At 35.8% G+C, this 60,948-nt stretch overlaps 3 protein-coding genes and 1 long non-coding RNA gene across 6 annotated transcripts; all 4 read right to left on the bottom strand.

Moving 5' to 3' along the window:
- Positions 1-16,425: 16,425 nt before the first annotated feature.
- LOC143356251 (ras-related protein Rab-8A-like) lies at positions 16,426-25,399 on the bottom strand. Of its 3 annotated transcripts, XR_013082642.1 has the most exons (6): positions 25,216-25,399; positions 23,814-23,874; positions 23,302-23,440; positions 22,004-22,207; positions 17,806-18,012; positions 16,426-17,027 (listed from the first exon to the last, which is right to left on the bottom strand). XR_013082642.1 is itself a non-coding variant. In XM_076791775.1 (5 exons), exons 1-5 carry the CDS (start codon positions 25,334-25,336, stop codon positions 17,905-17,907), a joined length of 633 nt encoding a protein of 210 aa, XP_076647890.1. In that variant the 5' UTR covers positions 25,337-25,399; the 3' UTR covers positions 17,739-17,904. The 3 variants fall into 3 exon arrangements, 2 of the variants coding, with proteins under 2 accessions (XP_076647890.1, XP_076647888.1); XM_076791775.1 differs by lacking the exon at positions 16,426-17,027 and having other exon boundaries at positions 17,739-18,012; XM_076791773.1 differs by lacking the exons at positions 16,426-17,027; positions 17,806-18,012 and having other exon boundaries at positions 21,178-22,207.
- A 3,410-nt stretch (positions 25,400-28,809) lies between these two features.
- Positions 28,810-34,345, bottom strand: LOC143356187 (uncharacterized). Its single transcript, XM_076791668.1, has 3 exons — positions 33,045-34,345; positions 32,532-32,977; positions 28,810-31,968 (listed from the first exon to the last, which is right to left on the bottom strand). Exons 1-3 carry the CDS (start codon positions 33,238-33,240, stop codon positions 31,783-31,785), a joined length of 828 nt encoding a protein of 275 aa, XP_076647783.1. The 5' UTR covers positions 33,241-34,345; the 3' UTR covers positions 28,810-31,782.
- A 4,445-nt stretch (positions 34,346-38,790) lies between these two features.
- Positions 38,791-40,399, bottom strand: LOC143356198 (uncharacterized). Its single transcript, XR_013082627.1, has 4 exons — positions 40,268-40,399; positions 40,082-40,147; positions 39,507-39,959; positions 38,791-38,888 (listed from the first exon to the last, which is right to left on the bottom strand). It is a non-coding gene; the product is annotated as an uncharacterized LOC143356198 (long non-coding RNA).
- Positions 40,400-40,676: 277 nt separating this feature from the next.
- LOC143356191 (uncharacterized) lies at positions 40,677-42,817 on the bottom strand. The gene has a single exon (XM_076791675.1). It carries the CDS (start codon positions 42,809-42,811, stop codon positions 40,697-40,699), a length of 2,115 nt encoding a protein of 704 aa, XP_076647790.1. The 5' UTR covers positions 42,812-42,817; the 3' UTR covers positions 40,677-40,696.
- Between the last annotated feature and the right edge of the window lie 18,131 nt (positions 42,818-60,948).

The following is a 60,948-nucleotide window of genomic DNA, read 5'->3' as shown; positions in this document are numbered from 1 at the left end:
CATTTACAACTATTAGGAAGTACATAAAAATATAATTGACTATATGAATATGTAGAGGAGAGTCCCCTCTATCTCTTGACTCAAATTTGAACTTTCTCGCGTGTTTAGTTTTTGCGTAACACGTCGTTTCGTATCAAAATCAGGCATTTTTACAAAAACCATAATTTTTCGAAAACGTTGCGTGATGGAGCAATTCTACTTTCAGATTCGGTTTTAGGATGACAAAGTGTATAAGAATCACCCAACAGGTATTGCAAAATTTTTTTGGTGTTGGACAGTGTAATTAACGGCTGTTTAGTTTTCCATGCATTCTCCTTTATACACGTTGCTATGCACGGATTTCTGGAGCGGTGCTCGAAGTGGCAAAAAGTTTGTGTGAGTACGAGTCCTTCTGCAAGTGTACCCACACTCTGTACAAGTGTGCAGGTGAAATCCGCCATTGGCATCTCAGATAAGTTTCTATTTCATATCAATTTCGATCGAGTGAAACATGATCGGCAAGGGGAAAATGCAGAAATATTACATGCGTTCTAAAAGATCGCGTCTTTCGTACAAAGCTTCTCATCAAGAAGCTTTTGCTTCTCCGAGCATAAGTATGAATGTAAAAACGAAGAAACTGCAGAAACTCCGAATTTCACCGAATCAATGCGCGGTTTATCAGCAGACAGTAGTGATACAAATGTTCATGTTCTTCTAGCAGAATGGGCTATAAAACATAATATTTCACACGTCGCGATTAATGATTTACTAGGAATACTGAAGAAGCCCATTCCAAATAACTTGCCAACAGATGGGAGAACTCTTTTTAAAACATGCAATATTCAAACTAATATTCAAACTAAACGAATTGTGCCAGGGCATTACTGCCATTTTGGTACAAAGAATGCTATTTTAAATCTTTGTAAATATAAAGACATTTCCTCTTTTGATAATAATAAAATCCCTATTACTGTTAGTGTTGACGGTCTTCCTTTGTCAAAAAGTTCAAGTAGTCAAGTGTATCCTATCCTTTGTTGGCTCGCAGGATATAAAAATATAGAAATGATTGGTATTTATCATGGCTATCAGAATTCAGCAGAGGTCAATAGTTTTTTAGCCGACTTCGTTGAAGAGGCAGTAGTACTTGTGAATAGTGGATTTAGAATTAATGAACATTTGTATCATTTGCATGTAAAATCTTTTGTTTGTGATGTTCCCGCAAAATCTTTTATTAAATGCATAAAAGGTCATGCGGGATATCATTCTTGTACGAAGTGCTACATCGAAGGAGATTTTATTGATGGCAGGGTATGTTTCACAGCTTTGATCAAAAGTTGACGATGCAACATCACATCGGAACAAGTATTTTGTAAAGAATTCCAAATACTAATATGATCGATTCTTTTCCGGTAGACTATATGCACCTAATTTGTTTAGGTGTAATGAAAAAATTACTTTTAAAATGGTGCTGTGGGAAACCATCCACGAAAATTTCAAAGGGCTTAGCCGATTAAGATGGTCGAAACTGCCCTTAGAGGTTTTTCAATGATTAATGAACCATTCGAAAGCTGACCAAGAAAAACCCCTCTGAGTAAAATTTCAAGCCCCTATCTTGCCCGTGAGGGTAGTAAACTTCTGAAAAAATGTGGCATATTTTGGATCCTAAGGCGGATTTTTGAGAATGTTTTCAGATTTTTTTTGCAAAGTGTGGTCGTAAAAAATGAACTCTCCCCCCCCCCCAAATATGAAAACATGCTATTCTACTGTTTAGTTCCCTGATAAAGTACTATAACAGGTAGTGTCGTCAATTTTTTGGGGATTTTTTGTTTTGGAAATTTTTTCGACGTTTCTGCTATTAGGAGGAAACTTACATTTGTTGGTTTTATCGCAGGTATATATTAAGTAATTTTTAACATTAGTACATTTAAACAAGTAATTGTTTAACCTAAGAAATGTGATTTAAGAGAAAGAATAAGTAGTATTTCGTGTGATATATACCAGAATGTTCATAACGTTTACAATATCGCCGGTTGTGCCAGCGGTTGGCACAGGCGTCGGACTAAGGAGCGGATACGCTGGGGTTTGAATCCCGTCGGTGGGAAAGTTTTTTTTCCATACATCATATTTATTTTTTAAATTTCTGATATGGTTTATTCGTGTGATTTTAACAATATTTTTTTAATGTTTTAAAAATATTTAAGTAACATTTTTGAACAAAATACATGCAAACATAGTTTTGGAGTATTTATTACATCCTCGATTCTCTAATGGTATATGTTCATCATTACGGTCCAGTTTAACATTCTTAACATTAAAATTCCTTAATCTAGTTTCTAAGCCTTACGTCTTCAGAAATTCTGGAGGAAATGGGAAGGACTCTGAATAAATAATACGCAGCAAAGTAATTATTGGTTTTTGTCAGATACAATTAATCTAAGCCATTCTTTTTTTTTTTTGAAAGGTACATGAGGAGGAAATTTCCGTTTACAGCTATTTGAATGAAATACTTGTACTGTGGACATTTATGATACGGATCAAGAAGGTCATTATTTTAAATATATAATACTACCTTATAAGTGGACTGCTGCTATCCTTCATTTAGTTCAGTTTTTATAGCCAGTGTAGGACTAAGTAAAAGTCCTTGATGGTGACGTCTTCAAGATGTGTGTTTTGGGGGAAGAAACTTTCTTCGTACCCTTGAGGGATGGGGAATTTTTCCCCCATTAACACGTTCACGGAAAGTAAAAATTTCAGTGAGCTGCAAAAATAGACGGGCAATTTTTCTTGAAACTAGTTGTACTATCCGAAATCTGATTAGACATAAACAATAATAATAAGTTAACTGTCATTAGTAATGTGTCATTACTAATGACAGTTGGTTATTACTTTGAAATGTATATTAATTACAAAAACTTAAGGTTGTATAAAATTAAATGAATAAAAATTGGCTTTAAAATTTGAATGCTATAGCATTCATGTCATTTTGCATCTCTATGAAAATGAATGCTATACCATTCACGTCCGCGAACGTGTTAATGGTCATTCGGACTCCACCAACTCGCCCACCAATAGATGCCTTAATCAAGAGGCAGAAAGCTTGGAACTGTCTTACCGGGCAGTTCGTTCTGAACTTGGCATTACCGAGTGATACGCTGCGTACGGATCGTAAATCGCGGTCGTCATTTAAAATGTCGGAAATCATTTCGCAAACAGTGGATTACAATCAAAGGTGCATAAAGTGCAAACGATTCATTCGTAAACTTTGTGGCCAAAAAAAAATAATCAAGACAGAAGTTCAGGCTGTAGAGTACACAAGTATTTTGAAAAAAGTGGTGCAAGTGGGTGATGTCTTGTGCAAAAGTTGCCGTCTTTTGGTATTTTTCTCTAACGAAAGTGTGCATCAGAGCTTTGCGGTCTCGACCGATAATAACAGAAACCCATTTAGCTTCCACGTCCATGGATCAATCAGATTCGTTTCAACCACCTCCGGTTCAGGCATCTCCATCTTCTATATTCATGGATCAGTCAGATTCGTTTCACCCCCCCCCCCGGTTCAGGCACCTTCAGCCTCCACATCCAGAAACATGTCAGATTCATTTCAAGCCCCTCCGGTTCAGGCACCTTTAGCCTCCACATCCATAGACATGTCAGATTCGTTTCAACCCCCTTCAGTTCAGGCATTTTCAACTTCCTTATCTATCAACGAGTCACATTCGTCATTAATCGAAAATACCTCTAGGACGTCTTCAACGACAGATGACCCATCATTCACAACTTTTAACCGTTTCATTAAACCAGATCCTTAATATGTCGAAATGCCGTTTTCCAGAGTGGTTTCTACGCACGCGTATTATTTTGTGTGTGGCTCCAAAACGAATATTTCTACAGTCCCACCTGAAGCTAGAAAGCAGGTGTTTATTTTTAGAAGATTATATGTTCCTAAAGAAAATCGACGCTGTCCAGAATATTTAATAAAAAAACGTTTCATTCAAGATGTAATTCCGACTTTAAGAATTTATTCAAACAGTAGTTTAGTTGACGCGAACGAACTTCGAGATTATTTTGAATATCATTCAGTTACTAACGACTCCACTATCCATGATAAAGTTGGCGATTTTACATTATCTGAGGAGACACTCAAAGTATTCAAGGGGTTTACATGGGAGAATCTCATCGAACTCCGAGAAATGATAACATCAATGAGAAGCTCTCAACAGCGTGATGTAACGCAAGCGATAGTTGTATTTTTATTTAAATTGCGAACGGGAAATTCTAACAATCTTATAGCGGCAACGCTTGGGTTGGATCAAGAACAAGAAATATCTCAGTATTGTAGTTCTGTAATGCATAGTTTCGAAAAAGACATTTTTCCTCTTCATTTTGGAGTCGCAGCCTCTAATATTGCAAAACGATTATACAAAATCGGCAACCACCTAACGTTGATTTTCGATGGGACGTATATTCGTCACCAGAAAAGTACAAACAACGAGTACCAACGAAAATCATATTCAGGCCAAAAAAAGGTACCGTTGTGTAAACCTTTCACAATCTGCACAACGAATGTCTATATTGTATGTAGACATGGTCGGTCCATTCTACGCGAATCAAAATGATGCCGAGATAATGAGAATTATTCTTCATTATCCAAATGGATTGAAAACCCTCATGAAGCGGGGAGACTTTTGTATTGTCGACAGAGGTTTTCGAGATGTTAAATCTCATTTAAAAGATCTTGGTTTCAGAGTTCTCATGCCTGCTTTAAAAGGTAATCGTTCTCAACTTTCGACGGAAGAATCGAATTATTCCCGAAGAGTCACGAAAATTCGTTGGGTTGTAGAGGCAATGCATAGCATACTAGGTCAAAATTACCAGCTTCTACACAAAGCTCCGTAGTCCGACACCTTAACCGCTTTTTTTTTTAAACAAAGCGTTATTTATAAGGCGGTACAATAAACTTAAACGCTAAAAAAAAGTATAACAATAAGCATAACTTTATGGACTAAACTAAAGGACCGGCAGTCCGGTCACGCACTGTTTTTCGGGGTAACATTTTTAGATTGCATTTATTGCACGTATGTTTCATAGCACTAAGGTCTGATCTGCTTATAGACTATCGGAATTAATTATGTACAGAGGGGCACGGTTATGAGGAACACTGTACATATGTTTTTGGTTTGTGGGTTTACATTATTTTTGGGAATGATTAACACTTTTCCATGTAATTGCTATTTGACTTTTTATCTAAGGGTTAAACCTGAGCCAAGTATGTTCTTAAACTTAGCTTATGATTACGGTTAATACTACGGTTACGCGGTTGCTTAATCAACGGGTCTTTGGCAGAGCTATTGCACGTCTTAAGGTGGTTCGTCAAGCCGCTAGTATTTTTCTGTGTTTTTTCTGTGTTCGTCTTCTGTATCATATTTTGTGAGTTTGTAGCGGAATCGCATGTCTGGGTCATCTATTCTGCAGTTATTGTTATAGGTTATTGATTTACTGTAGTTTTTTCTGTTATAGTGGTATATTATTGGGTGTCCGAGTGTGTTTTGTATGAGTCCTGCGTTGTCTAGGTGTATGAACGCTTCTGGTGGTATGTAGCCTGTAGGTCTCGTTTTTTCGTAGTATTGGGTGTTGGGATAGGTTGATCTGAATATCAGGCTATTGTTGTGTATTTTTCGTGTATTCGCCCAGTGGTTTCTTACTAATTTTAGCATGTGTATATCTACTCTGGTGATTTTTGCTCTGTTCATAAGGTTGTGGTTGCTAATGTATTTGGTGTAATTTGATTCTGGTGTTCTGTAGGCGTTTAACACGTTAAACGCCACGCCGCACAGTGGTGCCAAATGACCAAAAAGCGGTAAAAAATCTGTAAAAACGAAACTATTCAACGAATTTGTTTGAAAATTTGTGAAGAGATTGCCACAGGTACAACGCTTATTTGGTAAAAAAATTTTTGCAAAAAGTTGTTAACATTAAGTAATATGGGCTAATCGAAAATCTCTGTTTTCTGCCCATTTTTCATTTATGGAAGCATACAACAAATCCTTTAATAGATTTTGGTCTGGAACTAATCGTTTTGGCAAGGTGTAATATTGATTTAACTTTGTGCAAAAAATCATGAGACCCTTCGAGACCCTTTCGTCACAATTTAAGTTTACATATCAACTTTCGGAATGTCCAAGAATGAATCGCGCGGATGTCACGATTATTTGATGTTTCAGGTGAAATTTTTTAAGGATATATCATTTACAATGAAGGAAAAAGTGAAATAGTTAGTTAGAATTAATTGTTTAAACAAAAAATTTTTTTAAATAATTTCTTTATGTGGACTAACCTGAAGCCCATTTGCGTTACGCTCATTTTTTATTTATGAAGGAATACAAAAAATCCTTTGAATACCTTCGATCTGGAACTAATCGTTTTAGCAAGTTATAATATTGATCTAGCTTTGTGCAAAATTTCAAGAGATACTTCGAGATGCTTTCGCCGCAATTTAAGTTTAAATATCAACTTTCGGAATTTCCGAGAATGAATCTCGCGGATGTCACGATTATTCTCATAGTTCTCGTAGTTTGGTTATTAATGTATATATAGAGGAAATTTTTTACAGACAATTATATTTATAATAATAAATAAAAAAAAATTTATTATTAAAAATTAACAAATTTATTTTTAAAAACTAACAAGTTTAGAACGAAATTAATAATAAATGAACCATATGTACAATTAACAATAATAAACTTAAACAAATTATAATACTAGTGAATAAAATGAATAAACTTAACAAAACGCTATTCGCTATCCGAGTCATTCTCACTACTTTGATTGCGACCCAAAATCATTGACTCTCGTGATCTTGCACATCTCGATCTATCCTTACATTCTTATTACTTTCTCAATAGTTATAATACATATATTAAAAACAAATTAAAAAGACATAAAAATGATTGATATATAATTATTGCAAAATTGTATTATGAATGAATGAATAGTTTATTTGATCCCCTCAGGGTTACAAATTTATCCCATTCCAATCACTTAAAACCTAAAACGCTCTTAACCTACTTACACCTAATTTAACCTATATTTACACATGTATCGCCGCACCCTACTCGTCAGAGAGAGAGAGAGATATTTTTGTTATACTAATCTTATCTTAAAACTACGCACAAACAGTCAAATACATAAATCAAATAAAAATAAAATAGAATCATAAAATACAAAATAATAACAAACAAAATAAAACTATATTTGAAAAATCAATAACATAAAAACATAAAAGACCCGATGAAACTTAAACTATCTGCCCTCCCCCTCCTTTCACACATACATTCACACCTATGACCCCCTTCCGTAACCGATGGACCCCCTCTTCCGGTCGGTCCCCATTCATGGGGAAATAGTTTAAACATAGTTAAAAAATGTTTTTACAACAGCATAACAACAATCATACGGTTAGAAATCGAGGAAACATCTGATTAAAGAAAAAAAAACAATTGGACCGGGGCGGGATTCGAACCTCGTCCAAAAAGTCTTCAGCGGTTCCGCAGTCGGAGACCATAGCTACTGCACCAACCGGCGCCGTTGAAAATACCTTCGAAATATTGGGATATATCCTGCGTAGTATAATTGTCGTTTCTTGTATTACGCAATTTTTAAAGTCTGGACGATGTTTCTCTGAACTTAGGGATGTTTAATATTACATAATATATTTTTATGATAATTATAACTTAGTTTTTCACGGAAAAAACGCCGAAAAAAGTGGTTTTTATTTTTTCCTACTATGACGCACCAATCGCAGGAATTTGAAAAAAAATTGAGCATAATACTTAGGACAATATCTCATTGCTAAATTAATTCTGTTCTAGTGTCTCTTCGATTTCCATATGAAATCTGCATTTTTTCGATTTTTTCGTGTTTTTCGATTTTTACAGCCAAAGTTTGCAACGGAAAAATCTGAAAACGATTCAAAGTATGCGGTTTGATGTCAGAAATGTGTCAGATTTTTTTCAGAATTTTAAATTGTCATTAAATGGGGAAAATGGGCCAAAAAGTGGATTTTCGTTTTTTCTCTATAACTACCCTTACAGATGAGCTATAGGGCTAAAACTTGGTTGAAAGGTATCTTTTTTGGTAGGCTATCGAATGGCGCAAATTGTAATAAAATCCCTTCCGGGGCCGATTTAGCCCCCAAAACCGGTTATAGTCTTTGCATTTTTCCGATTTCTTGGGGGTTTTTCATTTTTTACGACCACAGTTTGCAAAAAAAATCTGAAAAATTCTCAAAAATCCTCCTTAGGATCCAAAATATGTCACATATTTTTCAGAAGTTTAGGAAGCATCAGAGTGCGGAAAATGCGTGGAAAAGCGCGAAATCCAATTTACCCTGAAACTACCCTCACGGGCAAGATAGGGGGTTGAAATTTTGCTTAGAGGGGTTTTTCTTGGTCAGCTTTTGAATGGTTCATTAATCATTGAAAAACCTGTAAGGGCAGTTTTAACCGTCTTAATCGGCTAGGCCCTTTTCAATATTACGGATGTTTTCCAAAAATATGTCAAATTAGATTTTCAAAGCAAGATTATCTTCTTCCCATTGCTACATTGTTCCTCATAAGTACATATATTCGGATATTTTTGTCTTATATATTGTAGTATTGAGTCCAATTTCATAATTCAGCACTTTTAGCACGTATGCATATATGTAATAATTGTGGCAATTTTTGAATGAGAGGATGCACCTCATCGATTTTGAAAAAAATTTATATAAATATGTTGTAAAACTCAATATTTTTAACAATTTTTGTGTGCCTATACACACATGCATGTTACCGCCTTTTTTTCGCATATGTTACCGCATTTTTCCAATGACGACGTCGCTGGCCAGGATTTCTTGCAGCACTAGCAATACAGTTTTTCGCAAATATCTCTAAAACTGACCTTATATATAACATTAAACAATCATCGAAATCGGTGAAGTGTAACTTTCTGTACATACACTTACTATAATTAAATCTGTCCTAGCCAATTGTAACATTATTGCAGTTGTGCTATATGTAAAGCCAGTCAAATTGTGGGACTATAGGGCTTCCGGTGAACTACCCACATTAAAAAAAAAAAATACAGCAACGCGCCAGCAGGTAACACCTCAATGGATGGTATGAAAGATTACCCATTTTATTTGAATCAGGGAGCGAAAAGGTTCTGAAAATAACAGTTTCAAACTGTTATTTATCGGTTCTGTTTAAAACAGTTATGAAGAACCGAAATATTTAGTCTCGAAAAAGACATCGATATCTTAAAGATCTTTAATAAGACCTCTGAAATGAAACGTCTCGAAAAAGACGTCTTAAAGACGTTTTATTTCAGACGTAAAATGGACGTAAGAAAGACGTATTTAAGACGTCGCGTGCTATCTCACACTTGATGCAGGCAATTTTTATTTTGTATAAAGATCCGCACTATTATCCAGACATCTTATCCGCAGAGCTATTTTACCTGGAATTAATATACATACAGAGTTTAAAGTCAGGGATGTGTGCGCATTTTTATGATCGATTGTAGATAAAAAGTGTGCATCTTTATTATAATATCGAATCTATACATCAAATTATACAATTATTTTTACAAACTGAAAAAGTTATAAAGGTATACATGTATACATATACGTTGAGAGTAATATCATCAGTCAAACAGTTCAAACGAAACACGTGAGGTACTTTTATCATTAAGGATATAAAAATGGGTGATAAAAGCATCGTGCTGACTGCACATGTTTCTCCGTTGTTGTCGAACACCTTCAGTCAACGTACAGATAAGTATCCTTTCTAAATTAGAACTGACCTGTCCGTCCACTAAAAATTGATTTCTCATTGAAAAGTAACAATGATGGAAATATCGAAGATTTTCACGGGACAAGCTTCGAACGCAAGATATCGAAAATACTTGTCACTAAATAGAAATCCTCGTTCGAGAACGAAACCTTTTTTTCCTCCAAAGACCAGCTTCAGGGTAGAAACGAAATCAGGTAAACGAGCCAGCATCCCTTCCAAGCAAGTACAAAACTTTTGAAACTCATTCTCATTTATATACAATTAATATAGAACATCCGTTATCCGACTTTTTTTTTGTCGAGTGTCTATCAGGCTTTTCAATTTAATGTATGGTATACTTTAATCAATTTGTAAAACTTTTCAGCGACGACGAGACCTCAAGGTCTTTTATACAAATTCGCGACGATTTGTATAAATATTATAAAAAGCAACGAAGACATATTGTGTATCCGTTTTACATGTATATACAAATAATATATCTATATATGTGAATCACATTGCAAATAGTACAAAGCATTGGGAACACGCTGTTCCGGTGTTTCTTGCCGGTTGCAGTCGAACCAACCGACAAGAACCATCGAAGTACATCATTATGTACAGTCTGTAACACAGAGATCTGTTGCTTCATTTTCTTTTCCCGTTTTCAAATTGTTTTACAATCGCTTACAAAATTAAATATACCTCCTGCTACCAATATTGTAATAATATAATTCAAATTTCATAAATTTAACTATACAGGGTGATCGGCGACTATTCGGTGGTTCAAACCGAAAAATGGCTGATTCCACGACACAAAAATAAGTCGAAAATGTCAAACAATATTTTTTCATATGAGACTTTGTTTTCGAGAACGTAATTTGAATTTATTTTCACCTTGCAATTAGAATTTGACTTCACTAATCTGTCTAGTTCTATTTGACAAAAACAACATTTTTGTCATCATTTTAACCCATTTACGTAGAATCGGTCGGTCGTGAACAGACGCGGCAGACGACTCGTATTGTATAGCACGCGCGTTCGCCGTATTTTCAAACTCGATTTTCTCGAAATCAAAGCCCTGTACAAAAACATTTTATTCTACATTTTCGACTTATTTTCTTTCATGTTGAATCCCTCCCGTTTCGATTACATTAAATAACCGAATACATTATATTATAGAATACATTAAATAACCGAATAAGAACCACAAGTGCATTTTTATGACTACTATTAGTAGACTGCGGATGTTCATGCAAAATAAAAGTTCTTTGTATCAATTCCAAGAAGAAAGATTAAAATTTCTTATTACCATCGGTGACCTTAATAAAAAAAAATTTTAAATTGCACCAACTCGTTTTTGCCATAAACGCATAAAATCCGCAGTTTAATTATTAGTAATCACGAAATACGATCGTGTCTCAGCGATTAAATGATCTTTTACCAGAAATTATAAATCATTCTTACAAGAGTATGCGACAGAAAAACCAATCCTTTCGTTTTTTTCGCACTTCTGTTGTTTTCTAATTGTCAGTAGGCACAATGAAGGCGGTATTTTTTCTGCCAGCTTAAAAGAGGAATACGAACGGTGATAGTATCAGTGTGGGAGAACTTCCAGTCGAAGGTTATTATCATAATTAAACAATGTTCATTGTAATAATACGATTGCTGTAAGAAACTAATAGGTTAATTGATTTTGAATCGCTTCAATGGTCATAGATTAAAATGATGAACTTCCAGCGATTTATAATATAAATATTTGAAATCATGGGAACACAATAATGATCTTAATTATGAATTATATCGAATTATCAATATCATCGATTGATCATTATCAATGATTATTGTTTTTCTAATGTTTAATGATATCGTTTCGTTAATGAATTAATTTTGAATTGTCCGGCCCACACTAACAAACTGTCTTATATCGAGACAGGAAGTACATACATACTACGCAATGCTTGTAAATACTAGCTATCATCGTGCTTCTATACGATATACGGTTATTATAATTAAATTGACGAGAAATTTACAAATAACTATATTAGTACTATTATTATTAATATTATTAAACAATGATCAAGTAAAGAATGCATAAGCGGTGGTCCTCTGTCAGTATTTGAAAATTATCGTTATCTCGTGTTTATACTCTTTCTTGGCGGTAATTACAATATGATTTATGCTTTTTTTTAAGTACGTGAGTAAACGGTAGTCTCCATATATTTATGGCACATAATGAATCTAACAAAATAGAAACTGTTATAAAGTACTTACTAAAAACATACCGATTCGAATGCATTTTAAACTGTATTAATTATCGTAGAAATGTGCAATTAAGTAGTATAAAAATAGGAATATACAGGCGCAATTCATTAATGAGATTTATGTCTCAAGCAAGGAAAAATGCCATGTTACTAGTACCATATGCATACTGTTCGTTTAGGCCTTTCATAGTACAATAGCGGTTTGTAGTATCTAATCGATGATGATGGAAACGATAACCATAATTGCACATAAAAGAGGATTGTTATATTACATATCAGTTTTTATGCATTGAGACCTAGACAAATTGTTTGTGCAACAAAGATATACTATTGAATAAAACGGAACTGTTTGGAAGAATAATTATGCTTATTTGTTTAATCCTTGGTCGATATATTGAAAAATTGCGGTGTTTGAAAAGTTAGCAGTTACAATATATTCTTCACAACAGTAGCAATAGTTATCCATACTTGCAATTTAACTCACTAAAGTGCGTAATCACATTTATTAGTTGTTTATTCAAAATGCCGACTTTTGTCCTGTTTGTTTACTTTGGTAGTCATTCTTTGTTTAGCAGTTATATTTGAAAATGTGTAAATGATACTTCAAACTTTGTATTATTTCCTTATCTTTCATCTTAAAATATGAAGATGAGACAGTCGACAACAAAATGGTTGTATGTAGTTCAAAGTGAGAACTGACCTTAATTTAATAACGTAAAATTAAAAAATAGTTTTTATACCTGGTAGAATAGTAACAACTATTTAATACGATTGTAAAAGTAACCTATTCTTTCATTATAATAAAAAATAACAACCCTTAGGTTAAATTTTCTATTTGGTAAGAAAAATGTCCGTTGCGCCGTACGAATTAGATTTCTTAAATTCCATCATAAATGTCCTATGAAATAACGTTTAAGTATTGCTGTAAATGTTAAAATCGTGTGGTACCATTGTATTTCTAAAAGATACAATTAATATTGCAATGCTTATTTAATTATCTTTTGTTTTGTAATTCTCCTAAATAAGAAATATTAAAAATATGAATAGTTCGTAATTCGCATAAGACTGACCGATAAAATAAAATATGGTATTCATTTACGTTACGGAACTCCTACTATATTTCGATGACCATGAAACATGTTGTCAAGGTCAACATTCTCAACAACCTTTCCCTATACTTGCACCCGCTGTTCGGCTATAGTTTCCAAGATTCATCGACATTGAAAACTGATATTTCAAGTTTATCGAAGTCGGTGAGGCGTCCCCTAATGTAAATAATTACCTGAAATACTTTTCAGATCATTGTTCTTGTCCAAATTGTCATTTAGACGATTACGAGAAAGAAGAAGTAGAATTGGGCAGACTCTAACATGTGCAAGGAAATAAATAAATAGGTAGAAAACAGGTTAAACAAAAGAAATTAGGAAGGGGCAGGTGGCAACGAATACGTAGTGAAAACACGTTCGTATGAAAAAATAAAGAAATTTAAAAACAAAAAGAAAAGAAATAGCAAAACGGAATAATTAGATTCCGGATCTTTATGCAAAACAAAAAGATTGTGCATCAATTGTAGGACACAGGAGCTACTTTTAATCTTTTCACCGTTTTAAATTGCACCTACTAATTTTTGTCACAAATGCATAAAATCTGGAGTCTAGTAATAATATTACACTATCCATGTATCCATACATTATACAGTGGCGGGCAAAAGAAAGTTTAAAATTCGAATTTCGATATATCAGCATGGAATAACTTTAACACTAGATGGTTTTCCAAATATTGATAACGTTCATCTAATCTGGGCCATCCTCGCCACATTATAGACATCAAACTTCTTTTGTTTATTCGTCTATTTTCACGTAATGCGTTAAATTTATCAATATTTCTCTTCATTTCTGCGAATATATTGGCCTTAACTAACATTTGCACGCTGGAAGGACGTGCCATGCACGTCGAAAAGTTTTTGGCCCAGAGTTGGTTTGTACGTCACGCTAACAATTGATTCATTATGCCAATGCAGAATTTGATCTTGCGAATAATATACAAAAAGTTTAAATGAATATTATACATAGAAGATAGTAAAAGTTTCATTGACATAACAACATAATATCAAAAACATACACACCCTCATCCAGAAGTATTAGGACACCCCTTAAAAACGAATAACTTTTTTAATATTGGTCCAAACGATTTGTGTACTTTGTACATGTATTTATACATGTAACTAGTATAGGTACAGATGAAAAAGTTAAACATCACGATTTTCACTTTTTTCTTCACAATTTCGACCAATAGCAATTTTTAAAACAGTTTTTTTACACATTATATAGCAAACTACTCCTTATAACGTCTCAGAAAAACTCACATCGTTTGGAACAATTTTTAAAAAGTTATTCCTTTTGTGTAATTGCATTAAATGTTTAGGCAAAATTATCAATGTAACTAAACAAACAAACCGACGCCGTAAATAAAACTGTTAATCCATTATATATTTAAAAGTAACAAATTGATTATTATAAATAACAAATTGGACCATTATTTATATAAAAGAATGTTCACAATTGAATATTTTCTCTTTGGGGTGAACTTTCAAATGAATAGGCTATGAATGAATGAATGAATAAATGAATGAATAGTCGACTATCTCTACATAAAGCAACTCGTTACTACTCCAGTTCGTTCAATAGTAATTTTGATAAACAAAGACATTATTTCTCGAATGTATTGTGTCATAACTTATCGTTAGTGTTATTTTATATAATTATAAAGGTTGTTATTTCCAACATTTACTTTAATATTATTACTTCAAAGTATGCTTCGCACAGGTCTGCAACGATAAATAAATAAATTGTTAAAAATTCAAGAAGTTGTAATTCAGAAAGGTAATAAAAAATTTGATGAATCGGTAGCATCATGCTAATAGAATTAAAACGCGTGCAAAATTATTATTAGCAAGCAAAATGTAACATGGTATATTTCGTAATACAATTGAGTTTAAAATTTTATAAAATGTTATACAGTTGCACCATACGTCTGGTGTGTTAATATTATAAATATATATACTAATTTGTAAATAATTATTTCAAAATTGTGTTTATTAAATTCAGGCTCCTGAACTTAATATAATGTGTTATCGATTACACTGTCCAACAAAATAAAATTTTTTTCGAGTTTTGCAATATCTGTTGGGGGATTCTTATACACTTTGTCATTCTAAAACCAAATCCGAAAGATGAAAAAAAAAAGATGAAAAATCCTTTATCTAGCAGAAATTTACTCGACAGGAATGCATTCTACAGACATTTCTGGTAAAGAAACCATTCACGAAAAGTATTTGGTTCCCTTAGTCTATATCCCTTAGGATTTTTCACATAAATACAAAAATAGAGCGTACAAAGTACCCGCGTCGGCACATTTTCAAACTTTAACAACCATTTACAACTATTAGGAAGTACATAAAAATATAATTAGCTATATGGATATGTAGAGGAGAGTCCCCTCTATCTCTTGACTCAAACTTGAACTTTCTCGCGTGTGTAGTTTTTGCGTAACACGTCATTGTTTATCAAAATCATGCATTTTTACAAAAATCAATATTTTTCAAAAACGTTGCGTGATAGAGCAATTCTGCGTTCGGATTTGGTTTTAGGATGACAAAGTGTATAAAAATCACCCAACAGGTATTGCAAAACAATTTTGGTGTTGGACAGTGTTATTATCAAGCTCGGTGGGACATTTTTTATTGAAATAGTCGCACATAACAAATTTTTCGTTACCTACCACTTTCAATGTTATCTCGACGATAATTGTAAATCGTCGAGCATTGATGTAAATATTTATACTTTAAATGTACATAAACATTTGTTGTCAACGACGTATCTCTAAATTAGAAGTATAAAGGGCAACGGTTATTAAAACAGACAGAAAAGAATTAGTTATTGGTGTTTCGTAAGAAATCGTTTTTGAAATATACAATACTAAAATAAGCCAATTATCAATAAAATCATCCATTATTCAATTAGGTAAATGTATTTAATAGCAATTGTGACATATTCTATGACAAAATAAACTCTGAAAAATGGTAGAATGTTTACGTAGAATACTTTGCAAAGATCGGCTGCATTATTGAATATAATGAAAAAAGATTTTATAGATACACAAAATTTAATTTTTTAATTATAATCTTGCTATTATTCTGCAGCTTCTGCCTTTTATGTAAATATTTTGTGTGGAAATTTATTTAGGTACGTTTATGTATAAACAAAGAAATAATGATCCTCGGACGGTAGAAATAAATAGAAACTAAGTTTTTAAAATTTTACTATTAAGGAACAATGTTATATTTTTAAAAAATTGAGATGGCCCACCATAAGTATACTGTCCTGTTTATGTGCATCGTATCGTGCACATTATATATCCTGTCTGTGTTACAGATTTCATATTGTATTATCATTACTGACAATTAGACTGCGTGTTTTATGCATTTATGACAACAATGAACAGGAAGAATGTAAAACTGTGAAAACATTTCATGAATTTAAGAATGTTCTTGAATTATTTTCGACGCGTTAAAATTATTAAGAGGAGGATACATTTGCGTTTATTCTCTGGTTCTTAAAATTAACCTAGAAAAGTTTTATTCTGCATAAAGATATGCAGTCTACTGATAATACTATAATACGGCAATATTTAAAATTTGGAGAACAAAACTAAGTTGGAAATTTTTCAAAATAATCTTTCTAAAGTAACACAAATCAGGCGAATATTCGTATCTCAAGATTGTTCCCGAAAATCTGTGTTTGAGAATATTTCTGTTTCTTCTTGAATTTTTATTCGCAAATTAAATGTCCAATCACATATTTGATACAAGTCGTGTATTAGAGTTAATTAGACTTAGTAATTCAGCTTATTAATTTCACATTTCATCCATTTTGGTGTAGTAGCCCTACGATAATCTTTTTACATTCATAGTTGATCTCTCCTGCGGTAGAATAGTTGCGAATCAATACTGTTTGTGGTATAAATTTTCGCGGAAAAATTTAGTATTTAATTATTTAACGAATGAGGCGAATTCGATAATTAGATAATAACAACGAATGTCACCTGAAAGCGCCATTTTAGTATGTATAAAAATTCGAACGTATGTTACTCCAGGTTTTCCTTGAAATTTGTATCTTTTACTATCTTTACTTCGTTTGATTACTTCTTTCTACAATTTTGTCATACCAATATCATTTTAACCCAACAAAAAGAGATCAAATATAGCGTACGGAAGAAATGTTAGAGCTCCTATACTTTTTCTACCAAGTCTTTTCAGCAATGGTTGCTTAATGATAGAGCATATTTGTGCCTTTCTTATACAATTAACTTTACTCTACGTGTGTAATCTTGTAGTTCAATGAATCACCACTGTTCCGCCGCTCAAAAGTTATAACGAAGGTGCAAAAGTTTTACAATAATGGTTGTAATATATCACGATAACAATTTTTGGCTAATATTGCGAATCGCGCGAAATTACGAGTTTACCATCCGAGCAAAAGATTTAGAACATCAAAAATTCCGCTACGTTATTCGTTCAGTCAACTGAATGATTCCAGTACCTATTGTCGAATAGAGTTACAATGAAATCACGGAGAATTCTGTAAACAAATTCTGCTCTTCTATGGTAAACACATTCACATTCTACTTTCGAACTCCTCTTTCGGAGCGAAGAAACGTGTTAGTTCGAAGTTATTCGCATCATGCGTATGTACACTTACATATAGAGACGCGGCTTCCGTTTTATTTTCATTTTGCACAGACGAAATCTTTTCTGGAGCGAGTGTATCTTGTTCTTCCGATTTCGGAGCACGCCTTGATTAAAGGGATTGACAAGAGCAACTCCCAGCGTCGCCTTGCTGAGTCGGCGATTGAGCTCTGATCACGCTGTCGGGTCCATCCCCCTCTGGAGCTTCGAACAAACTCGCCTGAAAACAGCATATCTAGCAGAAGAGTAAAGGAATACAGTAGAACTCCATTTATATCAACGAAATTTTACTGAATGCCTATACCAGTGCTGGGCACATATGCCTCAATTGAGGCAAAACCGTCCTCACCGTAGCACTCACTGTTTCCTTCCAGTAAACGCCATTACCATGGAGAAAGGACGCGCTTCGTATGTCGCGAGTAGCTATGAAGGTACGTACGGTGAGGCAACGAAGACACGACACCAGCGAACGCGACCAAGGTGCGCGCTGCACGGAAGAAAGGTTGATGGGGGAAGCGAGCGTGTGAGGGGCCCCAACCGTGCCCAGCAATGGCCTATACACTACGGCGCACAGTGGTGAATTCAGCCGAATTCGTGGACAAAAATAGAAAAAACTTTCTCTAAATTTGAAAAATTTATCTAGCACTTTATCCATAAGCACTGTACTTTGTCCATAAACTAACAGGGCATGTTTTCCTCTTAATTATAATACTTGAAGTTTAATGCTGTCAGAGACATGTGAGTCTAATTCTATAATATCGGGTTTTCCAACCATACTTAAAAATAACTGTACGATTTGTTATCAACTATATGGGTTTATCTGCCATTGCTGATGTTCATTAATTATGTTCTAAATTAATATTTATTAAAGTTGTATTAAGTATCTGAATTTTATGTTTCTCTAATGAAATAGTTGTCTATCAATTGGGGTCAATCGGTCGTTTTTTTCAAAAAGAAACTGAGAGTTACTGAACGATATTCTGTTTCATTTACCTGCAACTATTTGCGACCTTGTGAATTATTTGCACTTTCTTACCGTCCGCTAGTGACGGGGCGGTGATGTATTGGATTGAAATCGTGGCCACAAGTAAATGATTTTTTCCCCTAGTTTAAAAATCTGTGTAGTAGTACTTTATTTATAAAGCTCCAAAGCATGTTTTTTTTTGTTACAACTAATAAATCTTTTTTGTTAAAACTAATTGAAATCGTTTTGTTTTTTTTTTTAATTTTAAGTTCAGATTCGGAATCAGAGTTACCGAACATTCTATTACCAAATATTTGTTGAAATCAAATCATTTTTTCACATACCCGTCCGCCATATTGGAACCGTCATTTTGGTTTTTGTAATTTTGACATCAGATTCATAATCAGTATCCCGAAAAACCCTTGAGTATCAATTCTGAACTAAATTGGAGTACTACCTATTTTGGCCACGTTTTGGCGATTTCCGACCACTGTGAGGCGCATAGCTATAACGCCATCGATATTTTGAAGATTTTTGAATTTTCGAAGAATAATCCCGAAAAACCAAGTACATGATATGAGAAAGCATGGTAAATAACGAACCTCAATTATAAAAAATATTGAAGTTGTCTGTGTAAGTATATATCGAGAAACAGTTTCGAATCGGTGCAAAACTATAGTGTCGTGTTTTTGCTGAACAAGACTCTTTGTTAGTTGATTTAAACAGGGTGCCCCAAAAATATTCGAGTTCCTTAAAAGGGATGATTTCTTGGGTCCTAATTTGATGTTGAGTCGTTGTTCCATCTGTTTATCCTTTTGTTTGCTCTTGTCGACGATGGAGATCGACGAACAGATGGAACAACGACTCAACATTAAATTTTTGTGGTAAAACTTGGGAAAAACTCTTAGAAAATTCATGAAATGTTGGGGGATAGCACCCTGCGACTTCTTTTTGCGGGGCGGTATTAAGACGATGTGGGGAGAATAAAACATGAAACGACAAGGCATCTGAAGAGCCGGACTTCTGAAGAGTTCCAGGGATGGTTTGAACAATGGAAACGGAGATCGGACAAGTGTATTGCTACAAATGGGGAGTATCTTGAAGAGGATAAGATTGAATACCTTGAATTACCCTGAATTTTGCAAAATGAAGTTTTTACGATCTTCCAAATCAGCCAAACCAGGCAATGGCAGAAAATCAGCAGAGTCTGCTACGAGACGCAGACAATAGATTTGCAGCGGACGGTTGGTACAGCGCTCCCTACATCATACAAATGTATAATTGTGTATGCGCGGCCTCTATCGTTGTAACTAAAATTGCAGGAGTTGCAGTTTTTTAAATCGTCGCTAGATAGTGTAACAGATATTTTATGGTGTATGCGCGCTGTACCAACCGCCTGACTTGATCGGTAACCTCAAATTTGCTGCCTACGTCTCCTAACAGATTCTGCTGTTTTTCTGCCATTTTCTGGTTTGGCTGACTGAGACACGACTGCAGTGTTTAGTGACAATTTGAAATATTGAGACTATGTTAATTAGTCAGTTTGGTTAAGGGTATGTAATTTACCTGAGTTAACCAACAACTATTTAAAATTATAAACATTTTAAGGAAATTCATTGTGTCCTCGGAAAAGATTCAATAATAATGACTATTATTATTTTATAAGCAGAGTCACGACACAAGTACTACGAAATGGTAACTGTACTAATTCTGAAACGGTATTATTTCTAATTGATCAAGTTAAATTATAAAGAAATAAACTTAAAAATCAAGATTTCAGGGGGGTCAACAAATAATCATCGCAAACTGTTTGCAAAAATTTTTTGTTGAACGTGCAATGTGTAAAAATGAGTAAGCTATAACTCCGATATTTAAAAACTAGTTTAATTGTTCTCGGTTTCGTGGAACTTGACGTCAACTATAGAGGGTGTTCCAGAAATATTGCAATTTTCCTGAAACGAGTTATTCCCGAGGTCATTTGAAGCAACTTTTTCTTTCGCGAAATTGTTCTGCGCGGCTTTATTAAGCAGTTATTAACGAAAAATACAGACCAAATAGAGCGCGGCTGCAGCGGCTCGCGCTGAGCTTGGCGTTGGGATTGGCCGGGCCGGAATCCGTCAGCTGTAGCCCCACTCTGATTGGTCCGTGTTTTTCGTTGATAACTCCTTAACAAAGCCGCAGAGAACATTGTCGTAATGGAAAAGGTTACTTCAAATAACGTCTGGAATCTCCCCTTTCAAAGGTTTATTCCAGCATTAGAACCCTCTTAACGGCATCTTTAAAAGTATAAACTTCATTTTTCAAGGACATCTTATCTGAGATTTTAACGATTTATAAATAACACCACTGAATTCGACATACTAATATTTTATTGTGATTTATGAAATCATTGCACGCTCTCAGATCCAGTTATACGACCCAGTCATAAAACGTTCCCAAAATGTTTTAACGCTAAAAGTACGAGCCACCAAAAGTAATTGACTTGAAATGTCGTACAGAAACAATAAAATTACGTTTTTTATGATTTTGCACGACTTTTACTGCAATATATCCATACACAAACAAATCTACTTAACAATTTTTTTTCGAAAGTACCCTTATAATTTTAGTAATCGTGAATCGGTTATTTTGATTTGTTTGTAAGTTTAGTATAAACTTGGTCCTTCAAGATTGTCTGTTCGTATGTGACACAATTGTTACTATTAGACTGCGGATGTTTATGCAAAACAAAAATTGTTTTTATTAATTAAAAAATGTAAGGGCTACATTGACATTTGTTTCTTTCCTTAATAATTTTAATGAGTTGATGGCAATGCAACAATATCTTTACATTTTTTAAATGTAGCTGTTCTGTATTTGGTCTACCCATTTTTTTTATAAATATCTACAAAGTCCGCAGTCTAATTAGTATACTTGAACTGAGGTGTACCTCCTAGATTTAATGTTTGAATCTTATTCAATCGATGGAAATGGAATTTGAATGAGAACTGTTACCATTTTCATATGCGCATTATTAGTGCATTGTTAAATTTCAATGTAGCTGTATTTGCTATTACTTTACCATGTCTAACGTTTTGCATTTAATCGTAGCTACCAAAAGTTGCGAATTTTTTTAAAAATGACGTTCCTTTTGAAATGGAAAAATAAATTTTATTGAAAAATATAATACCATAAATATATATCGTATTTCGTAGTTTGGAGAGTACTTATAATTATAGTTACTGTTGAATAATATAAATGACAATACCCGACTTCCTCGTTGCTCTCGTATTCTTCTAGCTAAGGTAAGAAACACTTCTTCGATGTTAATATTTTCTTTGCAAGATACTTCGAAGAAAGGCATGTCAAAATTATCTGCTATAATTTGCCCTCTTTCGGCATCGACAGTTCTGTGTGCAGTGACATCGCATTTATTCGCTGCCAATACCTTTACCACATCCGGCGAAGCATTCTGTAAAGAAAAAGATAAACGATATTCTTATTATTTTTATGAAGACATCAGTTGTGTATGCAAAGGTCTGTCTCCAACGAAATCTACTTGGAATATTATCTGAAACATGACACCATGAATTGATGAATCATGTAATAATAGAATGCCAAAAATCCATTTATTTATTTTATCTAAAGGAGATATAACATTTATATTAACTTCACTAACATACCTATATCCATATTATGCATGCTAGATCTCCAAAAGTATTAAAATTCTGCGCTACATTTAAAAATCGTATAATCTAAATCTAGAGTAACAATATGCAGAAAAAATTATTCTTAAACATTAAATAATAAAAAAGTTTTTGAATACAACTTCATTTGCTTAGTATATCATACTATCGTGTAGACTGCTTTTTTTAATTGTTCAAAATATTATACATTTCTTGTGTTTATTCGATTTTAAGTTTTGAATAATGTAGTTACTGAGCAGATGAATAAGTACTGCAAGATGCCGACCTCAAGCACACTTCAAAGGTGGCATCTAATTTTTTTAGGAAAAAAGAATTTTAAAACTCGAGTGCTCACCACGATCTCCAATTCACAATCCCGTTGAAAATCTCTGAACAATTTTAAATGAGTATATTCCCTCAAGTGCTCGTACTAACAAATATTATTTTCGAAACACTTCAGAACAGTTCAAACGACATCTACTAAATATGAATGTTGTGCCTTTCTTTTAGAATTGTATAGAATTCTAAATTCAATAAAATGTTTGAATATCAAAATTCTAATCATAAATATGTAGAATTAAACTTACTTTTGTCCATACAGTTTCTTCAGTTGTTTTATTGTTCGAAAAAAACTATTAATTTTCTATGCCCTTTTGTAGTTTTCTCGCTTCCTTTATTTTATAAGATGTTTATAAAAAAATGCATTGCTACTTTAAAATGAAATATCACTTTGTAAAAATTGTGGTAGTTATCGTGTACATTGCTATTTAAACTTTCTTTTGTCCGCCGCTGTATTTCTTATTATAAAATATGCAGTACGATTTCGTTTCTCATTTTACAGAAAATCGAATTTACTATAGCGTAAAATTACTGTCTTTACCTCTTGAATATTTCGTAGCCAGTATGCCAGATGATTGAAACTTTCTAAGCTGGTAACATCGTACATAAGAAGAATTCCCATAGCACCGCGATAATACGCAGTGGTTAACGTGCGAAATCGTTCTTGGCCAGCAGTGTCCCTTTAACAAGATAATTATGAATAAAAATAATTACTACTTGATGCATAAAATAGATTGTTTTAAGAACATGATTAAACATGAGGTTCTATTTGCCGTTAAATCATAAATTATTTATTTAGCTCTTTGCATTTCAAATGTCGATTATATTTTTCAACTGAAATAAAGATTCTTTTAATTGTTAGATAATTTGATTTATCCTTTGAAATAGTTAGATTACTTTTATGACACTGTAGGTGCAGTGTATGATCGATATGCGAGGACTTAAATGAAACTAAAAATTATATGTACATATCGAAATTGTTGTTTTGTACATATTAAGATATTAAATGTACACTAAATCATAAACATGTATACGTTTACTAGGTTTACTCACCAAATTTGAAGCTTAATTGGCGTTCCATCCAGATTAATTATTTTTTGCTTGAAATCGATACCTGTTGATTCATCGTTTATTATAAAAGTCATTACGATTGCAAAATAGACCAATCCAAATATCATTTAGAAATTCATGTAACCAAAAATGTATAATCATCTTAGAAAATTAAAAATAACATAACTACATCATATAACATAATCATAATAACATATGTACATCATTGAACATTTAGGAAGATTCAAATATTCTTACGTAATTAGTAAATTGAAATATGTTACACTAATTCGAATTTTAAATTATTATTTTTATAGAATTTATTATACACAAATGACATAGTAATTGTATATTGTATAAAATATCATACTTATATAAAACATTCCAAGTGTAATATACTGTTTTATATTTAAAATTTATAAATTGACCACATGTATAGCTTACTAGGTTCTTATTTGTTTTTCAATATTATACGTATGAAAAGCTTTTATCCCAATTTTTCATCATTTTGTCTTACTAGTAGTACGCATCAATGCTTGAGCATCCTTTTCAATACTACACTTCAGATATGAATTAAAAAATTATTTCAACTCATAGAAAAAATTAAATTTAAAAAATTCTTCCTAATGTAATTTTATTCGTTCTTTCTTTCCTTAATATCATTCGTAAAAAATGACTTCGTCGCACTTCATCGATACAACAAATGTCACGCTCCCATGTTAAAACATAAGAATGCTACCGCAGCGTTCTGTTAAGGTGAATAACACTGTCGTAAACACAAATTGTTGTTCGAGGATTCAATTTAAAAATTTCTACTAAAATAATTCGCATTTGTCAACACAAATGAAAGGTGAGTAAAACGCAAATACAAGCACAATTTATTACAGCAAACCGTCGAAAAGAAAATCTCTAAAATACTCTAAGCACCGTTAATCAAAGTACACTGTGGTATAAATAAAAACAAATACGATTATTTAACAAGTAAGAAATTTATCTTATATACTTGTTACCACTTCTAAAGGGTTGACATACTATCATCAATGTTTTCCCTTAACAGAAAATGAACCAGCTGTTCAATAATTCAATTCATTGAAAGACTCTATTAAACGTACACCATTATACGAGGATGTAAATAAAGACATGTAAAGATCTCTCCGGTTAGGTGTTTAATTTAAAGAAAAAATGTATGCTTATAATTACAGCTAAAGTATTGAAACATCGTCCTAAATAAATGAATTGAGTACTGAGAAATCGATTGTACATCGAGTAATTTTCTATTAACAAAAAAGTGCAACTGGTAATCGCAAGAATTCCCTAGAAATGATTGTAAACGAGCCATATCGGATGATCGTTAAAAATCGAAAGATCTATTTGAAAGAAAGCAGGAGTCCGATGGGCTGCTCACCTATGGTCGAAATATATGTGTCGTAGTAACGTTCGTCACAATAACGATGAACAATACAGGTTTTCCCGACGTTCGAATCACCGAGCACAAGAACTTTATAAGTAGCTAAACCGAGCGCCATGTTTGCTTTCGGGTGCTTTTGAACTGTTGTTGGGTCGAGAAGAGAGTCGTCGGCCGGGGTTGTTCTTTGGACACTTTAGGGGTGGAGGATCGATTCGAGGCCTGCGCTTTTCTCTGTAACTCTAAAGCTGCTTTCAGAATTGTTACTTTTCACTTGCCATGCGCGACGGTGTTTTAAACATTATCAGAAACTGATGCATTATTCTTTGAACGCGATACGGTTTTCAGTGTCCACTCAAAATATAACAAGTTCAATGACACCGTAATAGTTTCGTCGACATTCTATCTCTTCTTCGTCCAAATTAAATGCTAAATTATTTTTGAACGATTTTCTATCTTCTAGTACATTATTCACGACACTGCTTTATTGTAAAATCATATCTTATTCTAATTTGTAAATTAATGCGACATAATTGATGTGGTAAAAGAAAATACGTTAAAGTATAAAGATAATTATTACACTGCGGATTTTTATGCTAAATTTTCTCCATCAACTATAAAATACTGGAACAAAATGAAAATTTATTTCTTCTTTTAATCATTTTAATGAGGCGGTGATAGTATACTGACATTTTTATATAACTTTTATCTTTCTAGTATTTTATTTTTCACCTGCTCATTTCTATTATAAATGCATAAAATCTACGGTCTAATAATCATAATAACTAGACTACGGATTTTACACATTTATGACAAAAATTGATAGATCAAATTCAAAATTGTGAGAATATTCCATTAATCTAAAAATACTGTTTTATTATTTTGAACTTATTAAAATGATTAAGAAAAGAAATAAATATATATGTAGCTCCTGTGTATGATAATGAATGCACACAATTTTTATTTTATACAAAAATCCACAGTCTAATAATAATTAATAATTACGTATGTGTATAGAAAAATTACTTTTTGCAGGGCGGGGAGGGGGGAGGGTCATATGAAATGTGAAGAACAGCTTGAATACTTTCAAGTAGTATACCCTTCTTTATTCTTCTTAAGAAATTTGCACCATAAAATTAATCTTCTGTCGGAAGTGGATATTAATCCATTTTGCGTTGACATAAAATTCTTACATAGTGGACATAAGGTTATTTTATAAATTTTATGAAAACGCATTGCCGTCACTTTTTAATATGAACTAGCATATAATTGCAAGTGTGCTATTTTCATACAGGGTGTCCCAGTTTTTGTATTTATAGATATAAAAAAATGATATATAAAGATAGATCGTTTGAAGCTTTATGGAACAATTATAACAAAATTGCAAAATATGGGAAAAACGATAACGCGCTTATAGTTATTATTGAACTACGGACGTTTATGTACAATGAAAATTTGTTGCATCAATTGCAAGAAATAGGAGCGAAATAGAAATTTTTGTCACAAATGGTAGTCCGTAGCGTAGTTATTGTAATTGTGATACTATGTAACGGTAAATATGAATAAATCGGCGATATTTACATCGTAATTTATTCGAGGCGTACTCGCTATATCAAATCATCGAATGCGTCGTAATATTTCTATCATTCTAAAAGCTACTAATAATGATTAAATAATTTGCCATTATTATCATTTTATACATTGTTTTCTTTTTCATAAATTTTAATCTTATGTTTGAAGAGCTTAATAAAAAAAGTTACCATTTCTGTTCAAACAAGACTGACAGAGATCAGATATTCATATTTTGTATTTTCTATAAAACTATTTAATAAAGCTTTACATCTAACCAATGAAACACACAGTCGTCGTTAATGACCAAGGTGTCGATGCGACGTGAAAGAAGAAAAGAAGAAAAAGAAGAAATGACCATCGTCTATGGAATATTTTCCTCTGGTTTACACCTGTCCAATATGCTAACAAAATTTCGTTGAAACAATTGAACATCCTGCATAAACATTTTAGAAGACTGAGAACAATGCCTACATTAAAAATGCTAATAATGCAACAGACAGACATTTTCTGAGAAAGTCAAATGAATATATTATTGCGGTTCTTCACTAATCAATTTGGAAACTTTGAAATAGAAATTTTTGTTTGATGTAAAAAGATATAATAACTCTTCATCAAAAAAGTAAAAACGATCTTTGTGACCCAATAACTAGTAATAATTTGCAATATTAATGTAATCCATTGTGTTATGCAAAATTGTATAATCTTTTCTTCTCCATTATTACTGAATCATTCACTATTTTCGAAATAATTCTAGGTCATAAAAGTACACTCGAGGAAATGTGGTATTGTGTTGCATTTAATTATTATATAAAATGACTTTGCTACTTATTACTTATTACTTTGTGACTTATTTACTGCTACCATTTTTTTATTCAGTTTCTACATAATTTTGTATATATATAATATTTATTGGATGTCACAATGTTTTAGTAATCTGTCAATCGGAGATATAATACATATATTACATATATTTATTAAATCTTTTATAATTTACATGTTTGTATGTATTTTTATTTAACACTGACATGAACCCCGTCGGTAATAAAGTTTTAAGTGCCATTAATTTTTTTCTGACTGGCTTTAGATTTTTTATTTCATAATCGATGAAATTATAAAAATACTTTACGGAGAACGTAATAACACAACCGAATGATTTACTTACAATTAGTGCTCAGCAACTTTAGTGTAATGTGTAGCCGATAATTTTTTTCAAGCTAAGGAAATATGATAAATAACTTAATTTTATGATTTGTAAAATTTAAATACATGTAACGGTTTTCCACTTTAAATATCGATCATTGATTATTTTTTGCATATCATAACAAATGTTCTTTAATTAAACATATAAGTTCAAAAAGTTAAAAAAAAATCACCTTTACGATTATTGATTCGAATGATTATTTTTACTTTCACAATTGCAGTGACAACAAACTCTAATGATTACAAATTTTTTACAAAATAATATTATGTTACAAATATTTTGAGTTAATAAATTGTATTTGTAAAAACTATCCTCAATTTTCAGTATTTTGAAAAACTAATATACAGTCTTATTTTTGTTAATACGGAAAATATTAAAAATTTCGTTATCATCCTGTTTTAGTATAATTTTCTATTCATTAGGGAATTTATCAATCAAATGATTTACAATAAACAAATGAAAAATGAAATTAAAAATTTTTTTCAACAAAAATTTTTTCAACAAAAGAATAGTGTTTAGCAAGTTTGATAAATTTGTATAGATAATAAATAAATAATACTCTGGATCTTTATTCTATACTATTATTATTCATACTCTGCTCAGTGTGTTATTATATACAGTTTTACACATGCATTATATAAAAAATGCAAAATAATTAATTTTTATTATCTGCCGTTATAAATTCATTTTAGATTATTCAAATATACGAAAATGATACTATAAAAATTACAAAATTATGGATTAATTTGATAATAATAGGAAGATTTTTCAAAGTGTGGGATTTATTATAAATTTTATTATTTCTAAATACATTGCTTCACTAAATTTTTAAAACCAAATTTCACAGTTTTTATTTACAATTGTCAATTACAATCAGAAATTATTTACAATCATTTGTGTAACGCATTTTCGGACAAATTATATTATCTAAAATAAGTAAAGTTTACGAATATGTGCTGTCAAATCTATTATAAATTTCATTCTACTTATATGTGTCACTTCTACCAACGTTTTGAGATTAAGTTTTACTATTATCGCGATGTTTCCTTAACATATAAAAAGTAAACGAACGCAAAATGGATTGAACATCATTTAATAGACGTAGAAAATTCTTAAAAATAATGAAACAAATTGGCAACTGGAAAGATTATTTCATATTACGAGATATTAAAAATATATATGAGTGATGCAAGAAGGATTGTATCATAAATTTTGATATGCTGAAGATCAATATCAACTGTTAATTATTAGACCATGGATGTTTATAAAAATTCATACATTTATATATGATCGTATAAAAATCAGTGCTAAAAAAATTGTTCACCCATGTGAATAGGCTTATTTGTTTAAAAAATGGAGTTCATATTTTCATTAAACTTTTAACAATTTCTTACTTTGTTGCGCTTCAATGTAAATGCATAAGTGCCCAAAGTCTGGTATATATCAGTTTCATAAAAAACTATATTTAATGTTAGATGATAATGTTATCTTCCTTCATATTTTGAATACGAATAAATAATCAAGCATCAATTAAATTTTAGTTTACAATGTGTTATTACAATAAATTAAATTTATTATGCTATGTTAAAAGAATATGTTACTACACTACATATAAAAGTTGGCACTCAGATCACTAATAAATTCAGTCACTATGTTGACTATACAATAAAAATAGGCTTGTGTTTATTAGCCATAAAAAGAATTTGTTAAACTGTGTTTGATTTCTATACACGACTCAAATCACTTATTTCTAAAAACTCAATTCTCAATTCGTGTTTGCTATGAGTATATGTATTTAAGATTATATTCGAAATGTTAAATAATAACCTTTCTGAACGTAATTAATGTTGCATGTAGGCACTTTGTTATAGCCTTATGTTCATTAGCAAAGACACTCCATTTCTACCGATAATCATTTCATATATGTTTGTTTACATAATAAGTCTTTAGTTTTAAGAAATATGCTACAAATACTATATATGATATGTTCTTTGTTGACACAATTTGTAACTATAATCCACTTAATAATTCTAACGAATGCATTAATAAGTACTATAAAGGCATAAAATTGTTTTGATATTTAAGTATTGCATTTCAACATGCAAAAATAAATTAATAAATACTTTTCTAATTTCATAGTTCAGACATTTTTAAATTGCACCTTAAGCTCTGGCAAGTAATTTCCTAAAGTAAGAATACATTCGCTAATATTTTAAATTAGGCATGTTCAAGATAATTACAAGTATATGTATTCCTCTCAAAATGTATGTCAGCGTTTTGATATAGTAAATATACTAAATACTATATAGTAAATATAGTAATATATTTGTATCACAAATATAATAAGATTTAGTTATTTTAAAACGCAATATATAAATTTATATTTATACAAAGTGTCTCACATAAGTGTCACTGTGGAATTTTAGGACCTAAATTAAACTATATTTAAGGTAGCATAATTTCAGTCAGTCAACATTTTTTTAGCGTACGAATGTTGTTTTTGTTAATTTTTTAAAGGAGATGCATGCAAAGTATTAAAATTACGTAACATCGTATTTTTCATAATGAGTAAGCATACCAAAGATTTTATTGGAAAAATATTAAATATATATAGGGAAATACTGATTAGTAGAAATTATGCGCGTTCCAAACAGACCAGACAGATCTGCCGGATTTTAAGGTAGAGAATTGTAGAATTACCGCATCCGTTTGGGGCATGTTAATACAGTTCAACTTCTGTATATAAATTTTTTTGTAAACTTATAGTAAGGTCCAGAAATTGAATGGTATTACTTATGTAGGACACTTTGTACACGACTTTGTTGAATTTATTACCATTTTTTTATATTTTGTTATTCAATGAGAATTGTTATTTAAGTAATTGTTTTTTGTGAAAACTAATATATAGTTTGTTTCAATATTTGAATATACCAAAATATGAACTGATTGTGATTAGAAATTATTCACATTTTACATAACATTTTTTGTATGTACCAACTAATTCTTATTTCTATAAAAATCGTAAATATCGAAATTTCAATAGAAGATGATTTTGAAAATTGACAAGAAAAGAAATGTGACTATGTTGTTAGAAAACAAAATGAGGAAAGGATTCTAACTGAATCTATGAAGATCTACTATATCCAATAAGCAAATTGTACTCTACAGGTATTTTAAGTTAATACTACTAAGTAATTTGACCAATAAATTATTGATGATTAAATAAATAAATTAAATTAAATTAAATTGATAAATTAATTTCCAATTATATTGTAAATCGAAATGTGAAAAAATAAATAAGCCTTTGTTCTAAAACATTATGTTACTAAGTAAACTGAACTTGATTTTGCATCATTTAGTCAATCAGTTGATATTTTACTGCATTGAATAATGTGATTTAGACAATTCTTTTACCTGATAAATATTCTAAGGTCACACTAAATTTTTTGTATACTACTTTATAATTTGTTCATCTATTTAAAAAGATCTACATAACAACCATTCAATGTTATTCAAAACCTTGTACATCGTATCCATGATGAAACATGTTTTGATCAATCTACTGTCAATCAAAATGCTATGACCTATTAACAAATTAAATCAAGTTACTACTGCTGTTCACTAAGATATCGACACTATCATTAAAAAAATTCGTAAAGCTATTTTTTTTATAACCGAATAAAGTTCAGTTGATGTTGTAGTACCAACTTCTGGATATCTATGAGAAAAATTAAGTGAAATATTTACTATTAATCTGTAAGACACAATTCTTAGGCATTGTAACTGCTTAGATATTACAATATGGCACAAATACACAGTCCTATACATATCATCCCTAACATATATGCCAAATCCCTTTTGATACTAGGATCCCTTTTGGTTGAGCCTGGAAGATTGTATATGTTTTTCCACTTAATTGCCCATAAAGGAATACCAACATGCAGAATATCTGGGATCATAAACCCTAGATCTCGCACCACCTATTGAATATAACTTATTATTAGGAGTGTACGAGAACCCAAAAATATTGGATTGGGGCGGGAATAAAATTTTATTCAGAATAGGGACGGGTTCTCAAAAATTTCGAGATTCTCGAATATTTTCGGGATCTCCGATATATTGGAGAATCCCGAAATTTTCGAGAACCCGATTCGTCTCGACCCGTCCCGACCATCGGCTACCCGACATTTTCGGGTTCTCACACACCTCTATTAATTATCTACGTATTCAAATACAAGTTTACACTAAAGAAATGAAGAAATTTTTGTACTTGATACCACAGTAGTATTATACATGCTTAAGTAAATTCTATTAAATTTTGCTATAGTTACGAAAAAATTTTGATATTATTTATTTTAATCTTGTTTGTTGTGATTAATCTTGTGTTTCCAAGTTCATATACTGACTATCATAACTAAATTTCTTCTAGATTCAATTAATAGAACAGCTCTCACTAGTAGAAGCAACTATATCAAGTTAAAAATGTCTTCATTATTACATTGAATAATGCTTTATAATGAATATGAATTATAAAGAGTATTACCTGATGTGCGTAACCTTCTCCTCTAACAACATTAGCAACAAATTGATCCCAACCACCCGCTACAATATGTAGAATAGCTATTGCAGCAATGCCAAAGGCTTTTCTATGTGTGATTGGATTCTTAGTATCTGCCAAATGTATAACCAGGATAGTAGATACCAGTTCAGTGACGGAGAAAAATAACTGATGGTACCACTGAGAATAGAATTCATCGTTCCAGTAATTCATATAAACCCACCAAGTATAATAGTGAGAGAAAATAGCAGTGGAAAAAAGTATCGTCATGCTGAATCTGAGACGATTCTGAAATGCTAGCCATGTCAAGTGCTTCAGTGTTTCGTAGAACAGGATTATTCCAATTACAATGATTATCCATATTTTTAGAGTGTTTGTAGTGGCATTGAAGTACATGTGTTTGTAAGAAGCAATACCAGATTCGTATGATCCTAAAAAAAGCAAAATATGTTTGATACATTCTAGAAGTAACTTTCTAACAATATAACATAAGCTTACCTTTGAACACTGTGTCCCAACATGAACACGAGCAATACTGTTTGTCTACATCTCTTGAATATTCTTGCCAAAAGTAATATAAAAATGTGATATGCAAAGGTGGTATTGTTAACGGTGCTAATATTCCTATTACTTTAGAGCTACAAGATGCAAAGTTTGCGTACAGCAAACGTTTAATCATCTTAGAAAAACCCATATGTACAAATGTCTTTATTTACATTGAAATTCAGATTGTATTTTATATATTGATATTTTCTTTGGCAATCCCTTTTTAATCAGTTTGATATTAAAAGCTTAGAGCTACGCCAATGAATTACATAACATGTAACAACACAATACAAATTGATATAATCGTTCTTTTTATTTGATAATAAAATCATTAATTCAATTCTTTTAATTCAATTCTTTTAATTCAACTCTTTTTGATGGTCAGCGAACACGAGACGAAGCAAGTCATTTTGAAGATCACAGCTCTTTTCTGGTAAACAAATTAAACATTCTCTTTTACTTACTAACTAAATTTCACTAAAAAATATACATTAAAAATTTTTTCTTTCTTTAGTCATTGCACTAATATAGTAGTTTTGAAAATACAAAATGATTTCGTATATAGTATATCTCATTAAACAATTTAATTTGTCATGAAGATTGTTACTATAACATTTTAATAATTTTTATTGAATAGTTTATTTGATTGATGCATTCAAATACAAACTTAATACATTCAGTTAACATTAGGGTTTCCACAGTATGTCATTTTGTGATTGTATCACAATGTTTGAAACACTCTCACTGAATAATAATCTCTCCTCAATTTATTCCATTGATAACTAATATTTAGTTGACTTAGGTATCTGTACCATACTCATAATACTGTTGTTTATTTTGAAATAATTCATTATTCATTTTTCAAGTATATACTGAAGAATTCAGTACTGTATAACTGGTAGAATCTTTCAGTCTATATGTCAGTATGTATAATTATATTTCACAGTCAGTCTTAGATCAATTAATGGTTTATTAAAATATAAAATACTGTATCATCACCACTTTGGTATAATGACAATATTCCTTTGTAGGAACAAATTTTATTTCAAACTTTGAGGCATTTTTGTTTCTGTAGATGTTTCTTTGTAGACATTTCTTTTTGTATTCACATGACAGTAAGTAAAAAGTACTTAAATTGGCACAAACGTTCTCGAGGATGCGGTACAAAATAATGGATCTATTCCCAGTCTCCATGGGTTTTACAAGACCGACGGCTTTGCCCCTTCCGTAACGAGTCTTCGCGCATGCGTGAACTGTGTTCTTAATCCGGTAACCACGTGTACTTCCATTTCTGCGAAATATAAAATATTATTCGATCACATTAAAATGATTCCTAAACCATCTAACCATAATATGAAACTACTTTAAATAATCTGTAAAATATGTAATATTCTCATTTTATTTCTGAATTACATATTTTTTCTGAACTTATATTTTAGTATACAGGGTGAATTCGATAAAGCAGGACACCTAAATATCTCCGTTACTTTTCGTTGTACAAAAAAACTTTGTAGGACAAAGTTACACTGTTTGAAGGGCCACATATAACGGTGTAAGGGGAAAAAATTCAAGGTCATTTTTATGAGATTTCAAGGTTATCGATGTTTTTTTAAATGGAATGATATATTTTCGTTAACGTAATGTTGTAGCTGACAAAGTAACGAATTCATGCATGTAACACAATATGACCTTCAAATGACCTTCAACCCAGAAAAATGGTATAAATAAAATTCAACGTGTAAGATTCATTTGATGTATTTCTGTTACGCCAAATGTTCAAAAATATTCCCTTGAGCTGCTATACATTCAGCCGTGAAGTTACAGAACGTATTGCTGTGTAATTCATTTCTGCGGAAATCGACGCACAAGCCTGGACGATTCTTTCTTTCATGTCGTCTATAGTCGTTGGTGGTTCACTATAAACATCGTCTTTCAGTTTTCCCCATAGATAAAAATCAAGGGGTGTAAGGTCTGGTGAGCGAGCTGGCCATAATACGGGTCCGTTACGTCCAATCCAACGATTTGGAAACTTGTTTATTTAAGAATTGTGTTACGACACGGGAAGAATGGGCCGCACCTCCGTCATGTTGATACCACATATTTTCACGAATGTTCAAGGGTGTATTTTCCAGGAGAATTGGTAACGATTCTCTTAAAAATGCAATGTATTTTTCTGCATTTAATGTTCCGGTAATAATGTTCCGGTTATCTAAAATTCCGCACCAAACATTGACGGACCATGGTCTTTGTTTGTCGACTGTCCATAACCACCGCGGACTTTCAGATGACCAATAATGCAGGTTTTTTAAATTTATTTGCCCATGATTTGTACACAAAGCTTCATCGGTAAATAATACTTGATTAAAAAATGCTCTACCGTTTATCAATTGTCTCAATCCCCACTGGCAAAAGTTTACACGATTTACAAAGTCTCTACCATGAAGTTCTTGATGAATTGGTAGGTGAAAGGGGTGAAATTTGTGTTCCTGGAGTATTGGCACTACACATTTTTGACTAATGCCACTTCCTCGTGCGATTTGCCTCGTACTAGCATGAGGGTTTATATTCACTGCTGCCAGAACATTAATTGTGTTTGCTTCATTCCTTACAGTCCTCACGTTTGTACGTTTTTTATTTTCGACACTACCAGTTTCACCGAATTTATTTATCAAATTGGAGTAAACGGAAACTGATGGACAATTACGATTAGGAAATCGGTCCTTGTACAACTGCACGGCTTCTCTTAAACACTGTCGACTTTCTCCATAAATGAAAATCATATCAATCTTATCTTCCTTCGAGTAACGCATTGTGAAACGTTCATCGATAAACTGATCAAGAAATCTTAGAAACTGTGGAAATCTGATAGCAAGAAGGTCTTCTAAGTAATTAGTAGTCGATAAACACGATTCTGTACGAACGTACAGGTGAAGGTATATCATAATTGTCCTCCTGTCAACACCGAATCTGTTATTATGTTATGTATTGCGATACATTTGAATGTATAGCAGCTCAAGGGATGTATTTTTGAACATTTGGCGTAACAGAAATACATCAAACGATCTTACACGTTGAATTTTATTTATACCAGAGTTGGGCATTATTTAGATAAAAAATTATTTAAATAACGATTCGAATAAAAGATATTTTATCTTTATTCGTTATTCGAAGGTTCGAATAAAAAAAGTATCTTTATCCGACGAGTATCGGATAAATACTTTTATCCGACGAGAATTTATCCGACGAATAAAGATAATTTTTTTTATTCGAAGCGGATTTATTCGAACTTCGAATAATTTTTTCATCTTTTATCTGTATCTTTTATTCGAAGGCTTCGAATAAATCTTCGAATAACTTTTGCCGAGCGCCGAACATCAAAGACCCAGCGACGACAGACGACATACAATGTAAGCGGATGGAGAATCGCGCACGAATGAAAGTTTAAACTTTTAGATTTTTCAACATATCCTCATAAAATTGTGACGAGCGAATGGAGGGGATTTTCCTGATGAAAATGTGGTCAAATTCGAGTGTAATCGAACAAGTTTCACTGATACGTAATGTTACGATAAAAATTACAGTCTCATTAAAGACAGTCCAAATGATGTCGTGTTTGGACTCATTTCGATCGGAACAAGCTCTACAACTCGTTCGTCTTAACAATATTGTTTTGATTAAAAACATACAAGCATAAATTGCCAATAATGCACGATTCTCCATCCGCTTACATTGTGTGCCGTTTGGCAGTCGCTGGGTCTTCGACGTTCGGCGCTCGTCGGTCCTCGTCGGCCGTCGTCGCCGTTTATTCGTCGAGCTGGCAAAAGTTATCCGAAGATTTATTCGAAGGCTTCGAATAAATCTACGGATAAAAATGCTAAATACAGTCCAATTTGTACCGTGTTTAGTGTCATTTTAATCAGAAGAATGCCACGAATTAGTTGGCGCAAGTCCCATAAAAAATCATGAAAAACAATGAAGTTTTGCAATTGGATTGGTAGTTGTTTCACACCGATATCGCGCGCTCTGCGAGCTCGGAACTTCAAAGACCAGCGACCGACCAACAGCCTATAATGTAAGCAGATGGAGAATGGTGCATTATTGGCAATTTATGCTTGTATGTTTTTAATCAGAACAATATTGTTAAGACGAACGAGTTGTAGAGCTTGTTCCGATCGAAATGAGTCCAAACACGACATCATTTGGACTGTCTTTAATGAGACTGTAATTTTTATCGTAAAATTAGGTATCAGTGAAACTTGTTCGATTACACTCGAATGTGACCTAATTTTCATCAGGAAAATCCCCTCCATTCGCTCGTCACAATTTTGTGAGGATATGTTGAAAAATCTAAAAGTTTAAACTTTCATTCGTGCGCGATTCTCCATCCGCTTACATTGTATGTCGTCTGTCGTCGCTGGGTTTTTGATGCTCGGCGCTCGGCAAAAGTTATTCGAAGATTTATTCGAAGCCTTCGAATAAAAGATACAGATAAAAGATGAAAAAATTATTCGAAGTTCGAATAAATCCGCTTCGAATAAAAAAAATTATCTTTATTCGTCGGATAAATTCTCGTCGGATAAAAGTATTGATCCGATACTCGTCGGATAAAGATACTTTTTTTATTCGAACCTTCGAATAACGAATAAAAATATTTTTATCTTTTATTTGTTATTCGAAATTTTTATTTAGATAAATATTTTGCCCAACTCTGATTTATACCATTTTTCTGGGTTGAAGTTCATTTGAAGGTCATATTGTGTTACATGCATGAATTCGTTATTTTGTCAGCTATAGCATTACGTTAACGAAAATATATCATTCCATTTAAAAAAACATCGATAACCTTGAAATCTCATAAAAATGACCTTGAAATTTTTTTTCACTTACACCGTTATATGTGGCCCTTCAAACAGTGTAACTTTGTCTTACGAAGTTTTTTTGTACAACGAAAAGTAACGGAGATATTTAGGTGTCCTGCTTTATCGAATTCACCCTGTATATATAATGATAAAAAATCATCAATGAAATCATATAATGATTTTGAAGCAATTACGAAACCAAGGAGAATATTACAAAAAATGAACAACATTATTTTAATAATTTTACAAGAAAATAATATTAATGTGTCAAAAGTAATTGTAAAATAAATGAAAAGTTTAATAAATCATTTTAATCGTTATAATTCGAGAAAATTAATTTTATTTATGATTTAAGTATACTTCAAAGGTGGTTTAATTTTGAGCTGATCTAATAATAGTCTGGAAAGCGCATAGACTTATACTGATTTCAACATACGTTAAAAGCCAAGATTGTCTTTTTGGAACTATTCTAGGAATAAAGCTTCAGAGTTCATGACTTCTCTTGTAGGTTCATATCCACATTTATATACATCGTATATGTCATATATATTTCAATATTTTCATTATATTGTTGCACTCAGACAACTTTCATAACTTAATATCATTTTTTTACAAGAAAAACAATGTTTTGTATTACAACCCAGTTAGCCAAATGCCCTCTCAACCAAATTTAATGGAATGTGTGCTCCACACATTGCGAGCAAAAGACTTATGTATTTGGTACCAAACCCTGCTTGAAGCAGAATTTGGTCGTTATTTGGTATGATTTGGTCACCAAAATTTGTCGTCGAATTCCTAGTCAAATGCGGAGGCAAATGGATTGCAAAATGCATGCAAAGTCTCCAGGTAAAATTCCATGTGGAATTGGAGCCAAACTTTGGCTTCGATCAGCCTTCGTTATAGAGGGCAGGTCCGTCACACTAAGAACGGACGTAACCTTGTTCTAACAGTAAATATCGGGAAAAATTGAAGTAAATCTTCCTGTAGGGTGGAAAAAGGTGTAATAAAGATAAAGTGATGCGTAAACACCACAATGAGCCGTGAAAGACAAAGCGTCGTGTTGTGGAAGGCGAAGCGCGTACGTGCGAGAGAGAGAGAGAACGAAGAGTGTGCGCGCGAGAGAGAGAGAGAGAGAGAGAGAGAGAAAGAAAAGAGCGCGAAGAGTGTGCGTGCGAGAGAGAGAGAGGGAGACAGAGCCCCGGCTCGCGCGACTGCCGCCGATGGACCGCAGGAAACGAAATCCACGCGATTCTATTTTTTATGATTCTCATGAGAGCGTTCAGTTGTTGGGCGGATTTCGCGCGTTTAGGATGTGTGTTAACATGAATCGCTTTGTATTTATAACCTCTCTCTTATTTACTTCGAGATCCTATCTGCACTGTGCTGTGTAGTTATAATTGAGGACATTCCCAGTAAGCAAAATGCTTTGAATCTACAATTTGACTCGGAAGTGCCATCCATCTGTATCCGCATTACCATCGGTATATCCAGTGGAAAGTCTGCCATGCCAAATTCGAGCCAAACTTTGGCTTCAGTCAGCCTTCGTTATAGTAACCTTGTTCTGAAAGTAAATATCGGGAAAAATCGAAATACACGACGAGAGGGAAAATTGAATTAAATTTACAAACGTATTTATTTTAATCTTAATCTATTTTTATTTTACATATATTTGTATTATATTTATAATCTTAAGAAAGAATACGAATAGACAATAAAATTTAAAAAAATGAAGTGTACAAGTTACATGAAGGAAATAAAGATGATATAAAATTCAATTATCATAACAAAGCTGTTATACAATAAAAAATAAATATTCAAATCTTAAAATAAGTGAAATAAAACCCTCGAATGGAAAATAAGGTGTAGGGATGCTTAAGAAGAGATTAATTAATATATATTATATAATGTAGGTCATAGGTTATTAACAATATATTTATTTATTTATTTTTGCTATGCTTCCTCTCATCAGCGGACACGGACAGCACACCACTCTTGAAGTTTCTCCTTCCTACAAACAAAAAGGGCCTTACATTAGGACATGATATGGATATGTGTTCTGTTCTCATTGTACAATCGATATATTTCGAAGAAAAAAAAATTTTTTAATTCTAGAATAATGCATATACTCACTTTGCTATTTTGACTTACAGATGAAATGTCCTCAATTATAACTAGACAGCACAGTGCAGACAGGATCTCGAAGTAAATACAGATGATAGATGATAGGCATCCAACCAAGCCTGTGTTCCTAACTGTTCATGTTCTGTTATTAAGAATATAATATCCTTTTGTTTACTTTTTTTCTTTTTTGTTTACCTTTTGTTCTTGGAATGGATATATTAATGAAAAATTATGTATGTAGACATCTAATTGAAGCTGATTTAACTTAGCTGCTAGCCAAGGATACAGCATTGTATCGGGATAACATTTCATTTCATTAATCAACTCATAATAATACTGTTTTGACGTTTGTTCCAAATTACTTTCGGTGGTAATCCTGGTAGTAAAGCATTCTCGGAAAAATAGGTATCTGAAATAATTAAAAATATTTGTGAGTACTATATAAAGTTTAGAGTACTAAATTAATACTTTAGGTGATGGGGTTAGTAGAATGTTCATAGCATACGATGATTCATCGGACAACAAAATAAAGTTTATTAACAACAACAATTAATAATCAACAGTCAATAACAAAACAAAACAAAACGAGAAATATGTAATGTATGATGTGCAACTTCGAATAAATTATACTGTTTCAAAATGAACCAGCACAGCGATAACCCACTGGGGGGTTCCCAATATGTTATCGTCTTCTTCATCTGTCGACGATTCGTTGGAAACGTTCATGGCCTCCAATGGCATTCGGTAACATTTTGCCCTAACATCTTCCTGGCTAACATATGTTATTTCAGTGCTCAAAGTATCGCATTTAAAAATTTCTAGTGCTGGAGATAACAAGGCGATATCATAGAATGTATCAACTTGTAGAAATCTTTGTACACCTAAGCGAAAAGAATTTTCATGGGGACTAATAGATGAAATTATACAAACTGTGCCATCGTGTAAAATGCAGCAATTATCGCGCTCGTCTGTACCAAGCAATAAGCTTCGAATTTGAAGTTTGCGGTAAGAAATAGCACCACTACTATTATGAAACATCATAGATGCCTGAATAGTGGTTGAAGAATCACAACCTCCCTTATTACTGCCATGATGTTCTATCTCTCTCATTCTATTAGACAATTGTTGAAGGGGTTGTCCTGGCTTTCTGCAATATTTTCTAAAAATGGACATATTGCTTTCATACGGGAAAGCAGAAAATGAATCTAATGTACCAAAACGTCTGACGTCATTTGCCAAGTGGAGAAGACCGTGGACATTAGAAGAATTAAAAGTTGGGCCATAGAACTTTTCACAACGACGAACAAATAGTTGCAAAACTCCTTCTGCAAACTTTAAATATTTGCTAACAAAAACCTGTGAAACCATTATTCTTATGGCACTGTGCAGAAACAAGAAGTGTCTATATATCTTATAATTCAGCACTCCATAGGTGACAACTGGACCAGTATACAAAAGAAATTGCCGAAATTCTGTTGCTTTAAATTTGGAAAATAAATCTATTGATCTAGGATGCTTTGCAAACTCGGATGGACAATATTTATTGATCCTTCTCATTCTCTCAGAGATTGTGAAAATTTGTTGAGAAGATAATTTTGAAAATGGGGAATATTTGCCATACACCCAGGCAGATAACAATTTTTTAGTGACACCTAGACATACGAGATGCATATACTCGAATGGCACCTGTGATACCATTCCTATTGGCATCAAAGCTAATGGACTTTGACCATCTTTATGATGATCCTTATCGGAACACCTGATATATTCTTCATCATTTCGTAAAGGATGTGTAATACCATTGAAAACCTGACAACCTCTTTCCTGTGTACCACAAACTTTGCACTTGGAACAAGGTCGATGAGACATATGGCCTCTGTGATGAAGAATAAAGGCTCGAACTGGTGCATCAGCAATAAAACATCTTAATACAACTGGAATTTTTTTCTTGTGGAACGTAATGCCTCCATTTGACATTATCAAGTTTATGTCAGAGACAAATTTTTGAAGATAACTGTTACAATCCTTGGGTTTTTGAGTGCCTTTATAAATCCCTACTACAATGGGTTTACTATTTAAGATATTTACAATTCTGACTTGAATAGGCCAAATTTGAATTCTATTGGACCTATCTAAAGTACATCCGTCCACATGAAAATCCAATTGCAACTCTCCAGGAATTACTGGAGAACATTTAGATAACTGTTTAATTATTTCCAACTCTACATTAAAATGAACATACTCTCCTGGTTCTACCACAGAAGTGATGACACTGGTACGTGCTGTACTAATGAGCGTTCTTATATCTTTCGGCAAACCAGAAAAACATGAATGGGTACGTAGAAGAGATAAGATGTTGTTCCCCTGAGTGTGCGTTATATTATTGTCCACAAAGCAAGATGCCAAACGATCACGAAATGATACTTCTGAAACAGTACCAGCAGATTCCCAAACCACATCATCGCATAAAGAGGTAGAAGAGGAATCATGCGTGAATGAAGATGTGGTGGGAATATTAAGAAGACTTTCATTACTATTATTACTGACAGGCACGGATAAAGAAGACGTGCTGGGAATGTCCTGCAGATTATCAACATTAGGGGGACTTTGTAGTTTATTGTCACGTGAAAACTTCCTCAAATTTGAGGCTATTTCGCGCCGAATACTTCGTTTCTGCCTATCGCTTAATTTATTATACGGTTTTCGTGAAACCGACGTTTTCAAAACTCTACGATCCATGGGGGTAAAAGAAAACTGAATAAAGACTATACAAAATATATTATAATTTGTTACGTGTATTGGTAACAATACCACGTGGCAATACTTATCTGGCGTCTTCTCTGCTTCTATCCTTCCTTCCTTCGAATCCACTGCTCACCCAGTCTTCACAGATTCAAAGTTAATTTACGAACTTAATAATTAGAAATTAACTAACAAAGGAATCACTAATAAAACAAGACAGAATCAATGCATGTGTCGAATGGTCGAAACACTGACACCTTCGTCGTGAGAGCTGTTATTCCCAGTCTGGTGTCGCAAACTGCACTGCGCATGATCGCGTAACGCGCAACACCTACATACGCGCATCATAAATTAAAAATGATACATATTATATCTTTAAAAGAAATTAATGAATTAAAATTAATTAATTAAATTATTAATAATTATCAATGCATTATTAATGCATTAATATTTACGCTTATTATTGTGTTATATCCTTAAGGGCATGCGCGCAGTTGGTGCGGGATATGAATGTCATTTGTCGTTATAAAACAACCGCAAGCAGTAATGCAGAAAAATGAAAATCGCTACGGTCTCCTCTATCATATAATTAATCTAAAGTATTATATATATTATCGGTATATCATTATATTATTTATCATATGTTTTTCAGATTCGAGACCGTCGACCAGGCAGGACTATTGACAAACCGGCAAGGTATCAAACTACCTCGTCGGATCAGGAGCCACGGCGACGGAAACGCCGGTGCATTCGGTCGCCTAGTTCCGGTGACTCCGATGCAGAGCTGAGGCGACTTTTGGAAACGAATTCACCGGAAATCCAAGAAACGGGGGGATTGCTTTCCAATCCCACACAGCCATCCAATACAGAAACACCTCCTATGCCATCAACCTCCTCACCCATAGATCTATCCACCTCCTCATCCTATCAACAAACACAGCCCTCACATCCACCTCCTATACCCCCACAGGCACAGACACATTCTTCCATGCATCCCCCGTACCAATCACCACATCACAGTATGAGCGGTTAATGAAACTTCTGGACCGTATGGAGGAGAACATAGTTAAGTATGTCATTTAACAAATTAAAATTACAGTAATGACAGTATGATGGCAATACTTAACAGGAATTCACAAAATTTACTTTTTTTGTAGAATTTTGACCAAAAACCGCAGGGATTATGGAAAGAAGCTGTAGTGTCTGCCTCTTGGAACCAAGGAAGAGGTAGATCAGTTTGAAAACTGCTCCCATGAGGAGTACAGTAATGTGGTAAGTGTATGCATTTATTCCATTGCTATGTGCGCGCACACGTGTGAGTATATATATTAATGATATTACTTATTATTTTTTAGGTTGACCAGTTTGCGTACGTGGGAGGGTACAATCCAAAAGAAATCACAAAGTGCCTCTTTTAGAGAGGATGTCGCAGACAGCCTCTTACCCTTGTATACATGGTTTGGCACAGACAGTCGCCAACCATTGTGTACTACGAAAATTGTGCGGGCCCTTTTCGGTAAGAATTATTTATTGCTTAATACATTAACATTAATATGACCGTGTAAATAATCTTTGTTAAATAATGTTGCAGATGCAGCTTGCGAAAGCAAAGCTTTTTCAAGTTCCACTCGCCTCGAATTTCAAGATTCGATGCGAGTGGTCCTGAAAGCTCGCAAGGAAAGGGTCTGGCACAAGAAACCGTCGGGCAGTGCGGCCAGAATTGTAAGTCCCTGGGAGCAGGAGGAACAATGGTAACCGGGGGCGCAAGTGGAGGGAGGAGTTTTAGTGGGTAAACCCTAGCTATCACATCGCCCCTCTGAAACGGGGGGGGGGATCGTTTGGGGAGTCCCACACTTTCTCGGGGTTGAAATGGCCGCGAGAAGTTGTGCATAAAGCATTAAACCTCCCTCCACTCAAAATAACAAAATTGAAAAGAAAAAAAAAGCACCAAACAGCACTTTTTAGTGCTAATTTTAAAAATTATATTGTATTATCCTAATTGTAAGAGTTTCAAAATAAAATTCAATTTAAATAAAAAAATGAATACACATTAAAAATATTCCGTCATCCCTTTCCATATTCTTCTTTCAATCTTCTTCGAATCCACTTCCTCTCGCACGCACACTCTCCGCGGTCTTTTCTCTCTCTCTCTCGCACACTCCTCGTGCTTTCTCTGTCTCACACGCACACTCTTGGCGCTCTTCTCTCTCTCTCTCTCTTTCTCGCACGTACGCTCTTCGCCTTCCACAACACGGCGCTTTGTCTTTTACGACACATTGTGGTGTTTACGCATCACTTTATCTTTATTACGCATCGAAACTTAAATAAAATACCTTTTCCCACCCTACAGGAAGATTTACTTCAATTTTTCCCGATATTTACTGTTAGAACAAGGTTACGTCCGTTCTTAGTGCGACGGACCTGCCCTCTATAACGAAGGCTGATCGAAGCCAAAGTTTGGCTCCAATTCCGCATGGAATTTTACCTGGAGACTTTGCATGCATTTTGCAATCCATCTGCCTCCGCATTTGACTAGGAATTCGACGACAAAAATTCCACAAGTGCAGGTTTTTTTAATAGAAATTGAAAATAGACATCGATCCTATTTTTACAGTAGCAACATATCATTAGAACTTTTTTAACCCAAAAAAGTAACTATTATGATATAAACTTTTACAGCAGATGTGTCTGTTGAGGCTTTCGGGTGTAAGCAGAGTTGGGCATTACTTAGATAAAAAATTATTTAAATAACGATTCGAATAAAAGATACTTTATCTTTATTCGTTATTCGAAGGTTCGAATAAAAAAAGTATCTTTATTCGAAGGTTCGAATAAAAAAAGTATCTTTATTCGATGAGTATCGAATAAATAATTTTATTCGGCGAGAATTTATCCGACGAATAAAGATAATTTTTTTTTATTCGAAGCGGATTTATTCGAACTTCGAATAATTTTTTCATCTTTTATCTGTATCTTTTATTCGAAGGCTTCGAATAAATCTACGAATAACTTTTGCCAGTCCGAATAAACGGCGACGAGGTCCGACGAGCGCCGAACTTCAAGACCTAGTGATTGACAAACGGCATACAATGTAATCAGATAAAGAATCGCGCACGAATGAAAATTTAAACTTTTAGATTTTTCAATATACCTTCATAAAATTGTGACGAGTGAATTGATGGGATTTTCCTGATGAAAATGAGTTCAAATTCGAGTGTAATCGAACAATTTTCATTGATACGTAATGTTGCGATAAAAATTACAATTTTATTGAAGATAGTCCAAATGATGTCGTAATTGGACTCATTTGCATCAGGATAAGCTCTACAACTTATTCGTATTAACAATGTTATTCTAATTAAAAATATAAAAGCATAAATTACCAATAAGGCTCAATTCTCCATCTGCTTACATTGTAGGCTGTTCGTCGGTCGCTGATCTTTAAAGTTCCGAGCTCGAAGAGTCGCGAGATATCGGTGTGAAACAATTACTAATCCAATTGCAAAACTTCTTTATTTTTAATTATTTTTTTATGACTGAAAAATGTTATGCTTTTGTAAATGGCTAACAACTCTCTATCGTACGTGCTGTATCTGAGTTGTGCTTTTTCCAACTTTCTCGAGAAAAATCCTAGTGGTTGCCAGTTATTGTTTCCATCATGCTGTTCCAGGATGGCTCCAATTGCTTTATCTGATGCGTCAGTTGTTAGTCTCAGTTGAGCGTCTTCCTTTGGAAACTGTAGTAAGGATGCTTTCGCTAGTTGAATCTTGCTTTCTGTGAAAGCTTTTTCTGATTCAGGTGTCCATTGAATTGGTTTTTTGTCCTTTTTCTTGGTGCCCATCAATAAGGCATTCAGAGGTATGTGTGTTACTGCGGCTCCTGCTATGAATCTGCGGTAAAAATTAAAAATTCCTAAGTACCTTCTGAGTTCCATGACGGTGTTTGGTTTCGGATATTCTTGTACTGTCTTGATACGGGCAGGCAATGGTGCAATTTCCTTGCTATTGATTTCGTATCCTAAGTACTTTACGGTTTCCTGGGCAAAGACGCATTTGTCTACGTTGATGGTCAGTCCATTCTGCCGTAGTTTTTCAAATATGATGCGTAGGTGTTCGTGGTGTTCCTGTAATGTTTTTGATGCTACCAGTATGTCATCGACGTAGCAATGACAGAATGACAAGCCCCTGAGAACTGTGTCCATGAATCTTTGAAAGGATTGTGCAGCGTTACATAGTCCAAATGGCATCGACAGAAATTCAAATAATCCAAAAGGTGTGACGACAGCTGTTTTATGTCTATCTTCAGGCACGACCGGAATTTGATGATACGCCCGTGCTAGATCTAATACAGTGTAAACTTGAGTATTCGTGAGGTGATGTGCAATGTCGTGGATATGTGACAATGGGTCTCGATCGGGCTGGATGGCATGGTTTAATCTGCGATAGTCACCGCAAGGTCTCCACTCACCTGTCTTCTTCTTTACCACATGTAAAGGACTAGCCCACTGACTCCTAGAAGGTTGACAGATGCCCAATTTTAGCATTTCCTCAAACTCTGCCTTGGCAGCTCTCGATTTATCAGGAGAAAGATGACGTGCTCGTTCTGCTATCGGTGGGCCTGTTGTTATAATGTGGTGTTGAACTCCATGTTTTTTATGTGTTCTAGAAGCCTGTCTGGTGATTACTGAACATTCCTTAAGCAGGGCCTGAGAACGGTTATCTCTACCTATGGTGGTTACCGTTGGTTGATCTGAATTAATAATTTTTCCAACTGAGAATAATGAAGTCTGACCGTCGACCAGGCGTTTATTTTTAATATCCACCAACAAGTTGTAGTGGCCTAGAAAATCTGCTCCCAGAATGGCTTTGGTCGTCTTTGCGATGAGGAACCTTAACGAAAACTGCCTCTGTAGACCCAAGCCAAGCGTCAGTAGTTTTTCACCGTATGTGTCGATAGGTGACCTATTCGCTGCGTACAACTTGAAGTCATTGTCTAGCTTGCTGCGTGGAGACTTTGGTATTACCGATACATCAGCTCCTGTATCTACCAAAAATCTCGCACCTGTCTGCTTGTCATAAATTGTGAGGCGATTTTGCATGTTTTGTCCATCCTGTAAAGCCTCAATTTGGGATGGCTCAATCAGTTTCCCTGTTTTCGCTTATCTGCTCCTTTCCATGCGCAGGGTACCCTACATTTCCATGAATCCGCACCAAAATTTCCATGGAAATAGCACAGTCCATCGCTTCTAGGTCTGCTTTTAGATCTAGATCTACCTCTTCGACAAAAATGGCTACGTTCCTTTCTTCGGCTTTCGAAGTTGCCGCGGACCAAGGATTCCAACTGTGCGATGCGCTTTGTAAGTTCAGCTATTTCCGAACTGCTGGTATCGCGTAGAACATCGCGCGGTCGGTCGTTTTCCATGGTGTTGCCTTTGTGGGTTGCAATGGCCGCCATTTCGCGATGAGATGTTCTCCCCATTGTTTCATCAGCAAGTTGTGCCAACTCTTTTAACGGCACCCCTTCGACAACGGATAAAATTTCCTGGATTCTCGCAGGCAATCTTTGTAGCCACAATGTGCTCAGGGCACTTTCGGAAACGTTTTTTCCTGCGAGGAGCGTCATTTCTCGCAATAAATCCGAGGGCCTTTTATTCTGAGGCTCCATCCCTGATAAGAGATGGCTCAATTGCGTTTCCTCGGTTGCGGCTAAACGCTTGATAAGGGCGTCCTTTATTTCATTGTAGGAGTCACTCGATCGAGGAGCCGCCATTACATCAGCGACCACTTTCATGGTCGCGGTATTTAAATGCCGGATAACTGTGGAACATTTTACGGCGTCTGCCTTAACGTTATATGCCGTAAACTCACGCCCCAGCATCGAGAACCAGAGTTTTGGTTCTTCCCTCCAAAAGTTGGGAAGTTTGACGCTACGGAATTCGTGTGCGAGAATCTCCATTTTGGCGTCCTCCTCGCCGATGTTTCGTATGTCTCCTGTATTTGCGTTGGCCATTATTTATGTGGCGGATTCCCACGGTGTTCTATTCTCTATATGGACTCTGAGAATAAAGGATATGATGGGACAAACACTTGACTATTGAGATGCGCTTTGTAGAGACTTTATTGGCTTTTTTACGTGTGTATATGCGAGAGTTTCACATTAGACTGCGAGGGTAGTATGTTTGAATGCATCCGTTAAAATGCTTTACCAACTTATATATGTCGGAGGCTGGGCGGACTCTTCCGTCCTCGGACCCGCCGGAGATTGTCCAGCGTCGTTCTCCATCGATTCGACCCTTTTGCGCTTACGCGATTGTCGTATGGACTCTACGTACACGCTATGCCCGATCTCGTGGTGCAACGAGAGACACGTCAACGAGCACACGGGCCTCACAGAATGTTCGCGTACGTCTTTACGTTTTCTACCCACGAAAAGTGACTTTCCTCAAAGCTGGTGTTCGGCCTACCGTTGCTCAAACTATTCTGCCGCCCGTGGTCACGTTCAACAGGGTCCCAGCCCATCATTCCAGGCACCCTGTCTCGCATCTCCCTTTGCCCCGCGCGCGAAGAGGGGTAGCGCAGGTACGCAGGGACTGTTTTATTGCCCCTTCGCAGGGCAATTGTCAGGGTACGGTAAATCGTTATTTTACGATTAAGCTAAATCCTATACGCGTTACGCATTGTTGCCGACGGGGTGCATCGCTGCCATCACGCCCCGACATATATATAAATCTCTATGAGCTAGGAACTTATTATCTTAGTAACTATTTGGCAGGTGGCGCATGTGCTACTCGTACTGTAGGTTGATTGATTGTAGCGTGGCCAGTTGACCACGCGAACATAGCTAGATATATATATATATAGCATCGATTAATGGCGCGGAGAGGGAAATTTAAATATAAGATGCAATCGCGTATTTAATACATATGTATTCTATTTGGACGCGATAGTTTAGAGTAGGTAAAGAAAGACCGGGAGAGTTCCATAGAGATCCTTGACGAAATTCGAGTCGGCGAGACTAATTGAGGAATTTAGAGAAAGTCACGCAGCCTCTTAGAGTAGCTTCTCCAATTCAACATAAATTAGGGATAGTCGAAGTCCGGAATCAGTTAAGGACAAGAGGTCATAAATTCTCAGTCAAGGACCTCTTGGAACTCCCTCGGACCTCTCTCTCGTTCGGTCCCACATGGCCCCACGTCCCTTGTTTTGGCGGGGCTTCACCCTCATGCGTACCCCACTCCCGTGCGTGCGCTATTAAGATCCATCCACTGCCAATCACCATCAAGCAGCAACCGGAAGACGAGTGATCCGACGAATCAACGCCTAGCCAGAAGATCCCAATTTTCCTATTGGCTAAGGAAGCGAGACGAGAAGGAAGAAGCTAGAAAAAGGATTCGAAGCTCCAGGATGAGACAGAACTCATTGTAGAACTGAGGGAGTTACATCTCGTTACATCTCATGAGTAATATCCTTCGGTCCTGTAAAGACATCTCTACAGTTATATAAGATTGGCTCTTGGTTGGGCTAGTGCGAAAAGTTCCTGTTGCACTTATGAAAGGAAACTTTAAAGATTTTGTTACGAGCCGAGGGCTAGGGCAGTTCGTGCGTAGACCGAGGTTTGTTTGCTTACACAGGAATAGGTTGTCGTGGACTAATCGATGCCTGTTTCATCACCGATTTGCCCACTAGAATAGGAGTGGTGATCTAGTCGATGCCTGTTTCATCACCGATTTGCTCACTACTATAGGATGGGTAAGTGGAAGGTATTGGGAAGTCGGTCCTCCTAACGTTTGATACACTTCGAGCGGTAAAGGTGTATCTATGTGGGAAATACTAGTTACTGGAATTCAAAAGGACGTTAAAATGAGTTTGAAGTCTCGTTTGTTCGACAATAATATAATATAAAAGTAATAGGGGTCTATAATTGTGTAGTATGAAGTATTATCGCGGATACTAAGTTTCGTTGCTCTCGATTTTGACACGATTTTTGAGAAATGCGGGGGTTATGTTAACTAACTTGCCTTGAATAACGGAGGTAGCGGTTAAACAATTGATTCGAAAGGGACTATGACCCGATCTCACGACACGTATCGCTCGGTTTTCAGCTTCAGACTAACTCGTTCATGAACAAACTTGGACCCATTATATAGTCCGATTTTGTTTAGAAGAAGGCAGTGGGGGTATGGAAAAATCTGGAAGGCATCCCTCCAAATTTTCCCATATGCGTGCACCTTTCCCCAATGTCGTAATTGTTTATCATGGCATATGGCCCGGACCTCCTGCAGTGAAAAACATGTGGTTTCAAGAAGGGAGTGAGAGACTCACTTAAACAGAGTCTCCGTACGTAACAATTTGCTCAATATCTTTTTATCGCCGTTTCTTGTTTTATCACGATTCTATACCTATTTTGAAATTTATAGAAATTGAAGTAATCATAGTACTGTAACGTAAATGATTGCGGTGGTTGCGGAATGACAGGAGTCGGAATATCTGGAGACATAGGATATATTTTCCAAACACGTTAGTACAAAGGATGAGGAGATAGGTTTTGTTATAAAATAGATTCTTTCTAAAGAGTGAGAGACAAAGCTAGCAACGATTAATTTAGGAAAAGATTTTATATAATACGCGATACCACCATCGGGCGTCCGGTTTATTTCAACCGTACTCTCCCTCTGGGAATACGACGACGACGCGGTTTCGCCTGTTTTCTCATGTCCGATCGGCGGCCGGCCTTCATGGCCGTCCTCTCCGAAACGTACAGAGGAACCAGGCGTCCCTACTCTCAGGCGGCCAGGAAGCTACCCTGTTCTTTCCTCTCGGCGGGCGGCCGGCCTTCATGGCCGTCCTCTCCCATGTATCCAGAGAGGCGTCCAGGTGCAACCCCTGTCCTCTCCTGGGCTGCTGGGCGTCCGATAGCATTGCTTCGTACTCTCCCATCCTGTGGGCGGCCGTGGTCTTACTCGTCCTCTCCCACAGGTGCAGCTCTGCTGCTGGGCGTCCGATAGCATTGCTTCGTACTCTCCCATCCTGTAGGCGGCCGTGGTCTTACCTCGTCCTCTCCTACAGGTGCAGCAAGAGTGGCTACTCCGCGGTAATCTACCGATATTTATATGGACTCGTTGCTATCTTTATCAATAACGCGTTACTAGGGGTCTGGAAGGTTCCAGACCCCGCGGTTCCCCTTGAACCGCCGGCCACGCTGCCTCGGCGCAATTCTTCTGTTACATCGGGGGGGGGGGGGTGACGAGGGGTCTTGACGCTTTATTGTTTCCCCGTCGCGTTACAGTACTGTTTAATAGCACAGTTTAATGGTAAGTTTATATCTTTGGATAGCAAACAATGTTTCGTATACAATGAGCATTCGGGACAAACATCATAACTTCATATTCATGCAAAACTTCTTTATTTATTTTTGTAACCAATTAAAATTACGTTGTTTGAAGAACATGCAAAAAATTATATTTATTTGTCATATTAAATCATCAAATTATATTTATTTGTTATATCGAATTTCAAATTTAAATTTACTTATTACATTTGTTACATTTACTATATTTAAAACAAGTGACTGTATGTAGGTTCTGCATAATTTGATTGACCTAATATTAAATAGACTTATATATCTTTGTTTTTAATGTTTTTTACTGTATTTCGAGATAATTGGATGTAAATTTATTATGAGTGGACTACAAACTTTTATACAAAATAAAAATGGTGTGCATTAATTATAAGATGCAGGAGCTACATAGCCATTTATGCCCTTTCTTAATCATTTTAATAAGTTAAAGTCGATGTAACATTATTACCAAATTCTTTAAATGTTTATACTGTTTTGCATTTGATTTGCTTATTTTTATCATAAGCGCATAAAATTCTCAGTCTAATTATAAGTGTATTTAACAAATTGAAATTAGTGTTAGTTGTTAAATTTTCTCTTAGTACAGTGAATCCGGAATATACGTCGCCGAGAATTTTGAGTTAGCCGTCGCGGAATTAACATAACATGGGTCGGGTATATCGGTGTGAGACCAGAAGATCACTACTAATTCAATAACAAAACTTCTTCATTTTTCATTATTTTTTTATGGGACTTTCACCAATATATTTGTGAAATTTTTCTGATTAAATATGATATAATTTCGATGATATTTATTTGTGTAATGAACGATGAAAGTTACTTTCCATTACAATTATATTAACGGAAAATTAGTGTAAATATGTTGTGGGATTGAGGTGCTACTTCACAGAACTCCGTTCATTATATATATATAAACTTTAATCTCTTTGAAATAAACTTTACATTATGCGAACAATAAAAAACTAATTTAATATAAATATACTGTGAACGCTACATGCTCGTTGTCTCATGGTCAGCGAGAGAGAGAGAGAGAGCTTCGTCTGTTCCTCGTGGGAGAACAGTTCTCTTTTTTGTTTTCTCGAGTGCTGCGCGCGCATTCGATACTCTCGATATATACATATGTTTATGCTACGCGATACTCTATCAAAATATGATCCGAATTGTATCGTGTTTGGTATCATTTCTGTGGATGGTGACTACTGTCGGGATAGGTAACCGGGAATTAAAGGTGTACCGCTCGTGGTTCGACTAGAGTTTTTATTCTGAGAGGGACGATACACCCGCGTAGCCCGCGTGTCCGCTCTCGACGAATTCTCTTACAGAACTAAACTTACGAACTAACCATTCGCTCGCTAACGCATCCTCACAACAATCCCTCTTTCTTCATTCTCACGGTCTGCATTCACTCTTAACTAAACTAAACACACTCACCCTACGCGACACTCGACCCAGTCATCTAAACATCCACTCGACGCTATCGCGCAGCACGCAACCCGATATTCATTCGTACAAACATACTTTCTTAAAACTAAACACATGACGGAGACGTGGCGCCAGCTTGTCGCCGCCACATCACCCCCCCCCCGCCAGTGATTGACACACGAAACTTGTAACTATCACTTGTGCAATCACGAAATTTGTAAACGGTCCGGAAATCGGACTTTCCTCCCGGACCGTGTAATGCGTGTGCCCGCATTTGTGGAGGTCAGGATGGGAGGCGGCAGAACCGGCCTCCGCGATGATGGCAATGATGAGAGCGGTTGCCCCGTGCTCTCGGTTGGCGTGGGTGTTGGTGGTCCTTCCAACTGCTCCGGTGACGTTGACCGCGTTGTCCGGGTTGTTGTCGGCGGTGCTGGATCTGTGGCCAGCAAGTACGCCGGCTTTAGGCGATCCACGGTGACGGTGACTGGCTTGCCCCTGATATCCAGGGAGAAGGTCCGAACACCTCGGTTGAGGACCCTGTATGGACCGTCGTACGGCGGCTGCAGGATTCCCCGCACGGAGTCGTTCCGCAGGAACACATGGTCCGCCTTAGCAAGGTCCTTAAAAACGAAAACCCGTTTTGCCGAATGATTACTGCCAGGCGTCGGGGCGAGGGTCGCGAAATGCTCGCGCAGCCCCGCGACGAAGTCCCTTGGCAGCGGCTGCGACTCTCCGCTTCGTGCCGTCAGGAACTCCCCTGGTAGGCGCAGCGTTTCGCCGTAGACCAGCTCTGCTGCGGTGGACTGCAAGTCTTCCCTCCAGGCTGCGCGGATGCCCAGCAAAATGGTGGGAAGGACTTCTGTCCAGCGGACGTTCTGCTGGCAGCGGATTGCCGCCTTGAATTGACGGTGGAATCTTTCCACCATCCCGTTTGCTGCCGGGTGATAGGCCGTTGTCCGCCAGTGGGTCGCACCTGTCAGCTGCGACAATGCCTGGAACAGACGGGATTCGAATTGCCGACCCTGGTCGGTAGTCACGCGCAACGGGGTTCCGAACCGGGAAATCCATCTCTCGTAAAAGGCCCGTGCCACGGTCGAGGCCTCTTGATCCCTAATGGGGAAAGCCTCAGGCCAACGCGTGAATCGGTCGACGCAGGTTAGGCAATACCTGAACCCTTCTGAGACCGGAAGAATCACAATGTCTATATGTATGTGCTCGAATCTTCCGGTCGGCGCGTTAAAACTTCCCAGCGGCGCGGAAACATGCCTGCTTGTTTTGGCGCGCTGGCACGGAATACACCCGCGAGCCCAACTCCGACAGTCGGTTTTGACGGACGGCCACACGTGTCGCTCCGTCACGAGCCTTACAGTCGCGTTAACACCTGGATGCGCCAGGCGATGCACGGAGTCAAACACGGCTCGTCTGAAAGGTCCCGTGACGAAAGGTCGCGAAGTTCCGGTTGACACGTCGCAAGCCACCTCGGTGTCCGAACCGGAAAGGCGCGTCCGTTCGAGGCGCAAATTGTTTTTTATCTTCCCGCACAGGTACGCCTGGAACTCTGCGTCGTGCCGCTGAGAGTCTGCCAACTCGATGTAGTTGAAGGGCTCTGTGACCTCCTCCAACCTGGACAGCGCGTCGGCGACGACGTTCTCCTCCCCGGCGATGTGGCGGATGTCGGTGGTAAACTGCCCGATGAAATCCAGGTATCGGAATTGCCTGGGTGAACATTTCTCGGGCTTCTGCTGAAAAGCGAACGTTATGGGCTTATGGTCTGTGTAGACCGTGAACGTTCGCCCCTCCACCATGTGCCGGAAATGTTTGACCGCCAAATATATGGCCAACATTTCTCGGTCGTATGCGCCGTAATTCCGCTCGGTGGCACTAAGCTTCTTGGAGAAGAACGCCAACGGCTGCCAGTCTTCTCCGATTTGCTGCTGCAGGGCCGCTCCGACTGTAAAATCGGACGCGTCGCAGAACAGGGCGAGCGGCACGTCGTCCCGGGGATGCGTTAATAACGCTGCCCGCCTTAGGCTTTCTTTCGCTTCGGCGAAAGCGGCAACGGCTTCCCTGGTCCAGCTCAACCTGGCGCTGCCCTTGAGGTTGTCCCGAAGCAGGTCGTTGAGAGGCGCTTGTACCTGGGCAGTCCTGGGCATGAAACGTCTATAAAAGTTTAGCATACCCAGGAACTGCCTCAGCTGCTTTGCGGTGGTCGGCTGCGGGTAGTTGTTGATGGCCTCAACCTTGGACTCTAACGGGCTGGTGCCTCCTGATGATACGGCGTATCCCAGGAATTTGACCTGCGCCTGGCCAAAATTGCACTTTGCCGCGTTGATGGTTACGCCGTATTTGTTGAGGCGCGCAAAAACCTCCGCCAAGTGGCGCAAGTGCTCTTCTTCTGTCGATGATGCCACCAGTATGTCGTCGATATACGCGTATACGAAGTCTAAACCGCGTAGCACTTCGTCGATAAAACGCTGAAACGTCTGTGCCGCGTTTCGTAACCCGAACGACATACAGGGGAACTCGAATAGTCCGAAGGGAGTTGTAATGGCGGTTTTTGCAATGCCTTCCGCGGCCACTGGAATTTGATTGTACGCGCGCACTAAGTCTATGGTGGAAAACACTGTTTTCCCGTGAAGCGCGTGAGCAAAGTCCTCAATGTGCTTCACAGGGTACCTATCCGGCACTGTCCGCGCATTTAACGCTCGGTAGTCCCCGCACGGTCGCCAAGCGTCCTGACCCTTTTTCGGCACCATATGCAACGGCGACGACCACGCACTTTCCGACGGTCGCGTGATGCCGAGGCGCATCATTGTCTCGAACTCTCGTCGCGCGTGCCTCAAACGGTCCGGCGCGAGACGCCGGGGCCTGCAAGCCACAGGCGGTCCTGGCGTTGTGCGAATGTAATGCACCGTTCCGTGTTTTACTTCCACGGGTGTTCCCACTGGTCGCGTAATGTTCGGGAACCGCTGCAGTAATCCGTGGAACCTCGAATCACCGAAAATTGTCTTCACTGTGGGCGCCGACGGCCCGCACCCGCGCACTGAGCGTCCTGGCACTGTCATCGACGTCACTCGGTCCAAAAGTTCACCGTTACGAACGTCCACGAGGAGTTCGTAATGCGCGAGAAAGTCTACGCCTATTATCGGCTTAGACACGTCGGCCACCACGAAACGCCATACGAATGCGCGGCGGAGCCCGAAATCGAGGCTCAACGTGATGGTCCCGTACGTGGCTATTTCCGACCCGTTCGCCGCATATAACGCGTAGGTAGACCGCTCGCGGAACCCGCGGGTCTTTGCTCGGGGAAAAACGCAGAGATCGGCGCCTGTGTCGATCAGGAATTGCGTTTTGGAGACCCGGTCGGTGATGAATAAACGGCGCGACGATGGGCACTGGTCGCTGGCCGCCATCAACGACTGCCCATCACGTTTCCCGCCGCGGACCAATTACACGGGGGTTCGCAACGCAACGCGTTTGCCCCGAATTTAAAATGGTAGAAACATTTTCCACCACGCTGTTGGAGTCGGCGTTCCCGGGATCGCGATCGTGCCCGGCCTGGAGCGTTTCGTCGCTGACTGAAACGGCGCGGTCCGGAACTCATCTCGCGTCGAATCGCGGCAAGCTCCTGCTGGAACGTGGCTGTCAGCTGTGCCATCTTCGTGCACAGCTGTGCTTCCAGCTCGCAAATCCCTGAGGCAGGTTCCACCGGGGGAGACGCGGAGGCTTCGGCTACCTGCGGGCGGGAACCCATTGTGTCGGCGATGGTGTCGGCCAGGTCGGCAACTCGGTCGAGTTCGACATCCCGCTGCGTCGCCAGAATAACCTGCATGTTCGCAGGTAATCGACCCAACCACAAGGTTCGCAGGATCTCACGCACGCCGGCACTCTTCGCACTATGCACAATGTTCAAGTGTCCCTAGGCGAACTCGTGTCAACATCCGAAACACACGCGATGTATTCCGTAAAAATCACTCCCGAAAAATCACGTCGGGGTCACCAATGTGGATGGTGAGTACGGTCGGGATAGGTAACCGGGAATTAAAGGTGTACCGCTCGTGGTTGGACTAGAGTTTTATTCTGAGAGGGATGATACACCCGCGTAGCCCGCGTGTCCGCTCTCGACGAATTCTCTTACAGAACTAAACTTACGAACTAACCATTCGCTCGCTAACGCATCCTCACAACAATCCCTCTTTCTTCATTCTCACGGTCTGCATTCACTCTTAACTAAACTAAACACACTCACCCTACGCGACACTCGACCCAGTCATCTAAACATCCACTCGACGCTATCGCGCAGCACGCAACCCGATATTCATTCGTACAAACATACTTTCTTAAAACTAAACACATGGCGGAGACGTGGCGCCAGCTTGTCGCCGCCACATTTCAATCAGAAAAATTCCATAAATATGTTGGCGAAAGTCTCGTAAAAAATAATTCATAATAAAAAAGTTTAAATTTTGATTTAAAGGCCTCAGCTCACGCCAGTCTTTCGTCTTTTCCGAACGCTTCGACTCTTCGCGTCTATTTTCTCTCCATACGCTGTACTTCTTTGCGTCCGAAACTTTAATCGTTTATTCACAAGTAATTATCATCGGAATCACATCATATTTGGTTTCAGTTTGATCAGAGAAATGCCTTGAATATGTTGGTGAAAGTCTCATAAAAAAATAATGAAAAATAAAGAAGTTCTCGAGCTTCGCTGTCCTTTTCTACGTTCGGCACTGCATCAAAGAATAGTGTCCCTACGACGAAAAGATCCGGGCTGCTGACATAAAACGCGGATTCACTGTATGGTATTTTAAAATGTATAAAATGTATAAAATGTATAAAATGTATAAAATGTATAAAATGTATAAAATGTATAGTATCTCTTTACGATATGCTTCCATGGGTTTTTTCAATAATGAGATGATAATAACTATGCATTTTTCTGCGTGGTTTAAGCGTCATGTGAATATTTTGAAGTATTATGAAGTGCTTGCAACTAGTAGTTGTCTACTACTTACAATGTTACACTCTGCAAGTGCATACATCAGATGAATGCCATCTAGTTTGCAGTTGTAATAACTTATTCTTCAAACGCAACACTCTCTCGGTTATGCGGAATAATCTTCCTTCATTAAACATAATTCTCGTACTAATCGCTCCAATTACTTGACAGTACTTCGTAATATATACACGGCACTCAAAACATGAAAAAAACAGTCTGCTACGATTTAATTCTGTCGTATCTATGCAAAAGCTTGTTGCTGCATAAAATATACTGTAACTTGAAAACAAGATCATATTAGGCATTTGTTTATATGAAGTCTTTTACTATTTTAGTGTCCTGAATCAGTCCCTGCTGCACTTCCCATATGTTCTGACTCAACCTGCAATAAGAAATGATCATGAACCATATAATTATCATAATTTGCTGTATAAAAGTTAACGTACATACGTATAACAGTATTAATCTAGAAAACTTGCGAGTGGGACCTATAAAAGACCTGGGTAGTGAATGTATTAAACGCGATTTCAGCTGTTTCTTAATAAATAAAGTTAGTTATTTTAAAGTTCAATGTTTTTAGGATCAGTGTGCAGAAAATTGTGGCAGTACTTCTTGGCAATTTTATTATACTATACATTAGTAATATTAGAGATATTATGCTATTAGATGTAACTTACAAAAATGAAACTAAAGAAATCAGGTTGTTACCAATGCCACGTGTTTGAATAATTGCATTAATTTCTATATTGAACTTGGTGCTCCTATTTGAATAACAAATTCCCAGATAGCATGCGATGTCTTAAAGACGTCTTTTTTACGTCCATTTTAGGTCTGAAAGTCTTACGTCCTAAAAAGGCGTCTTTAAGACGTTTTATTTCGGACGTAAAAACGTCTTTAACACTAGGTTTACGGAGCACTAAAAGTGACTATTTTGTATTACTTCATAAAAATAACAAGAACGTACTACCCACATTTTTAGCAATACTTTAAAAATAATATATACTCAAAGAAATAAATTTGCTAGATAATTTCTCATGTATGCATCCTTAGAATCATAATAATTTTAAATTAAAAATACTAGAACCCGTCACATGTTGGTGAAAGTCCCATAAAAAAATAATGAAAAATGAAGAAGTTGCCTTATTGGATTAGTAGTGGTGTCCTGGTCTCATACCGATATACCCGACCCATGTTATTTTTATACTCCTCGGCGGTGGCGGCTCTCGAGCTTCTTGGCCCCTCACGGGGTATATCCCGCGGTAGTGGGGATAATTCCGCGACGTCTAACTTAGAAGCCTCGGCGACGTATATCCCGGATTCACTGTACATTCAAACATCTGTGAAACTTTTGAAAAATGTTTTTCGTCACTGAAACGAACATAGATTTAAATATTGAAGCTTTCTTTTTACAACGACAACTTAACAATTGAGGTACGATTTTTTTTTAGTTGTTTTAACGAGCTTTGAGTGAGAGATATGCCGCCAACGTTACAGAAATATAAGTTACACTTGTTGCACCATGAGGGCTTTACACGACCGAATCTACTCCTCATTTTAGTTGCATGAAAAAGCGGAAAAAATCGTACAACTATTTTTAAGGAGTCGTTGTAAAGAGGAGGCTTCAAATCTGTGGCAATTTCATTTATGAGAACAATTTTTGAAGGTTTTTGGAGACGTTTGAATGTGCAGCACTTTTGAGGAAAAATTGGTTTTCGGTTACCCACCTGCTACATTACGTAAAAATATTTTCAAGTTTTAAAATGAGTAGGTTTATGGTTGTACTATTTGTTTTTACGAAATGATCACAATTTAAACATTAACAATTTTTTGGGATTCGGAAATTTTGTGTTTAATCACTTTTTGGATCCACTGTATGAATTTCACTTTTACTCTTAGGCAAAGGAGCAATAAAAAATTAATAGCAATAATAATAATAAAAATTAATAATAATAAAAAAAAATAACAAAATTGTTGAATACTCGTCTTACGAATGTCGTCTTATACTCAATGCATACAGTTTTATATAATCAGATTATGTAACGTTTTGTTTCATCTTCTTTTCGTTCATCTTATGTAAGTTATTATTGTTAAAGTATTATTAATGAAACTAAAGTTGAAGTTGTATTGTTCAAGATCTTGTTCACGAAGTATGAATTTGATTTGAATCTAAATTTAATAATAATAACTATACTTTTTATTATGGATTGCACTTTATGCACACGATTTTTAAAAGTATTTTATTTATCAACAAATGAATATCTTTAAAAAGTATTTGAAGGACGATTATAGCTACACAATTTTGAGATCCCAACTTTTGTCAAATATCAATAGTTTTCGAGATGTTTGAAGCTATGTA

This window comes from Halictus rubicundus, chromosome 8, assembly GCF_050948215.1.
Source record: "Halictus rubicundus isolate RS-2024b chromosome 8, iyHalRubi1_principal, whole genome shotgun sequence".
NCBI lineage: Eukaryota > Metazoa > Arthropoda > Insecta > Hymenoptera > Halictidae > Halictus > Halictus rubicundus.
This window is presented reverse-complemented; position numbering and strand designations above follow the sequence as displayed.

Bases quoted from the DNA above. Each gene is read 5' to 3' on its own strand.
- LOC143356251 (XM_076791773.1), bottom strand. From the start codon at position 25,336: ATGGCGCTCGGTTTAGCTACTTATAAAGTTCTTGTGCTCGGTGATTCG. The intron at 23,875-25,215 runs GTGAGCAGCCCA...ATGAATCAACAG, and splicing joins CACATATATTTCGACCATAG to GTATCGATTTCAAGCAAAAA. The intron at 23,441-23,813 runs GTGAGTAAACCT...ATCTTGTTAAAG, and splicing joins CCAATTAAGCTTCAAATTTG to GGACACTGCTGGCCAAGAAC.
- LOC143356187 (XM_076791668.1), bottom strand. From the start codon at position 33,240: ATGGGTTTTTCTAAGATGATTAAACGTTTGCTGTACGCAAACTTTGCA. The intron at 32,978-33,044 runs GTAAGCTTATGT...TGCTTTTTTTAG, and splicing joins TTGGGACACAGTGTTCAAAG to GATCATACGAATCTGGTATT. The intron at 31,969-32,531 runs GTAATACTCTTT...TATATTCAATAG, and splicing joins GAGAAGGTTACGCACATCAG to GTGGTGCGAGATCTAGGGTT.
- LOC143356191 (XM_076791675.1), bottom strand. From the start codon at position 42,811: ATGGATCGTAGAGTTTTGAAAACGTCGGTTTCACGAAAACCGTATAAT.